The sequence below is a fragment of the Notolepis coatsorum genome (assembly GCF_963971535.1).
Source record: "Notolepis coatsorum genome assembly, chromosome: 10".
In the NCBI taxonomy this organism is placed as follows: domain Eukaryota; kingdom Metazoa; phylum Chordata; class Actinopteri; order Aulopiformes; family Paralepididae; genus Notolepis; species Notolepis coatsorum.
The window spans coordinates 64,026,682-64,098,770 of NC_140174.1; the positions used below are offsets into that span (position 1 = coordinate 64,026,682).

A 72,089-nucleotide genomic window follows, 5' to 3' on the forward strand; every position below is an offset into this window, starting at 1 on the left:
TGCGATTGAAATAGTCGCGCTGTGGTTACATGACGTCATTGCTATTTTAGAGCTGCGCTACCGGTTACACGGTATAGTCAAAATCCATACCGTAGAGCAAATTAATACCGTTTATACCGTATACCGTTTATACCGTCCACCCCTACCCATCCCTATTCGTTGGTTGACTTTTTTTATTACATTGGATGCCATTTTGTCACAGGAAAGATTTGCCTCTAGGATGGAACCCAGGTAGGTAATTTAGTCTTTCCTTGTGACAATATTGTCACCCACTGTAACTGAGAAGCCGTCGGTCTTGCTGAGTTTGTTATTTGAACCGAAGAGAATGGACTCTGTTTTGCCCATGTGTAATGATAGTTTGTTATCAGCGAGCCATATGCAGATTTTGCCTAGTTCCGTGCTGAGGGTTTTTTCAACCTGCAACTTGTTCTTGTCAGAGACCAGCAGGGCTGAGTCGTCCGCAAACAGGAACAAGTTGCAGTCACAGGCTGACGACATGTAATTTGCATAAATTAGGACGAGTAGCGGTCCTAGTATGCTTCCTTGTGGAACACCACAGCTCACTGTGAGGGGGGGGGATAGAGTACCGTTTACCTCTACCATCTGTTCTCTCCCCTCCAGGTAGGATTGCATCCAGCTCACTGATAAACTATCAAAACCAATTGCTTTTAGCTTGTCCATTAGAATGGAGTGATTGACAGTGTCGAAGGCCTTTTGTAGGTCCAGCATGACCATGCCGCAGTGTTTGCCCGCGTCCACCTCTTGTTTGATGTGGTCGTTCAAATAGAGGAGGCATGCATTACATTAGTATACATTACATTAGTATACTATGTAGTGAATCTGAATCTGGATTATTACAATTTATAGTCTCAGATTCAGATAAGATTCAAATATCCAAGCATACTTTTTATAACGATATAATTTGTAAAATTACTTGAACACCACGCATCTAATAATTACAAGAGTAAGAGTAACGTTACTATGCTAATAACATCACGGCTGTGTTTTGTTCGCAGGCAACGTTACGAGCTACCAACCTGTTTCTTCTTCGCTGTTGGCTCAATCACATAATTGATGGCGACTGTGGAGTACCCAACTAAAAGATAACAACAAAGTATCAAGGTGAAAACACCGCAGCGCTCGTACAACAACGTTACGTTAGCTAATAATGCTAATCAATTAGCTAGCAAGCTAGTTAGTTGCACTTTCAAACATGCATGCATTGCCGACTCAGTAAACATGATATCTTAATTCATTTACAACTCGTTGCAATATAAAATAGTTAGTGCTAGTTACGGTGCGCAGCTGTCTCTATCAAGCTCTGCAACTTCTTCTTGTCGGCTGTGTAGGCGATGTTTAGATCCATATAAGCAGACATGCTTCCATCTGTACATATATTCCTGCTCCTGGGGGGGAAATGCCGTATAGACCACTACACTTCCGCGTTGCGTGTAGCTTATTGCCAGCGGAAGAGTGCAAGAATGCGTGTTGCTTATTAACAGCGGAAGAGTGCAAAAATGCTTCCGCATTCGTCACCGCACGCCACTACGGTAATGCGCCTTTCCTTTCACGCCGCTCAGACAAATGCATATGGCATTTCCGCGTACATTGCAACGAATCACTTGGAACCTCGGCTGTCTTTAACTATGAGTGAACACCACGCAACATTGTAACGTTAACGTGTACTTTACTATGGAATATACATGTATATTATCGCGACGCGTCGTCAGACTAAACAGTGTTGTGAACACAACACATTGTAACGTTAACGTGTACTTTACTATGGAATATACATGTATATTATCGCGACGCGTCGTCACAGACTAAACAGTGTTGTGAACACAACACATTGTAACGTTAACGTGTACTTTACTATGGAATATACATGTATATTATCGCGACGCGTCGTCACAGACTAAACAGTGTTGTGAATACAACACATTGTAACGTTAACGTGTACTTTACTATGGAATATACATGTATATTATCGCGACGCGTCGTCACAGACTAAACAGTGTTGTGAACACAACACATTGTAACGTTAACGTGTACTTTACTATGGAATATACATGTATATTATCGCGACGCGTCGTCACAGACTAAACAGTGTTGTGAACACAACACATTGTAACGTTAACGTGTACTTTACTATGGAATATACATGTATATTATCGCGACGCGTCGTCACAGACTAAACAGTGTTGTGAATACAACACATTGTAACGTTAACGTGTACTTTACTATGGAATATACATGTATATTATCGCGACACGTCGTCACAGACTAAACAGTGTTGTGAACACAACACATTGTAACGTTAACGTGTACTTTACTATGGAATATACATGTATATTATCACGACGCGTCGTCACAGACTAAACAGTGTTGTGAACACAACACATTGTAACGTTAACGTGTACTTTACTATGGAATATACATGTATTGTTAGAAAATGTTTTGGATCAGGCGGTTAGGTGGCCGAGCGGAGATTGCGTTCGTCACCAGCCCCGGAGCTGAGCTGGATTTGCCTGTTCGAATCCAGCTCACAGCTCCGGGGTTGTCACCAGCTTGGCTGGCCGTCTGCACTGATACAATTGGCTGTATCAGAGGGTGGGAGAAGCTGGCGGGGTGGGTCCGGGTCGTTGTAAACAGCGACTCCTACAGTTCGGTCGGGGCGCCTGCTAAGCGCGGATTGGACGTGAGGGGGATAGTGTGGTCCTCCCACACGCTACGCCCTCTCAATGAGAATCCGCGCTGCCAGGTGAAAAGAAGCGGTGATTGGCTGGACGTGTGTCGGAGGAAGCACGTGGTAGCCTCCACTCTCCCAGATGATCTGACTGTGGGGGGTAAGTGCGCAGCGACCAGGAAGGGACTGGGAATTGGCATACGACTAACATTGGGATGGGAGAAAATCGGCGGAAAATGGAGGGGGAAAAAGACCAAAAAAAAAAAATTTTTGGATCTAAATCAGCGTGATTAAATTGAACCAAAGCGTGTTAATATGTGTCAAACCAAGCGGGGATCTCATGCGCGCGCGAGCGCGGCGCGAGCACCTCGTGAGCACGCCGGTGCACGCCGGTGCACCTGGGCGAAGGAAAAGGAAAGGCGCATTACCGTAGTGGCGTGCGGTGACGAATGCGGAAGCATTTTTGCACTCTTCCGCTGTTAATAAGCAACACGTGTACGGTAATGCGCCTTTCCTTTCACGCCGCTTATTGCTTATTGCCAGCGGAGGAGCGCTACCGAGTGCTTCCGCGTTTTCCCTGATTGGCTGCGACACGCCCCGCGGCAGGCGCGGCAGCCGCAGAGCAGAGCGGCAGAGCTTGCGGCAGAGCTTGCGGCATTATGTAGCCGTAATCGCTTTCACGCCGCTCGCGTGTAGCTTATTCCCAGCGGAAGAGTGCAAGAATGCTTCCGCATTCGTCACCGCACGCCAGTACGGTAATGCGCCTTTCCTTTCGCCCCGCTCAGACAAATGCATGCTACATTGCAACACAACGCAGCATTTCCGCGTACATTGCAACGAATCACTTGGAGTTTGAAAGTGATATCAGAAGAAACTACTCAACCTCGGCTGTCTTTAACTATGAGTGAACACAACGCATTGTAACGTTAACGCAGCTGTCAACTGTACTTTACTATGGAATATACATGTATATTATCGCGACGCGTCGTCACAGACTAAACAGTGTTCTGGATTTTCCTACAATGGATTATTGATTGTAAATTGAACCCTTGCACTGAAGAACCATTATGAATCTGTGTTAGAAATTTTTTTGGATCTAAATCACTTGGAGTTTGAAAGTGATATCAGAAGAAACAGTGTTCTGGATTTTCCTACAATGGATTATTGATTGTAAATTGAACCCTTGCACTGAAGAACCATTATGAATCTGTGTTAGAATTTTTTTTGGATCTAAATCACTTGGAGTTTGAAAGTGATATCAGAAGAAACTACTCAACCTCGGCTGTCTTTAACTATGAGTGAACACAACACATTGTAACGTTAACGCAGCTGTCAACTGTACTTATCTAAACATGGTAAGTTAGAGTGCTGTGTTCACTCATAAATACAGTATTGATTGATTGATTGAAAAGTGTATTAACAGATTGCAGAATGGGTACAGTACAGTACAGCTCAATACATACAATATAGAGGTTGAGTACTTCATTATCTAAAGATGGTAAGTTAGAGTGTTGTGTTCAGTCAGACAGTAGACAAGTAGAGGTTGAGTACTTTATTATCTAAACATGGTAAGTTAGAGTGTTGTGTTCACTCATAGTTAAATACAGTAGAGGTTGAGTACTTCATTATCTAAACATGGTAAGTTAGAGTGTTGTGTTCACTCATAGTTAAAGACAGCCGAGGTTGAGTAGTTTCTTCTGATATCACTTTCAAACTCCAAGTGATTTAGATCCAAAACATTTTCTAACACAGATTCATAATGGTTCTTCAGTGCAAGGGTTCAATTTACAATCAATAATCCATTGTAGGAAAATCCAGAACACTGTTTCTTCTGATATCACTTTCAAACTCCAAGTGATTTAGATCCAAAACATTTTCTAACACAGATTCATAATGGTTCTTCAGTGCAAGGGTTCAATTTACAATCAATAATCCATTGTAGGAAAATCCAGAACAGTTTAGTCTGTGACGACGCGTCGCAATAATATACATGTATATTCCATAGTAAAGTACAGTTGACAGCTGCGTTAACGTTACAATGCGTTGTGTTCACTCATAGTTAAAGACAGCCGAGGTTGAGTAGTTTCTTCTGATATCACTTTCAAACTCCAAGTGATTTGTTGCAATGTACGTGGAAATGCTGCGTTGTGTTGCAATGTACTACATGCATTTGTCTGAGCGGCGCGAAAGGAAAGGCGCATTACCGTACTGGCGTGCGGTGACGAATGCGGAAGCATTCTTGCACTCTTCCGCTGGCAATAAGCTACACACGAGCGGCGTGAAAGCGATTACGGCTACATAATGCCGCAAGCTCTGCCGCTCCGCTCTGCGGCTGCCGCGCCTGCCGCGGGGCGTGTCGCAGCCAATCAGGGAAAACGCGGAAGCACTCGGCAGCACTCCTCCGCTGGCAATCAGCAATAAACGGCGTGAAAGGAAAGGCGCATTACGCCCCGAACTCACTGCTCACGAACGAATTTCACGTGCGGCCCCCTCGTGAGATCGCGCGCCTGGTCAGGCACACTGGACCTACGACTTGAGCGTGCGGAAGCGCACCGAGGAAGGCATATTTACATTGGGACAGCTGTAAATGCCTAGTCTATATGCAAAGTCAGTCATTTTAGAATGATGATCAGTGTGACTGTACTCCTGAAAGAGCAGCGTGTAGCCCCAGCAGCAGCAAGAGCTTATTATTATTATTATTATTATTATTATTATTATTATTATTATTATTATTATTATTATTATTATTATTATGCAACATTGTAATAGTTATAGGTATAAACAAACATACAGACAAACATTCAAGGTGTTTATTTGCAGATACAGACACAGCTGGTTGAACAACATCTATATCTGTGGTAATAATGCAGATATTCAATTGTATTTCTGTGACAATGCGCGTGGCGCGCCGCCTCAAATAGGATCGAGGCGAAAAAATAGCTTGCCGCTCGCCAGCCACTCGGGAGGCGCGCTCCCGCTCGCGGCCAGTGTGCCTACTATCGTCCGTTAACATGGGAGCGGAAGTGAAGAGGCAGCCGCCCGTCCGTGTTCGTTCGTGAGCAGTGAGTTCGGGCCGTAACCGTACTGGCGTGCGGTGACGAGGGCGGAAGCATCCTTGCACTCTTCCGCTGGCAATAAGCTACACGCGGTCGGGTTGTGGTTACGTTAACGCGAGAATGTATCGCGAGAGTAGTGTCGGTCTGCTTTGTGTTGGATGTGTTGTCTGTGAGTAAAGCTACCCGACCCAGTCCGTGTCTCGGTTCCTTGGCGTGAGAAGAATTTACAAAGAGCAGGTTTGTGGTTTAAATTATTTAGATGTAATTTTCTTGGAGAAATGTAATTTAGGTCTAATGTTACGTGGAATATGTCCAGTAATGGCGGAATGGAGCACGGAGGGAATAGCACTTTGTCAAGATATCAGAAACAGAAACTAGATAGACTTCTGGTTGACATCGCCTTCAAAATAAAAGGGCGGAAGACTATTCTGAATACTATAGCTCTCTAATACTCTGATTAAAGGAACACGACAACATTATGGCAATTGTGCTACTGCTTACCATCTTCCTCAGAGACGAGAGTAAAAAGCTATCCGGCGGCAAGCTAACGTAGCTTAGCACAAATTAATGGAATCTGATATGTATCCGCTGCTGTCTGAAAGCGAATTGCAGTGGACCTTAGGCATACGTTATCTTTAAAGATCGTTTTTTTAACGAAATGTTAGTGTCACGTGAGTTGATGTCCTTTAGTTTAGGTCAGAAGAGAAAAACTTCGCTCAAACTCAGTGAAATGATTGATTGATTGAAAATTGTTTTAACAGATTGCAGAATGGGTACAAACTTACAGTACAGCTCAATACACACACTTGATGATAAGGTAGTGGTGTTACACAAGGAAGCATACTAGGACCGTTACTGTTCCTAATTTATGCAAATGAGTCATGACATGTCATCAGCTTGTGACTGCAACTTGTTCCTGTTCACGGACGACTCAGCCCTGTTGGTCTCTGACAGGAACAAGTTGCAGGTAGAAAAAGCCCTCAGCTCTGAACTCGGCAGAATCTGCACCTGGCTCGCTGATAACAAACTATCTTCGGTTCAAATAACAAACTCAGCAAGACCGACGGCTTCTCGGTTACAGTGGGTGACAATATTATCACAAGGAAAGATGAAATTACCTACCTGGGTTCCATCCTAGAGGCTAATCTTTCCTGTGACAAAATGGCATCCAATGTAATAAAAAAAGTCAACCAACGAACGCGATTCTTGTACCGGATCTCCTCTCTGGTAAACAAGAATACCCTGAAGACTCTAGCAGGAGCACTCATTCAAGGGTACTACGACTATGCTTGCACCTCATGGTACCAAAGCACCTCAAAGGCACTAAAAAACAAATTACAAACATCTCAAAACAAGCTAGTCAGACTACTACTTGACCTGACTCCTAGAACCCACCTCACCCCTGCCCACTTTGACAACCTAGGATGGCTTAGAGTAGACGACAGAGTACAGCAACTTGCAATGGGCCTGGTCTACAAGATACACTACGCGACCACCCATGTACATGTCAAAATACTTCCCAAAGGTCAGTGAATACCACGATCACAACACCAGAGGGAGCTCCACAAATCATGTAAAACCCAGATTCAGCTCAAACAAGGGACTAAACACGTTTCGCAATTATGCCACATCAATGTGGAACGCCCTGCCTAAAGCTGTAAAGGAATGTGAATCACTACCCACCTTCAAAAACACTCTCAAAAAACACCTACGTGAGACTGCAATTCGAAACTGGCCCCTACAAATGTCCTAACCTAGTTGTACAGTAAATGACCAAGTAAGGCTTTGTCAATATTCCAATGTACAGTGTAAAATGTGTGTGTGTCCCATACCCAACCCCCCCCCCCCTCCCCACCTCCAATGTACAGCCCTCACCCAACCCACCCAACCCCACCCCACCAACCTCCTCCAATGTACAGTTTCTACGCCAAATGTATATACACTCCTTTTCTGGACACTTTTGTATCACAAACAGTACTGTATTTGCAAATCTGATATGTCATAAATGTATAGATGTAGCAGTACTGTCTATCTGTATGTCATGTATGTCATATATGTTATGATGAATTGAAAATGGGGGACCCTGATGTAAACAAGACGAAAGTCTTTCTCTGGTCTGCATCCCCTTAACAATTGTATTGAGATGTACTGTACTGTACCCATTCTGCAATCTGTTAATAAACTTTTCAATCAATCAATCAATCATTACACCTGGGTAAAACAGAGTCCATTCTCTTCGGATCAAATAACAAACTCGGCAAGGCCAACGGCTTCTCTGTTACAGTGGGTGACAATATTGTCACAAGGAAAGATGAAATTACACACCTGGGTTCCATCCTAGAGGCAAATCTTTCCTGTGACAAAATGGCAACCAATGTAATAAAAAAAAGTCAACAAACGAACAAGATTCTTGTACAGGATCTCCTCTCTGGTAAACAAGAATACCCTGAAGACTCTAGCAGGAGCACTCATTCAAGGGTACTACGAATATGCTTGCACCTCGTGGTACCAAAACACCTCAAAGGCACTAAAAACAAGATTACAAACATCACAAAACGAACTGGTCAGACTACTGCTTGACCTTACTCCTAAAACCCAGCTCACCCCTGCCCATTTTGACAACCTAGGATGGCTTGGAGTAGACTACAGAGTACAGCAACTTGCAATGGGCCTGGTCTACAAGATACACTACACCACTAAGGTACCCATGTACATGTCGAAATACTTCCCAAAGGTCAGTGAATACCACGACCACAACACCAGAGGGCGTTCCACAAATCATGTTCTACCCAGATTCGGCTCAAACAAGGGACTAAACACGTTTAGCAATTATGCCACATCAATGTGGAACGCCCTACCCACAGCCATAAAAAAATGTGAATCCCTACCCACCTGTGCCCCTAGTGAAAAAGCTTAGCGTACAGCCCTGCACCAGGGCTCTATACCAGGGTTTCCGTTATCCGGTAATTACTGTTTTTTTACCGGGAAAATCTGTTGAAGTCCCACATATTTAAATATCTCCGGTCATAATGTCCTGTGCGCATTCAAGCGTGCGCTCGGATTGAATGCCATAGCCTGCCCGGCCACCATAACGGCACCACTGCTGTGAAAACGTATTATGCGCGCTTCCCGGGTTAATTTCCACTATCTGTAAGCCTACGTAAAAAAAAAACCTGAACTAGCCTATCACAAGCGACAAATTCTGTTTCCTAATGATTGCTTGGCTATTGTGTCATGTGAGCACAGTGCACACAGAGGTCTTAGCGTCACACTAACGTGCATGCATTTAAATAGCGCTCTAGCCTCTATCTCTAAGCAGACTGCTAAAGCTTAAGCAATAATAATACGTTACCATTGAACGATGAAGCGTCGAAAAATAACTGATTTCTTTGCGTCAAAGTTAACCACCGTCACTCCAGCCATGATGAGCTCTCTGAGGAACCAGCAGTAGAAGAATTTCAAACGGAATTTTCAACTGCTGCTAGTGTTAGCAAAGTTAGCCCCTCTGCTACCGTGAGTGCTGCAGGGATCTCTCAAAGTCCAATCAACCAGACGACCGCTGTTCTCGCAGTAACAAAACGGACACAAGGAGAAGGGACATCTCAAAGAAACTGGTCTGTTCATCCCAAGTGGTTCAAGGACCACAGATGGCTAACGTTTTGTCAAACAACTAAACAAGAGCAAAACTTTTCTGCACACAATGTCGCCTTTGGACAATGAAAGGACTCGATTCGGGTTTAAGCAAAATCAACGAGAATGTATTTTCAGTGCTTGGATTTCAGAATTGGAAAAACGCTGTACATTCTTTTCGAAAACATGAGGGTAGCAAATACCACAGAGAGGCCATGGCTCACTGTTGGGCTTATCTACCACTTTGTGTGGATTCCCTAACAGGTTGGATTATTATTATATATATTATTGGCCTCTGCGCCATTCACCTCCATTGAGTGGTTATATATATATATATATATATATATATATATATATATATATATATATATATATATATTGTTGGCCTCTAGGCTATTTGCCACAGTTCCACTGTGTGTGGAACTAGGGTGTTGGCCTTAGTGCCAACCCTTGTGCTTACCTTACTGTTATTTCCCTGTTTGTTCTCCCTTACCTTTTACCCTGATTGTGTGTGTTGTGGGTTTCATTCCCCTAATTTAAATAAATATCATTTCCTTTGGAAAACGCTTTGTATTGTTTCTTACCTGCCGGGACCTGTGCTTAACCTGTTAAGCTGTAGCCCTATTTTCAGAAATTTCGCCTAAAGGTACATGCCTAAGTAAATGGACGATTGCTCCACTTCTACAAGGTCAATTTGCATGTTCTTGGTATCTAGGAACATCTAGGGACCTGGGGGTATGTATTTCCAGTATCAGAAATATTGTGGCTGTTACTAGGCTTTAGTGTTGTCAAAAATATCGAAGTATCGATACATATCGATACTGAATATTTAAAACGGCTTCCATACTCATTTCCCGAAGTACCGATACTTTCTGCAGTATCGGTACCAGCTGGCGAGTGTTCTACCGCAAGTTGTTGACGCGCTGTTCAGAGCGCGCTTGCCCCCCCGGCTCCTCCAGCCCTCCCCCTCACAGAGCAGTGAATCTTCAGTTAGTAAACAAAACATTTTAGCTGAAGAAGATGGTAAATGCAGAGCCTCCGCAACTTGTGCTTGTGGATAAAGAAAACAGCAGAAGTGCTGTTTGGAGGTACTTCGGGTTTGAAGTAAACAACGAAGGACAAGCTAATGATGCCCCAATGCTATTTGCAAGCGGTGTTAGAGCAGTGCCAACGCGGATCTCTATAAAGAAATGAGAGGTTCGTGACAGCTGCTCTTTCAACGTCACTGTGACTGAAGCATTAAACCATTAACTCTAGTTTAATACATGATACGTTGTCTACTGATGGCGCATAATATCAACAGCTGATTCGTTGTAACGTTACAGCTTTCAGCTAACGTTAGCTACTGCTAGCAGTTAGCTCCGTTAGCTTAGCTGCCCATTTATAAATACTGCATGGAAACGGAGTAACGTTAACGTTTAAACGTTATGTCGAGGTCATACAATACTACAGTCGACATAAGGTTAACGTTACCCCGTTTCCATCAAGTGCTTTCAGCTAACGTTAGCTACTGCTAGCAGTTAGCTCCGTTAGCTTAGCTGCCCATTTATAAATACTGCATGGAAACGGAGTAACGTTAACGTTTAAACGTTATGTCGAGGTCATACAATACTACAGTCGACATAAGGTTAACGTTACCCCGTTTCCATCAAGTGTTTAAATAGCAGCAATCTTGTTGAAAATGTAACGTTACTAAAATGCTCCGAGCATAGCCAGCCAGCCAGTCTCTCTCTCTCTCTCTCTCTCTCTCTCTCTCTCTCTCTCTCTCTCTCTCGTTATCTTTAAATAAAAATCGAAACTGTTACTAACTGTAATACAAACAGTTCAGTTTGTCAGGTACATGCAACACAGATTACAGTGTTTGCATCTGTCTGCTTGAGAAAATACCATGTTCTGCATTTGCAATAAAAATGATTGAAGTGAGATGAACAGTTATTTTTAAATGTGTGAGCTAAAGATAAACAAAGGGTTTTAAAAGTGTTATATTTATCTTCTCTTATAGTACCAGAGAGAAGCTTAATTTGAAGCTAAATTTGTTTAAAAAAAAATTAAAAATATATATATATTTTTTTTATATCGAAATAATATCGAAGTATCGATACTTTTCAAGGTATCGTATCGAAGTCGAAATTCCAGTATCGTGACAACACTACTAGGCTTGAGTAAATTGTAATGAAAAAAAGGAGAATATAAATTATGATTTATATTTCTGCATCTGTGCCGGTGAATAACACCATGAAAACATTGAGGTTATTTTGATTTGGCTCACTGAGCTCATTCACCACCTTCTTGAGATCAAGTGTAAAAAAAATCTAAGCAAATGAATAAAGGGAAGATGATTAAACAGAAGGATTTGTAGATACAGTAATAAATGATAATCGATTTTAATTATAAATTCATATTTGACCTTTACCTTATTATGGCCAAATCATACATCTATGGATAGGTAAAAGGCTCCTCTTTCCAATGGCAGGGTTAAATCTGGATTTAGTAATTTCCTTGCGGTTTTACGATAGAGATATAATTAGCATTATTTTCGATAAATTCTTATTTTCAGTAAATCGTATAAAACATCGGTAAAAATTTAAATATACACTTTGACTGCTGTTTTGATAGGGTTATGGTCTTTACTCTTGGCAAAAAAAAACATTAACCGCTTAACTCATTCAGCGCCAGTCACGATGATAGTCGGGTTAACTTGCCATCGCTTGAGCGCCAATCACGTGTATAGTCGGGTTTTAATCATTGTTTCTTTTATTAGCGATATCCATTCATTTTCATCCATCCAGCCTGATGTTGTCGTTGGGAATGGGTCTGAGCTCGCAAAAGGGCAAACACCGCCGCCTACGCCTTCCAGCGGGTATTGCACTCCACTGGGAATGGTGTAGTTTCTTTTCTGGGACGATCCGAGCCGTGCGGGCGGGGTTTAGGTGCTCAGGCGAGGTAGGAAAAACGGAAATGTACAGATGAAAAAACAATCCTTTTTCTACATGTTGACTGGATGAAACTAACTGATAATCGACGGGTGTATTAGACCCATAGCTATAATTTAAGATATATTTTAAGGACTCACAAATATCGCAGTCCCCCCATTGACTTACAGCGGTGGCGTACTAGCGCCATCTCGTGGATTAAGCGATGGTGCAGAATGAGTTAAGGCTTAACACATACTCGCTGGACGGGCTGGCTTCACAACAGCCCGCTCCAGGTATAATTTGTTTGGTTGTCAGATCTTTGTTTGTGACAGTTACATTTGTGTGAAATCATAACCAAGGTACCATAGAACTCCTAGCATCTGCTATGTTTCTTTTTTTTAGATACATTTTTTAGCATTTATTGCTTTTTACTACCGGGCAGTCCGGTAGAGAGAGAGAGCGAGAGAGAGAGGAAGAACGGCAGACAGAGCGGGGGGGAGACATTCGGCAAAGGACGCCGGGTTCGGGAATCGAACCCGGGTCAGCCGCTTCGCGACGCAGCGTGTTACATGGTTCACCACTTGGGCGCCTCATCTGCTATGTTTCAATATTATAATAAGAAGAAGAAGAAGAATTATAATAATAATAAATTGTATTTGTATAGCACCTCACAGTACGGTCCTGAGACCGTTCTCCAGTCGCAATACTCCAAGTCAGCCACAGGGTGGCACTGAACGTCCCTCACAACGCGTCCCTCACAGCGCGTCCCTCACAGCGCGTCCCTCACAGCGCGGTCCTAAGACCGGTCTCCGAGTCTCCAGCTGCAATACTCCAATTCAGCCACTGGGTGGCGCTGATCGATCCTCACAGGGCGTCCCTCACAGTGCGGTCCTGAGACCGTTCTCCAAGTCTGCAGCTGGATACTATTGACTGAGCTTGCTCTGCACATTTCATTTGCAACGTACATGAGGACTAAGCTGATAGAAAGCATCTTTAAGCCTTAGCTAAAGGGGCCAATGGTCTTGTTTAGCTTGTTCTGATTGCTTCCTGTTAAGTTACCCATTTTTCATTACAGCAACTCTATAGAAGATTGTAAATGTAATGGAGGAAAAGGAAGTATATATTAAGCTAAATAGTGGAGTATTTACTGTTGCTGTCTTTCTCTGCCCCAGATCTACCCTCCAGTTTCCTATCAACCATGAAAGAAGAGGCTCAGGACTCATACATTGACAAATGTGTAATTAGTTACACAGGAAAGTGGGCAAATACTTTTTCATGCCACTGTAAATACTTAGTTTCTGTCTCTCTCTGCCCCAGATCCACCCAGTGACCTACTGATGATTAAAAAAGAAGAGGTTCAGGACCCTCTAGACTAGAGCCAACCATGGATATTTACACTGGGCTTAAGGAGGAGCCCACAGACCATCAGGATATCAGTATGTTACCTTTATTTTTCTTGTCTTTTTTTTCGTGTTGTCCTTCCTCTGTTGCAGGATGTCTCTTTCTGTGTGTCCATAGCGTTCCCTCCTCTCATTCTTTCCATAAAGCCCCAATCTGTGATTTTTCTTTTTTTTTCATAACAAAGTGGGGTATTTTCACATACATTCTTGAGGAGTCTCATGGAAAATAAGCAAATGGTAATGTGTTTCATTACTCTTTATAAAGAAATAGCTTTGACTGTCGGTGTCTTGCACTAGCTGGTAGACCCACCCTCCTGTATATGGACAGTCCCTGGGGGAATAAATCCATAGGGAAATCTTTAGGTCCACAGATTGAAGACTCTTTGGTATTCCTGCTCTTCAGAATATCAGTACCAAGCACTTGCAGTATATTTGGTCAAATAAAGGGTTCATCTGTATACTAGAACTCTATTTTGTCTCAGTATTTTATGTAAGGGATTTGCTAAGAGGGACTTTTCCCATGGTCTTTAGTTCATTCAATATTTGCATGTAATTCTCTGTTTGGGTTTGAATTACTAAAATGACTAGTTCACTGTACTAAATGCATGAAACAACATACTAACTTGAAATCTATATTTTCCCAATAGTATCCCTCCTTTAGGGTTTAGGCCATGTCTCATGTCTGTCAAACCAAATTAATTTCCGTTTGCAGTTTTTGGACATTATATGGATGATAAATCAACTTTATATTTTGGTGAAGTGCCCCTTGTCTAAATTGTATTCATTTAGTATAACAATTATTTGATGTGTGACCAAGTGTAATTATCCCTGTATTAAAACCTTTTGCTTTCTACTGTTTCTTCCCTGTCCACAGTCGAGCCAACTCCGGAGCAGAATGTTGTAAAGAATAGTCAGCCCTGGTACAGAAGCACATCAGACAGTAATCAGAAACCTGCTTCCCTTTCCTCTGTTTCAAAGACGGTCTCCATTGATGACTGGAACTCCGTATGGACACAGGGGTCCTTTTCCTCTTCAAATACAGACACAGTCCTGCTGTGTAAAGACTCTGCCCATGCACCTGGAGGTAGCGGGGAATCCTCCCAGGATAGGCTTTCCCCGGAAGGGATGAAAACCATAGAGCAGGAGGGTCCTGCGGAGCCTGTGGGGGACAACATCTCCTCTTCCCTGGTCCCCCTCAAGGCTTCTTATTGCAAGAATTATCAGTGGCCCAGCTGGTCCAACAACATCTCCCTTGATGGTTCTGCTAGTAACAGCAGCGCGGTGCCTGCCAGTGCTGAGGTCAAGTCCAACAACATCTCCACTACTGTTGTTGCCAACGCTGGTGCAGCAGCCAAACTGGCAGCGGGGAGGGGGAGGGGGAGGAGGAGGGCGAGGTGGTGTGGGGGGGATGCCACAGTGCTGCGCCCATGCTGGGCCTCTTCTGTGTGCAACGTTACCGGCTTGAGTTACCATCCAAGACTTGAGTTGGCCACCCCAGCTGGCCTTGCAGACCGGGAAGACGCAGGACAGATGAAGAAGAACATTCCGAACATTCCGCCACCCAAACCCGCCAGGTAAATAAAGCTCCCCGGGTTTTCTATAAAATAAATATGCTTATGTAATGCACATACATGCAGTGTCTTATGTGCAGAATAGTGCTGATGCCAATACTGATTGTCAGTATCAATACTGGGGTTGGATGCCAGACCAATACCAGGCTAAAACATGGTATCAGTATCAATACCGGTGTTGGATACCAGACCAATACCAGGCTAAAACATCAACGATTTCCCTTAATACTATAAGAACCATGTGTAACATGTCAGAAATCAAAGTGGCCCCTCTGTGTCCAAGAAAATAGTCCTGGGTCCCCCACAGGAGACATGATAACCTGTCTGGCTGTCATGCAGTTAGTTCAGCTTATTTGACCTAATAAAAGCATTAAAACTATTCAAAACAAATGTTGTTCAAGTTTCAAGTTCAAGTTTCTTTAATAGTTGTCATACAGAAGTACAGAATACTTTTATACAAAATGCTGCTTGTTGCTGTTGTCCTCAAAATATTCACAAAGCTTATTAATGCCTTCAAAATACATACTCGGTAGTATGTTTAAGGCAACATGGTCCTCACTCTTCAGCTTAACAAAAGCTAGCAAAATCCTAATATGCCAATTGCACAACCATAAAGAAATGTATATATATTATATTATAAGGGAAAATGTATGATAGACTTAATTCTGTATTTCTCTCATATAGCGACACATCAGTGCTCAAAAGTCAAAAGGTGCTTGTGCGAGTTTTAGTCACTCAGAAGTATCACAGCTAAATAATCAATTGAGCCACAATGATATTGATAATGATTTTGAACATGTCTAAATATTCTGAACATAACATACCTGTTATGAGTGATGGCAATGTTAACATGAACATGAATATTTTTTAAGTCGTCTGACGGTCTTCATAACAGGCTCATCTGAGCAAATGTTCAGGCCTATAGCCTATTCCATATTTTTATTGAGAAAAATTAGCATGTCCACATGATTGGAATGAAGACAATAAGTAGGGATGCACCGATCCGACTTTTTCAGTCCTGATACCGATACCTGGGCTTTGGGTATCGGCAGATACCGAGTACCGATCTGATACCCAGTGGTGCGTTATTGAAATCAACTGGGATTGCACGCACCTAATGGCGCCACGTGCACGCTCGCTCCCGCGAATGCGCATTTAATGTCCCCTCGCTTGAGCACAGACTAAAGACCGTGCCTAATTGCCTCTACGAATGGCATGTAACACGTCATTCACAACAAGTTAGGTGTGAATGTATCTGAGAACGTATTTAACACACCTGACGACCGGCGCTATTGATATGCAAATAGCGAGTACTTATCTGGGCTTGCACGTAGTGCAACCCCGTCCCATGAAGAACGCATGCCTGCTGATTAGGGCTGGGCGATATGACGATATTATATAAATATCGGGTACAGTTCATTAACGATACACTTTTTAAACGTATCGTGGATATCGTGATGTTTGCCCTCGCGTTAGAGGATTGTGTCGCGTCAATCTGGTCCACGCGTTCAAACTTTGAAAAAAGTTTCAGTCAAGCGACCTGCACAACCCCGCCCCCACACACAAGCTACTGCATCAAAGTTACTTATGATTAACAAAGGCATTCGTTTTGTGGCATAAACGTTATAGTTACACGTTCAATAACATCAGCATATTTACCCGACCATAGCTAGCATTGTTTTTGTTGGTCAATCATAGCTCAGTTCCTTCCTTTGCTCAGAGCATGTACTGAATTGTACCCATTCTGCAATCTGTCTGCAAAAGTTTTCAATCAGACAAATGTAAAAGCTTTTATTATAACATTCGTTGCAGTAAAATCATTATGCCTCGTTTAGTACTCCTGCGGAGCGCTGGTAGCCTACTCGTTATTAGCTACGGTAGGTTTGTTGTGGTTCTGTCGTGTAGATCAATGGCGGGCTTCCCGGAAGTTAAAAACGAATACGCGATTGCTGATTGGTGCAGGGCGGGTGCAAGCGGTGTGATGTAATTGGCAGAATCGACTGTCAATCAAAATTATTCTGTTGCAGTCTGAATGAATGAATGAAGAAAACTTTAACAGATTGCAGAATGGGTACAATACAGTACAGCTCAATACAACAACAGTGGACTGGAGGATGAAGACCAGAAAAAGACTTTCAGCTTTTTTACATAAGGCTCCATTTTCAATTCATCAAAACATTTAGAGACATACAAATATACAGTAGTTTCATAAAAATGCTAAAATGCTATTTATTGATTGATTGATTGAAAACTGTATTAACAGATTGCAGAATGGGTACAGTACAGCTCAATACATACAATTGTTAAGGGGATGCAGACCAGAGAAAGACTTTCTTCTTGTTTACATCAGGGTCCCCCATTTTCAATTAATCATATTTCATATCTAAATCATATATCTCATTGCTAAATATATGCAATATATAATCTAATAATCCAATAATCTAAATCTAATAATATAAAAATGCTAAATGCATGGGTATTTTGTCTTTAATGTTAGCTTGCAAACTCAAATACTGTCTTGGTAAGCCTCATAATGAATTGTTTGAAAAAAGAAAAACATTGTGATGTGTATCGCCGAAAGGTCAGAAAATATCGTGATATCATATTTAGGCCATATCGCCCAGCCCTACTGCTGATACCCATTGTTCAATTAATAAACTGTATGCCTCACTGTGGAAGAGACTGGGATCATTATTTTGTGCAAGGCAACATCAGGCTTGACTTAAAACATTACTTTCCTATCTTAGTGAAACAAAATGTAACAAATGAACACATAGATAGATATAAATGTACTGAATTGTTATTTATTATTCAAATTAAATAAATACATTAAAAAAAAATTATATAAATAAAAAATGTATAGTCTCCTATACCCGATCTAGGTATTTTAGTCAAATATCAATATCGGATCGGTGCATCCCTAACAATAAGGCCTGCCGCGGAAAACACCTGCTCTGATGGCACAGATGTTGCGGGCACACACATGCTTGCTAATTTTGCCTGTTTTGCAGTACTGGTTTAGTTCACTTGTGTCCCTCGCCAAACAGGACCCCCATGGCAGACACAGCAGCATCACTTTGTGTTCTTTTGGCCAACAGCTCTGTTTCATTTGATTCAGCTGTGACTACGCAGTCCACGCCCTCTGAGCTGCCCGAGAGGAGATCGCCCACCAGCACAGTCAGCCAGTTTAGCTTAATCAGTTGTGAAATTCAGATGTTTGTGTCTCTGGTCCAGAAAGCCTGCGAGGCTGTGAGCGCTGCTGACATCTGCAAGTCGCTGCTCCAGTGAAGCTGGCACGGAGTGCTTGAATTGAGACCCTTTGTGTGACACTGCCTGGGTTTCTTTGAGATGTTTTGACAGAAGACTTACAGTAACTGGATAAACCATGGAGATGGATACTCCCACTTCTCCACACAAGGCAGTAGTAGCGCATTTCAGTGACTGAAGCACAGGTATGAGCTCCTCCATAACATCCCAGCTATCATCGGTCAATTCCAGGGTTTGTCCATCTGATAGTTTGGTGAAAGCTTGACAATATCATTAGAGTGCTTACTTTGATCTTTTACTTCTGTTTTTAATTCATTTTTAATGATTAGTATCCATTTGTTGGACAGAGAGTTGATGTTAGTTTCTAATTAAAAGATAAACCAACCGTCCGTCACTATTCTATCTGTTCATTGATGGGTGTAGCTGCAGCCTTATTTAGCCCATCACGCAAACATACTTTTGCTGGTCTGGGCTGGACCTCTGAGCTCCTCCAGTCAATCTGCTGTGGGGTTTAATCCAAAATATGTCTAAATCCTCCGCTATCGTTGTGATACATGTTGCCTCTAGACTCTAGAGCCTTCTTTCTCTCCTTCACGTGAAGTTAAAACTAAGTGAAAGTGAAACCTAAAAATAGCTGCTGTCTGCACGTTCAGTTTACAATGTTGTTGGATTTACACACTTGATAACACGTTTAGCACCCTTGGTCGCGCTACTGAAACAGTAAAGGAAAGAGGGATAATAGTGATGTTCATGAAGTACTTAGAAAGAACAGAAGCGGGGAATATGTGGCGTGTGTGTGCGCTGCCCGTGTCGGACCTGCCCTAAAGAATTATGTGATGTGTGCAATTACGGGAACTGCTTAAGTCAGGTGGTATGAGCACCCATGCTCCTGCTGTTGGTATCAGTGCATGGCAAGGGCATAATCATTTGTGGTCTGTGTTTCAAGTAGCATATTTTTCTCTAGTTCACTAGAACACATTCTCTGCAAATGTACCTGGCTGTTAATTGCACTTGGTGACTCTTGTTCTTAAGTGTTTTTTTTGTCTATCTATATCATCTATTCTAGATGGACCAGGACCAAGAAGGAGACCAAGCTGGAGTTCTTTGTCCTCGAGGACAAGAAGGACCAGGGAGTGGAGGAAGGGCCGGAACGCGGCACGGCAGATGGCAGCAGCAGCCACAAGATCAAGTACTTTGGCTTTGATGACCTGAGCGACAGTGACGAGGAGAGCTCCCAGGTTAAAGAGAGGAAGCACAGCAAAAAGGAGGCAGCAGCGTTGGATAACAGCCCCCAGCCCAGCAGTGACTCCCAGGACAGCCTGGCCGACAGCAGCACAGGTGGGCTGGCTATACTGCACCATATTGACTTAACGTCAGGTTTTCTGTCATACTGTGATGCAGCTTTGTAGAACTTCTTCAGTGTCCTGCGGATGTTTTAATTGAGATGCCATGCACTTTTGACATTTTACAACACGTTTTCTATGGTTTGACTTGGTCCAAGGACCTTGTGGTAACGAAGGTTTATAAAATGGCATAATCATAGTTTATATTTATAATATACTGTAAGCTATACTTTTCTGCAGCATGCTAATACTGTATGTACTATAAGCGTAAACAGGGTTGCCAACTTTTTCACACCGACAAAAGGTGGCGTGCTGCAGCATTGTGGGTATGGTGCAGGCCCGGCGCCAGGATGAAGTGACTGAGGGGGCTGTTAAAAATTGTGAGGGGGCAATTAAATTTATTATCCATGCAATAGCCTCAGGAAGGCTAAATAACAACAATAACATAAGCTGTTTCAAAATCAAAGAATACATGTATTAATCAGAGTCAGTGTTGGAGAAGCTACTCTGAAAGCATAGTTTTACAAGCTGTCAATTACTTCACACTGGAATGAGTTTAACTACCACAGAGAGATATAATTTACTTCAAGAGAGATATAGTTTGGTTAACTAAAGCTACTTTGAAAAAGTAGTTCAAACTACTGATACACATGTGAAAAATAGATTTTGATGTCCCCATTACCTTTCCTCTAGCGCCACCACCAATCCAAACAGGTTGGATCAGTCAATTTCTGATTGTGAATGCAATCATTCCAATAGCTTTCAATCAGATCTTTTCAAATTTGAGGTGCAGATTCATGACCCAGAGAGGATTAACTCTCAAAACTAACAAAATTAGTTTGTCATACCATCATGAAACTGGTATCCAGAGATGTGTCTACATATACGTACACAGTAACTTTGCCATAAGGACCTATGAAGTCAACTTTGCAGAGTCTGCGCCCTCTTGTCTTCCTCTGCCAAACATCTTATGAATAAGAACCGGAAATTAGTTGAACAAAGTTAAATCATTTAATTTCACGTTGTCTGTGCAGCCTTGTTTATTCACTGTGTCCATGGAAATGATGATGAACGCAGCTATAAAGGTTATGGTTTCCTTATGCAGTAAAGACATAGAACTACAGTCTGTTTACTTTTCTGATAACTATATCGCTGCATAATTCATAAAATGTTCAGACAAGCTTCGTTTTTGGTTAGTAGTGATACTCTGTATACACCCAATTCAACATTTCCTTTTAAAACGAATTTGGTAAAATATTTGCCCCCTTGGGCAGAGGTGTTTCGGAGGCTGTGACGTACAGGCGTAGAGACGGCATAGAGCAACACAGCAGCGCAGCAACAGCAGAATCATGCGAGCAGCGCAGAACGATAGGTTATGACTATAACCAAGTTCTGTTAGTTAGGGGCGATGCTTGGCATCACACTGCACTATCTCGCGTACGTGCACGCGTACTGAATAAACCACAAATGTACCTCTAATACCAGTATTAGTCTGACCACACCCCTCATCAGCTTACCTTCATAAGCAGGTGTGTGGTCACCTGCTCTCCTCCTTCCCAAGCTTTCACCACAAGGTGAGGTCAAGGGCTGCAGCGGCCGTCTGATGCCAAGCATCGCCCCTAACTAACAGAACTTGGTTATAGTCATAACCTATCGTTCTGTATCGTTAGTGGCTTAGCTTGGCATCACACTGCACAAGGGAGGCCAAGCGGAGCCACTGGCTGACAAATACACCCCGCTGACAGCCCCCCAAAACCATCAGAACAGGGAGGGCCGAGCCCCCCCGACCCCCCCTAATGGAGGGTATCCCCCCTATTAGAGGCTTCACGGGAAGGCGACGGACCCGACCGTGCGAAGAGGCACTCAAGCAACTTAACGCACAGGGTGAGCAGACCGTGGCTTGACCCCACGACTACACACACGCACAACCCGCATGCCACCCGGGAACGAACGGAGGAACAACCTCGTTACTGCCCCCAGAATCACGGGGTCAAGATTCAAGATTCAAGATTCAAGAGTTTTAATTGTCACGGCATACAGGTATACAATGAAATGCGGCTGGTCTTGCCCGCGACGATGTGCAATACAGTGGTACAACATATAATAGAATCCAATAAAATACAGTGGTACAACATATTAATAGAATCCAATAAACAGTGCAATAACAGGTACATGGTGTGCCATCTCGGTATCTGTACATTAGTATTTACAGAGCATATAGGACATGCTAGTTAGCTTTAGTAGTGCAATACACTGTTCCTGATGTTATACTATTTTAAGTGGCCTTTCCTCTGGCCATAAGTGTGCGTGTGTGCGGCATGAGTGTTAAAGTGGCTGCTAGTGTGTGAGCGTGCTCAGCGTGCGTGTCGTGTATGTACTTGTGTGTGGATAGTTCAGTTTCTGTGTCTCTCGATGTTCATTGTTCAAGGCTCTGATGGCCTGGGGGAAGAAGCTTAGCCTAAGCCTCTCCGTCTTAGTCTCTAGAATTCGCAGGCGTCTGCCTGACCTCAGCAGCTGGAACAGGCTGTTATTGGGGTGGTGGGGGTCTTTCATTATCCTGCAGGCTCTGGATTTGCACCTCTTGTTGTATAGAGCCTGCAGGGGAGGTAGCGCAATACCCGTGGCAATACACTCTGTAGGGCCTTCTTGTCCTGTGCCGTGCTGTTCCCATACCAGGCAGTGATGTTTCCGGTCAAGATGCTCTCTACAGCTCCTGAGTAGAAGGACTGAAGTATCTTCCCCGATACTCTGAACTTCCTTAACTGTCTCAGGTGGTAGAGGCGCTGCTTCGCTTTCTTTACTACTGTGCCTATGTGTGTTGACCATGTCAGGTCCTCTGAGATGTGGACCCCCAGGTACTTGAAGCTGCTCACCCTGTCCACGGTAGCCCCGTTAATCCTCAGTGGTGTGTGTGTCTCCCGCTGTCCTCTCCTATAATCCACGATCAGCTCCTTGGTTTTACCAATGTTCAGGAGCAGGCTGTTGTCCTGGCACCAACGTTCCAGTACCTCAACCTCCTCCCGGTAGGCCTTCTCGTCGTTGTCCGAGATCAGCCCCACCACCACCGTGTCGTCGGCGAACTTCACAATGGAGTTGGAGCTGAACTTGGCCACACAGTCGTGTGTGTAGAGTGAGTACAGCAGGGGGCTTAGAACACAGCCCTGGGGGGACCCGATGCTCAGGGTGATGGTGTTGGAGGTCTGACCCCCCACCCTGACCGCCTGGGGTCTTTCACTCAGAAAGTCCAGTACCCAGGCGCTCAGGGCGGAGCTCAGGCCTAGCTCGATCAGCTTGTCCACCAGTCTGGTGGGGACTATGGTGTTGAACGCTGAGCTGTAGTCAATGAACAACAGTCTCACATAGCCCCCCTTCTGACGGTCAAGGTGGGAGAGAGTGCTGTGCAGTACCTGGGAGACCGCGTCATCAGTGGACCTGTTTGTCCTGTATGCAAATTGCATAGGGTCCATATCACTGGGGAGAGAGGCACAAATGTGGTCCTTGACCAGCCTCTCGAAACATTTCATGACCACAGAGGTGAGTGCCACCGGTCTGTAATCATTTGGACATGTTGGGGAGGGTTTCTTCGGTACAGGGATGATGGTAGACATCTTGAAGCAGGCAGGGACTACTGACTCCGCCAGGGATTGATTAAATATGGCGGTGAACACCGGGGCAAGCTGGTTTGCACAGGACTTAAGTATGCGTCCTGTTATACCATCTGGGCCTGCAGCCTTCCTGGTGTTCACCTGCATAAATGCTCTTCTCACACTGTGTTCCGACAACGAGAGAGCGCCCCCGCCCCCCCGCGGTTGCCCCCCCCCCCTCCACAACAGCCGGTGCGCCAGTGACGTCACTAGCCAGAGGGCTAGCGGCGACACTGTCTACACCGAACCGAGCGTAGAAGGAGTTGAGTTTGTCCGCTAGAGAGGCGTCGTCGCTCCCCATTGCGGGGGCGCTGACTTTGTAGTCAGTTATTGTCTTCAGTCCCCTCCACAAGCCTCTTGTGTCGTTTTGTGCCATTTGTGTCTCCAGTTTCTCAGCATATGTCCTCTTAGCAAGTTTAACAGCCTTGCGCAGAGTGTAGACTGAAGCCTTGTATTCTTCCATATTTCCTGACTCTCTGCCCAGGTTATAAGCCGTGGTGCGTGAGTTTAGGGCTGTTCTTATAGTGCTGTCCACCCAAGGTTTCTGGTTTGGGAAAACCCGCGCCGTCTTTGTGGGGACAATGCCGTCTGCCACTGTAGTTATGTAGCTTACAACGGTATCAGCATACTCGCTGACGTCACTGGCGCTTCCTTCAAACATGTCCCAGTCTGTATCCTTGAACGCGTCACGGAGCTCGGCCTCTGATTCGTCAGCCCACTTTTTTGTCTCACGTGACACGACGGCTTCGCGTGATCGCTGTTTGTATGCTGGGATTAAAAAGATGGAGTCGTGATCGCTCGCGCTTACAGAGCCCATCAGTGGCGGAGCCGCTACAGCCTTGTAGGCAGCTCTGAACGGGGTGTAGCAGTGGTCGAGTGTGTTTCCCCCTCTTGTGGAGCAGGCGATGTGCTGAAAAAAAGTCGGCATCACTTTTTTCAGGTTTGCCTGGTTGAAATCACCAGTCACTATCGTCGCGGCTTCCGGGTGCTTGATCTGCTGTTTGTTGATGTGGTCGTGTAATTCCCCCAGCGCTTTGCCGGTATTTGCCTGTGGGTGAATATACACGACGGATAAAATGACCGCGGTAAACTCACGGGGTAGGTGATACGGGCGACACAGGATCTGGAGATGTTCCATATCTGGGGAGCATGAACTTGAGAGGACATGTACTTCCTTGGGATTAACCCAGAGATTGTTCGTGAGGATGCAGACCCCACCTCCGACGCTCTTCCCAGAGGCTGCCGTGCGATCTGCTCTCAGGACGGTGAAATTGTCCGATGGAGAGACGCTGTTGTCCGGCGTTGCTGGCTTGAGCCATGTCTCAGTGAAACACATGATATTAACGTCTCTCATCTCCCGTTGGAATCGGACCCTCGCTCTCAAGTCGTCCATCCTTCCCTCCAACGAACGTGCATTCGCCAGAAAGATGGATGGAATTGCTGGACGGTAAGCAGATCTTTTTAATCTAAGTCTGATACCGCCTCGTCTACCTCTATGTTTCTTTCTGCCGTTTCCTTTGTTGCCGTTCTCCCGCTTGATTTCTGTTAGCCCTTCTGGGCATAAAGTGTCTCCCAAATCCAATTTGAGTCCGGAGTTTAGGTCCATAAGTGTCTGGCGGTCGTATGACATACCCGCCAGTGATGATTTAATAAAAAAAGTCGAAAAAACAAACATAATAGCTAAAAATGTGCACAATCGTCGCGGAGCTAAACCAAAGGCGACTGACCGGGGTCGCGCCATGACATGTAGGCAAACCCAACCCCGTGGCAAGGCCGTAGCAGCGGAGCGCGAAGGAAGACCCAGACCCACCAAAAGGACTGGACTCCCTGGAATGGGGGCCCGGAGAAGTCCATGATGCCAGCATCAAGACCCCACCAGGTGGGCACGTAGTGCCCCGCCCCCCACATCGCCAGCGTATTCGGACAAAGGCCCCCCAGTTACTGCACCTGGTAATCCCAGGCGGTATCCCAACCAAGTACTAACCAGGCCAGAACCTGCTTAGCTTCCGAGATCGGACGAGATCGGGCGTGTTCAGGTCGGTATGGCCGTAAGCCGAGCGGGCCCCGTCCCCCCAACAGTACACCGCCTGGCACACTAACCCTGCAGAACAGACAGTCAGCATGGCCGTAAGCACACAAAAAAGGTTAACCAACGGAAGCAGGCAGCGCACCGGGGAAAAACCAGGCAACAGGCTGTTAACCCTAGCCTGGAGACTGCGGACGAGACAGGCGCCAGAGGGGACAGCTGAACACAGCCGCCCCGGCGGAAGGAGCGTAAGCTGGCGGTGTTGCATGACCAAGCCTCCATTTAAAAACCCCCACCCAGAGGGGTCGAGGCAGAGAAGGCTGACACGATTGGCAGACGTCATGAACGTGCAGGGGCACCCTCAAACGGTGAACCCGGGAGTTGACACTGCTCCAACACACCAGGGAATCAACCACCTCGGTGTTACCCAATGCGGTGGTTGTTCCTATAACCCCTCAAGAAAAAACTCCAAAACACACCTGCGGGTATACACCGGATATACCGCAGTACAAGTGTTTCAGTTTCCAAAAAGGGTTAACCCAGGCCTACGGGTCGCAAACATCACTTCGGACCGGGCCTGGCGGTACGGGAAGCACAGGGTCACCAGAGGAGGTCAAAAAACCACCCCCACAGGCCCCTCTCCGCCATGCGTGAGAGAGGAGCGAAAAATAATGGAGAACCAGCCCCTAAGCACACCGTACCTGGTATTCCCCGGCGGTCTCCCAACCAAGTACTAACCAGGACCAACCTGTGTAGCGGCCGAGATCCGACGAGATCGAGCGCGTACAGAATGGCATGGCTGTAAGCCATGACGACAGTGCTGAGTAAAAACATACCCAACCAGGGTCTCCATAGCGCTTAACCCTGTGACACCCAGACCGACCTGGCATTTTTCCCCCTGAAAAAAGCCCAAGTCCCTCAGGGTACCAGAACAGCAGATCTGCATCCCCGGCGGACAACGGGTTCAACTGATCTGGACCAGCGTGACCAGAACCAGTCCCGTGCCCTAACCACGCCGACATGCCTACTCCAGGAGAAGGGCAGATATGCGTGTTGATCTTAACATGAAAAGAAGGCGCCACCCAGACGTTCGGACGAACCGCGCCTGGTGGCCCACCCCAAGGGCGTGAGACCCCACCACATATGTTCAGATCCATCCCGTCATCATCCCCCAGACATGAACGAGAATCCGTCGACAACCCACCCAGGTCATGGGATGTGGTCGTCGGAAGAGGAAAAACCCCCCTCTCAGTTGCTTTATAAAAACGCTGTTTCAACCACAAGCAACCAAGGCGTGCCAGTCAATCGCCTGTTTACAGCGAGCTAGCACTATACGTGCGTCGGGACACACCCCCATCAATGAACAGGCTATTTAGACCTGTCATTGAATCCCCAAGGCGCCCAGGGGAACGACAAGAGGGGTGTGACACTCCCTAACTCCAACACTTCTGGAATAGAAGGAAGGAAGTATCAACAGTATGTATCCCAGTCTACACAGCCGGGGTAAAAAAAATTCACATTTTTACATCCCACCACCCTCCCATAGGAAAGAGACGGGGACCCCCAGAGAGACTTCCCACGCGAGCTGTACAGATTGAAAAGAATATATTGCACCTTGAGCCATGTAAAAAACTGGTTTTAGGGCCTCCGGGGAAGAGGCACTGAACCCATACACACTCAATAAACGAATTGAATCGAATATACATACAATAGAAAAGGACCCTTCTAGAGGGTCCACTCACTTTGACAATCTGAGGAGGAAGGCTCTGTACTCTGATGGAGGCTTCCTCACATGGAAGAAGGAGTCCGAACTCACAGAAGGCCTGAATAGGCGCTTGGTGAGGAGGAGCCCTGACCACCCCCCTGAAAACGGATCCATCACATGGACCTGAACAGCACACGGAAGTCCTACCAACAGAGACGCGCACGGTGACGTACTCTATGGCGGGGGAATTCCTGCGGTGCACACGCCCAATATACCAGGCCGTGGGACCAGGAACTCCCTCCCCCCCCCCCCCCCCCCCCCCCCGTAACGTGCCGAATCGCCACGTGACGGGAACCTTGAAGGACAGGGGGTGTACCCCTGACCGACAGAACAATGGGGAGAGGAAAGGTTACCAGTTCACCCCTTTACGACCCCACACCCATGATACGATGTAACGACAAAAAGAGAATATGACAGTCATAGTCAGCTCTATGAAGCGTTTCACAGCTCCACACAGCGCATGAGCTAACCTGCTATCTGATTTTTACTAAGGAAAAACACAGAATAGAGAGGGCTCTAAGAACCCCGGTCCAACATACACATGTGCTTCTGTGGCCAGTACAACCCAGTTGTAGGTCACATGACACACACAACCCATCATCACCTACAAAAAATGGCAAAAACACTCAACAGAGGAACGCCGTTTTTTTCACAATGAGAGAATACATCATTCTTGATTAGTATCGACCACAGGCCTTGCTAAGCACACATGACAGCAACCAAACCAATTTCCCTTTAGGAAATAAGTTTCTCCAGCAGATTTAGCACAACCTCAGCAATCAAGCTAAGAGTTACATCGCATCCCTACCACACAAAAGACACAATTAATGCACAACATGTCTGACAGGAGGATGAAAAAGTCCCCAGGGAACCGGGGGGGGAAACACAATCCTCCTATTTTACCCTCAATACGGCCAGTTAAAACAGGAAAACCTGTTAATGTGTGAACACACTGTTCATTGTCATTACAGTCTGAGAAAGAACATTCTTTTACTCACTTGTCACCAAGCATAGCTTCATAGGTTAGTTGCCTTAGTAGTGAGTACACGGTACACATAAACACCATGATGTTTCTCACACAACAACCAGATCATTACATCCCGTTTGCACGGAGAAGCTAACTGCCAGTGACAAAAACAGCTCACACATAACCCGCAACGTATCCTAAATGCATTGTAGCAACACACGTTTTGGGAAAAACACCGTTATTCACAATACATTTAGCAAAGTAAAACCAGAAGACGTGTTATGAGGTCTGGTCAACCCCGTTCCTACCCGGAACGCAGATCAGCGAAGTGCAGTCTCAAGACACCGTAGAAACACAGCCGTCCTGTGTTGTTCGATCCGGGCAGCGTCGCCGCTCTACCCGTCGCAACGGTCCCTTTGTTGATGCAATCCTTGCCGTCCTGGCTCAGGGCAGGGTCGACGAAAACATCCCCTGTCAAGGATGACGTCGTGGTCAAGAGTGTAAAACATGTTAAAATCAAAGCACGTTCAACAGAATAGCATCAAGCTAACGATCAGAAGCGAGCTCACGGCGGTGCGCGAGAAGCTAAGCTACCCCGCGCCAGGCCATGGCCATAGCAGCAAGCTAACGTTACCTAGCGACCACGACATGCTAGCCCCGCAGCTAACAGCTGACTGGCTAATGGTAGGCCCTAAGCAGGCCATGCAGCGATCCAGCAGGCTAACGCAGCAGTTAACAGCTGACTGGCTAACCGTAAGCTATGAACATGTAAACAATGACATAACACTCACCCAGACAGGCCGCCGTTCTGAACCTCTCCTCACTTTTTAAGAGAAAAGAGAAAACAAGATGTCAACACCGCTTCACAACGGTGACTTTACCACATCCGACGGAAATCAGCACAGTACCAACTGGCCTGTGTAGCTGACTTTGAACATGAATCTGCCGCTATCGCACATTACATGCACATATCCCCTCGTGAAGGAATACTCTCATTTGGATATGAAAGATGGGGCCTTAACACGGTGACAGAGAGAATCCACTCGTCCAGAACACACAGGGATCACCAGTGTCAATGGTCGCGGCCCACTAGTTAAAACTATAATGGTCTCCAGACCAAGGCCTTCTGTCGCCTAGGTGGCTGAACAAAGGACCCTAGCCTGGGGCCGGTTTCCATAAACTTTGTCAAGTAGCCCCCATAGCACTAACAGACAAGTGGAGCCCGCCAGCAAACACTACTCACCCAACCTGGAACGCACCGCTTCTCACAACAGCGGCATGTCCGACAGTTCAGCTGTGGCCTGACAGGTTCCACCCCAACAAACACAGCAAGGAACTGCAGTTGAGAAGCATGCAGCGGCGTGCTCCCAATACGAAAACCGGTGGAGGGTTTTTAGAATGATCATCATCTTCTAGACACTCCAGTACGAAGACAATATCGCCGTATTTTCTCGAAAAATAGTGAGAGAGAAAATAAAGATATGATGTCAACGTATCCTTGTTTCCCAAAGCTGTTCCTAATCCAATTTCTTCCATCATGGTGTCAAGTGTGGGGATCTACCGAGGCACTTCTTCCTTGTGGTGAAAGCGAGAAGGAGGAGAGCAGGTGACCACACACCTGCTTATGAAGGTAAGCTGATGAGGGGTGTGGTCAGACTAATACTGGTATTAGAGGTACATTTGTGGTTTATTCAGTACGCGTGCACGTACGCGAGATAGTGCAGTGTGATGCCAAGCTAAGCCACTAACGATACAGAACAGGTTGGTCCTCTCAGTTTAGAAATAGAAAGCTCTATTAGTGAAGTGTGTCTGTAATTGGTTTAGAATGTTAACATTAAGGTGACTCATTTCATATGTGACTCACATGAGAACTAAGCTGATAGAAGGCATCCCAACTGTGATGTATTAAGCCTTAGCTCAGGGTGTCCGCGGATCCTTAAAAAGTCTTAAAAGGTCTTAAATTTGTTTATCAATAATTAAGGCCTTAGTTTGTCTTAAAATGTCTTAAATCCATTTTCAGAGGTCTTAAAAATGCCATAGAAAGGAAAGATAAAATGCCATGTCATCTTATGTTTTATTATGAAATCTGGGGGAAAACGGTTAACGGGAGATAAAGTTTGACTTTTCATTGACCGTGTTGTAGAATCACGCAGACCGGAATGGGGCGGAACCAACACAACTCCTTGTGTAATGTGTTGGCCGGGGAACCATTTCAGCAACGGAGTCTAGCTAACGTTAGCAAGGCGAAGCGATAACACTAACGTTACGTTTAGTTTAGTTTAGCATTTGCACTCGTTAATATGGGAAAGTGCCAATTTAACGAGAACTGGCTCGACAATCCACTGTTTGCGCGATGGTTGGTCCCAGTCAAAGACCATTACAAGCCCTGCTGCAACAAAAAAAAATAGCAGTCGCGTCGCACATGCTGAGCGCTCTGCAAAAACCGCCTGCAAACTACTATTTCGCATTTATTTTCGGCCCCTGCCTCCACACCAGCTGCGCCATCTCAGGTAGGACTATAACATCTGCACCAACAGAAGTCCGGATAACATTCGGCTCCATGCCAAAGCTTGAAGCTGAGGTCTTAACTTGAAAATAATCTATTCACGGATGTAAACAAGGACACGTTTGTGTTTATGTTCGATGAGAGCTTCACCCACTATGTATTTTTTCCTCCCACCCACCCCCTCCTAATGACGTACAGTATCCTCCCATGTATGTTAGGATCTATGGGTAACAGTACTGTATATTTGCATATCGTATATGTCACAAATGTAACGGTACAGTACTATATACCTGTATGTCCCTATGCCATAAATGTCATGCATGTTGAGTATGTCATAAATGTCACTATGAATTGAAAATGGGGGACCCTGATGTAAACAAGACAAACGTCTTTCTCTGGTCTGCATCCCCTTAACAATTGTGTGTATTGAGCCGTACTGTATTGTACCCATTCTGCAATCTGTTAAACAAAGTATTCATTCATTCAACCAAAACCACAAAAACAAAACAACTGGATGAATGAATGAAAACTTTATTTAACAGATTGTAGAATGGGTACAATACGTGTGTCTTGTTTACATCAGGGTCCCCCATTTTCAATTATAGTGACATGACATTTATGACATACTCAACATACATGACATCATGACATTTATGGCATAGGGACATACATGACATACAGGTATACTATATAGTACTGTAGTGTTACAATTGTGACATATACGATATGCAAATATACAGTACTGTTACCCAGAGATCCTAACAGAAAATATATACATATGATGGGGAGGAGACTGTACATTGGGGGGGGTTGGAAATGTACGGTGCCCAGTTTCTAATTGCAGCCTCCCGTAGGTGCTCTTTTAGAGCGGTTTTGAATGTGGGCAGGGGTAAAGTGGGTTTTAGGAGTGAGGTTAAGCAGTAGTCTGACCAGTTTGTTTTGTGATGTTTGTAATCTTGTTTTTAGGGCCTTTGAGGTGCTTTGGTACCATGAGGTGCAAGCATAGTCTCCTTGAATGAGTGCTCCTGTTAGAGTCTTCAGGGTATTCTTGTTTACCAGAGAGGAGATCCGGCACAAGAATCTTGTTTGTTGGTTGACTTTTTTGATACCCTGGGGAGGGTGGTAATAGTTATGTGTTCTGACAGTGGCTGTTGCACTTGCTGCTTGTCCCCTGGTATATTTTGTATAGCTATATTTGCTATTTATGTTTGGTCACCCCTTTGTTGAAATTCATCCAATCCAGTTACTCCTTTAAGTTCAAGATTTTTAAGTTTCCAAGTTATGTTTTAATAAACATCTTTGGACCAATGTGTACCTAAACTTAAACTAATTGGTGTCGTTGCATGATTTTTGTCATTTTGTTATTGTGAAATTGGTATTAAATTTAATTCTGAGTGGCATTAAAAAGTCTTAAAAAGCATTAAATCTGACTGGGCTAAACCTGCAGATACCCTGTAGCTTGTTCTGATTGCTTCCTGTTAAGTTACCCATTTTTCATTACAGCAACTCTATAGAAGATCTTTTAATAAATGTAATGGAGGAAAAGGAAGTATAGTGGATTTTAAATGCAGTTCAGTAAATATAATATTCTCTACTGTTGTTAAGCCTGATGGCCGCTGGTATGAAGGACTGGCCGAGGCAGTTAGCTTGAGTGTCAGGGGTGTCAGTCTGTGACTGAACGTGTTTCTCATCTTGACTAGCTCATCGTAGAAGGGGTGGGAGGGATTCTCCAGGATAGCAGCCAGCTTCCTTAGGCATAAAAGAAAATATTGTTTGTTTCCTGTTGGTTGTCAGTTAAGGAAGGGAATTTATTTAATTTTATGTTTTATTTTATTCTTTCCCACGGCGACTATGGATAGGGAATTTCTTTATTTAATTAATGTTCACAACAACATGGATGCATGTACTCTGCCAGCATGTTTAATATCCATAATACTAAAGGTTTGACTAAGATTTCTATGAAACTTTATTGTAAAAAAAAAAAAATAATAATAATAATAATAAATTGGGTCGCCAAATAGTGGAGTATTTACTGTTGCTATCTTCCTCTGCCCCAGATCTACCCTCCAACTTCCTATCAATCATAATAATAATACACTTTATTTGTATAGCACCTTTCATACAAGAATTGCAGCTCAAAGTGCTTCACAGCAGTAAAACAAAAAAGACAGGCATAAAATGGGCACAAAATTGGCAATGCATAAAATGCAGACATAAAATAAGTATAAAACTAGCATAAAATAGATGGCAGCAAAATAGACAAAGTCAAGGTAAGGCATAGAACATTAAGGGCGCGTTCACACCTACTCTGTTTGGTCCACTTTAAGTGGACCATGGTCCCTTTAAGTGGACCATGGTCCCTTTAGATCGATAGTCCGTTTGGTTTGTACAGGTATGAACGCAAACCGAACTATAATGAGGACCAAACAGTTGGGACTCGGTTCGTTTCAATCGAACTATAGTACCTAATCCAGGAAGCAAAGTAGCCTACTCCTCTCTAGACTGGCGCCGCACGCGGACAGTCTCTCTCTTCCTCCCTCTCTCTCTCTCCTCTCTAGACGCAGTCTCTCTCTTCCTCTCTCTCTCTCTACTCTAGACTCGCGCCGCGCGCGGACCCCCAAACTTTCTCCTGCGTGAGGAGGACATTCGCGGACATTCTCTCAGATAAAGAAAAAAAAAAGCTTACGCAGGAAGGAAAGGTCTCTCTCTCTCTCTCTCTCTCCCTCTCCTGTCCTCTCCTGTCCTCTCCTCTCCTCTTCTCTCCTCTCCTCTCCTCTCCTCTCTTCTCTAGTCGACTAGCGCCGGCCCGTGCTCATAATAGTATCTCTCTCATTACGCTGCCGGCAACTGATTACGTTTGTGAGTGCTATAGACTAGTCCAATAGATGCGACAGCATGTCCTTTGTTTACAAATTAGATCCGCACCAAACAGGGTAGTGTGAACGCAGACCAAAATTAAACAATGTATCATTTTCACATTTGGTGCGGATCTAATTTGTAAACAAATTAGAAAGTCCGGACTATCCCTGGACTTTCAGATGTGAACACACCCTAAATCACATACTTTTTTCATATTAAGTTCTAACATCTTAATATGCCTCTTTGTTTACGGTTTGATTATCACTGATACACATAATATAGACATTTAGATGTTTAGAGCTGTCAGAGCCATAAGGCTTTCTCATATACTCCGCCTTTTCCCCCTGTTCTAAGGTACTTTGAGTTTCATTACAAAGTTCACACGGCAGGAAATATATTCAATCAACTCGATGGTGTCTGACAGTTCTATGGCAAATGGCAATTTTTAAATAGACAGTGATTAAAGAGTAAACTAGAATAGAAAAGTCAAATAAAATAGATCTCATCTACAGTACAGCAATCACAAAGGGCTTCTGCACAGCAGTATTTTAGATGGTGTTGTCAGAGCCATAGGTCTTTCTCATATACTCTACAGAACATATGCTTTACAGAACAGTTCTTAATTACTGTTTAAACCGTTTAAAACCTGAAAGTCTTCTCCTCTGTTTGATACCCACACAGTTTAAACCCTGTACTAAGAGTAAATAGAAAGACAAAGTAAGATAATGCAATAGTGCAATGCAATAAAATAGTTATCATCTACAGTACAATCACAAGCAGCAGAGTGTATTAAAAGGCTATGGTGAAGAGGTAAGTTTTTAGCTTTTTATTTATTTTTTTATATGTAGAGATCTAGCATCCCCAATGTCCATAGGTAGGGTGTTCCATAGCTTTGGTGCATAATTTGCTAAGGCTGCACCCCCGATTTTCTTGTTGTGAACCTTCAATAGACCAGTAGTAGATAATCGCAATATTCTAGGGGGGACCTAGTTGACAAGATAATTGGCAATGTAGCTTGGTCCTGTTCCATTTAGTGCTTTGTATATAAGTAATAATCATGAAAGAAGAGGCTCAGCCTCGGGTCAAAATCAAGGTGGATGGATATGGGTCTAGGAGTGATAGGGTGAAGATGTGTAGATTGAGGCTGGGACACTGTGGGTTGAACAGTACCTTGTGCATTGTGGGAAAACATCCAGATGGGCGGTGTGAATGTGGAGAGACTGAAACAGTCGGGCATGTTTTCCTAGAATGTGAAAGGTATAGGAAAGAGAGGTAAATCTAAACTCCATACTTAAACAACAGTCTGAGTTCTTGATACATAGGACAAGGCAAAATTACTACTTTCACGGTTCCAGGCCTAGCCATCTGTTGGCAATGAAGATACGCTCGAATGATCATTTCTCGGATATCCCTTCGATCAAGACGCGACAGGGAACAGTCACTACTGATTCGAAAAAGATCAACGACACCTTTAAAGAGTTTTACTCACAGTTATATAGCTCAGAGGTTAATTTCGATAACTCTAAATTTGAATCGTTCATTGGCGGGCTTGAGATACCCCACATTTCGGAGGAAGAGGCTAAGGAACTGGGGAAACCGATCACTCTTATGGAACTTAGGGAGACGATTGCTGAAATGCAAAGGGGTAAGGCACCAGGCTGGGATGGGATTCCACCCGAGGTATATTTAGCTTTCTGGGACCAACTGGGTCCATTGATGCTCGATATGATCAATTACGCTATCGAACAAGGGGAGTTCTCAAGAGATGTCAACATGGCATTGATTTCTTTACTTCTCAAGAAGGATAAAGATCCCAATGATTGTGGTAGCTATAGGCCCTTGAGTCTTCTCGGGGCCGATCTAAAAGTGTTTGCCAAGGTGCTGGCCCGCCGCCTGCAGAGATTTATGACGGTATTGGTACACTGCGATCAAACTGGCTTTATCCCGGGGCGCCTGGCTGCAGATAATCTTAGGAGGTTGTTGCATGTAATCGATAACAGTAAAGACAATACAGCTCCGTCCACAGTTCTGTCTTTGGATGCCATGAAGGCGTTTGACAGACTAGAATGGTCATACCTGTGGAAGGTACTTGAGGTTATGGGTCTTGGAAATAATTGTATTCATATGATTAAAGTCCTGTATGCCTCGCCGTCGGCAATGATACTGACAGGCAAAAACTGTTCCACACTTTTTCCAGTCTCCAGATCTTCTAGACAGGGTTGTCCTCTGAGCCCAGGACTATTCGCGCTTTCCCTCGAACCATTGGCCCAATTTATTAGGCAATCGGAGGACATCGTCCCCATAATGGTCAATAATACACCACACAAAATTGCTCTCTATGCAGATGACCTACTGATTTTTATGGATGACCCCTCCCAGTCGGCCACAAAATTACTGGGAATAATCGACGACTTTGGTAAATTGTCAGGCTTTAAGATTAACTGGAACAAATCAGCCTGCCTACCTCTTAATGAGCTGGCCAAGGCGGTGCGACTACCAGCTGATATCCCCATAGTGGAACATTTGAAATACTTAGGCATAGAGATATTCCCCACGCTAAGTCAAACTACTAAGTACAACTTCACAGGGTACTTATGATAAAATACGCCAGGATCTAGACAGATGGTCGTCCCTTCCTAACTCCTTACAAGCCCGGGCATCCATAATCAAAATGAACGTCCTGCCCAGGATACATTTTGTTAGCTCAATGCTCCCCCTGCCCCCTCCAATAGACCACTGGCGCAAGGTACAATCGATGGTATCTAAGTTTATCTGGAATAACAAACGACCGAGAATCAAAAGAGCTACTACTCAACGTAGGAAACAAGATGGGGGCCTCGCAATCCCTGATTTTAAGCTTTATTTCTGGTCCTTTTCACTGAGACCTCTGATGTGCTGGCTAGACGCTGTAGATGCTGTATCTTGGCGCTCCTTAGAAGCGGCGGCGGTCTCACCGCTAAGATTGCAGGATGTAGTGTACTCCACTGTCCCTATTTCGAAATGCCGACTGAGGTATGGACCGATCATAACTCACGTGATCCAAACATGGCGTAATGTACAGAAGTCGTGTGCGGTTAAATGCCCATGGCACCTGGACTCTTTGTTGGGCACAAGCCGGTTAGTATTCCTCAATGGCAAAGGAGGGGAGTTCATACTCTGGAGGATATTTATGATAAGAACGGCTTTCGGGCGTTTCAGGACTTAAAAGAATTTTATGATCTTCCCGGCGAGTCTTTCTTTCTTTACCTTCAACTAAGGTCAGCGCTGAGGGCGCATGGCGTGCCGTGGGCTCAAGCTTTGCAACCACACCCCTTTCTCAGGCTCATAGTGGACAGGACGACCTCCAGAGGGTTTGTCTCAGACTTTTATACGCTCTTAATTCAATCCACGTATAAAAATGTATCATTGGATACAATCTGGCGTGTGGATATCCCGGAGTTGGACCCCGAGTTTGACTGGGATGATGTTTGGGCAAATGTGGCATTGTCTTCCCGCAACCCCAATCACCAGCAAATTAATTTTAATTATATTCATAGGACCTATCTTACACCTAGGAAGCTATTTGCTATGGGACTGGTAACCGACTCTCGGTGCACTTTGTGCTCTCAAAGGGCCACTGGCACTTATATGCATATGCTTAACTATCCCATTCACAGCTGTTACGCTACTCCTGAACGATATAACAACACTACCCGCGTCCGTACAACTAAAAAGGGTTGTCCTAGCGGGCGTCACAGCAGCGAAGAAGCTAATAGCATTGAGATGGAAGGAGCCTGAGAAGCTCACAGTGATTAACTGGTCCCTAACACTGTTGGATGTGATTTATCTTGAGATATCCACGGCGCGGGTGATTGGGGTGGGGCAGGCTGGGATTGACCTGTGGTTCGCAGCAGCTGAGAAGGTCAGGACCGCCGTGTGCGGCTGAGCGACGTTGGGGTGCTTGTTCGGGGGGGTCCGGCGGTCTCGTGGGAGGGGGAGGAGGAAATGTCTTGTCTGTCTTGTCTTTTGTGTTGTCCTCTTGACTTTAACTTGGGATTTTATTGGGGGGGAGCTATTTAGCTATTTCTTCACTATTTGGACACTTTTACACGGTTCCTGTGAGTCTATGGAACACCTCTGTAGGTTTTTGTTTTTCAAGAAGGTTCATTGTTTTGTTTTCTGGTCGTGTGATCAAAAGCGGCGTTTTTCTACCTCAGGACCTTAGGCCGTTTTGAGGCTGGGCTCCATCCACTGTGTGACCCGGTGGCATCTGCCACATTGTTGTGCAGCTGGGAAATCTCTGACATCACTGATATGCACATTTTGTGATGACTCAGCTCGGTGAGGGTGATTGTTGTGAGGTGAATTGGAAGAGTGGGCCTTTTTGAAAATTAGAGATATAAGTTTTATTAATATAGGGCCACACGGCCGGGAAACTGTGCCGAATACTGGGAAAGGCCATTTATTTATTAGATAGTACCCCTTGAAATTTAAAAGGTTGAACTGTTTTCTTTTTCTTTTTTTGTCTTTATAATTTGTTATTTCTGTATTATTATTGTTTCTGTTATTTTCCTGTGAAGTTCTGTGTATTGTTATTGTGTTGTCTTGTTTCATGTAAATAATAATAAAAAGATTTGATAAAAAAAAAAAAAGGAAAGAGAGGGAAATCTTTTATAAAAGTCTGGTAGAGTTGGGAGTCTCTTCCTTCTCTCTTAAATCTTTCTTTGGCATGGATAATGAGAACCACCAGCTGATCACAGAGTCAGTGCTGACATTTCTGCACGCATCGGAGTTGTATCGGAGGATATAGCGTTATTGTATTTATTAGTATTGGACAGGCAAGAGGAGCAGAGAAGAAGGAGATAGTCGATAGTAATGTGTTTTGAAGATGAGAAGAAGAAGAGGGTAAACAATCAAAAGTTGATTTACCAGAGGCCTAACTATGGAAACCATACCACTAGTGTAGTATAAGAACTGAGGAGGGCAGTAATACGCCTGCGGGAAATTCAAAAGAAGAAAGAAGAAGAAGAGCTCATCAAAAGAACTGCAGAGGGCAGTAATACGCCACGATGCGTCTACACTGCCGGAAATTCTAAAGAAGAAGAAGAGGCTCAGGACTCAATTGCATCCTGTATTAGATGTTGTCTTAGATCTAAAAACATCCAGTGTGACAAATATTTAATTACAGTGGAAATTATAAAGTGGGCAAATACTTTTTCATGCCACTGTAAATACTTAGTTTATGTCTCTCTGCCCCAGATCCACTCAGTGACCTACTGATGATTAAAAAAGAAGAGGACCCTCTAGAGCCACCCATGGATATTTACACTGAGCTGAAGGAGGAGCCCACAGACCATCAGGATATCAGTATGTTTACCTTTCTTTTTCTTGTCTTTGTTTTCTCTTGTTGTCCTTCCTCTGTTGCAGCAAAGTTGTAAGTCTTCTTATTTTTGTATAAAAGTCAGTTTTATTTTCATCGAAAACGTAGCTACTCTGTGAGTGACGTCTTAATACATTTCGATTTTTAACCTCACCCTCCAATGTGTGGGTACTTTACGATGTCAATCAAATCGGTTTCCTGTCCGAAGTCTGCTGCATTCAGAAATACGTCAAATTGCAGAAGCTCACAGGGCCATAACCTCTGGTTCAGAGACCTTTGCTAGAATATAAACCTAATTTGGTGGGAAATTAGAAAGTGGGTAAATACTTTTTCATGCCACTGTAAATACTTAGTTTCTGTCTCTCTCTGCCCCAGATCCACCCAGTGACCTACTGATGATTAAAAAAGAAGAGGTTCAGGACCCTCTAGAGCCACCCATGGATATTTACACTGAGCTGAAGGAGGAGCCCACAGACCATCAGGATATCAGTATGTTACCTTTCTTTTTCTTATCTTTATTTTCTCTTGTTGTCCTTCCTCTGTTGCAGCAAAGTTGTATGCCTTCTTATTTTTGTATAAAGAAAGTCATTGTTTTCTTTTCGTCGAAAACGTACCTACTCCGTGAGTGACGTCTTGTCGGGTTAACCCGCCATCACTTGAGCGCCAATCACGAGTATAGTCTGGTTTTAATCGTTATTTCTTTTATTAGCGATATCCATTCATTTTCATCCATCCAGCCTGATGTTATCGTTGGGAATGGGTCTGAGCTCGCAAAAGGGAAAATACCGGCGCCTACGCCTTCGGCTGGTATTGCACTCCACTGGGAATGGTGTATTTTATTTTCTGGGACGATCCAAGCCATGCAGGCATGGTTTAAATACTCAGGTGAGGTAACCTGTTTCAACGATACATCTGCGAGGCTGCCCCCCCCCCCCTCAATATGCAATGCTGTTGAACGTGGCACGGACCTCCACGCCCAGTACTTCAAAGAGCCATAACCTCTGGTTCAGAGACCGTATAGCATTGCTAGAATATAAACCTAATTTGGGTGTAAGAACTCCACACATACATTGTATGGCCCCATAAAGTCAGAGCCCCATTCATTGTCTATGGAGCAGCCCCAGATTTTACATCCCAGTGACATCACTGTTTGGAGGGTTCTCTCTGCCTCTCTCTGATTTATAGCTTTAGGAAAGAGTCGTGTGTGTTCACAAATATTGACTGAACTGTCCTGGTGCACAGGAAGAACACGGTGTGAATTCTTAAAATGGGTGGCATTCCCCTTTTAAGGGGGTTTGGGTCTAGGTAAAGAACACTCCTCTCTAGTATACTGTAAGTGTGGTTCATTATGTATTCCACTGAATGTGCCAGTTGGTGTTTGACCAACACTAATAATAATCAAAGTTGATGCAAGGTTGGTGTCAAATAGTTCCAAGCTTGTGTTGTGTTAAGAAGTCTATTATCTGTTCTTTCCTCCAGACCCCCCACAGCTCTCTGTCTGTAAAGAGGAGGTTCCCCCTGATCAGCAGGAGAGGAGCCCCAGTCTGGACCAGGAGGACCCAGAGCCCCTAAAGATTAAAGAGGAAGAGGAGGAAAACTGGATAAGTCAGGAGGAAGAGCAGCTTCAACGACCGGAGGAGACTGATACCAACGACTCAATCTTTACTATAACCTGTGTGAGAAGCCTCCGTGATCAACACCAAAGTCAATCCTCACATCTTAACCATACTGTAGAAGAGAACAGAGAGGGAGAACCTCTACCCAGCACCTCAACTGAACAGATGGAAACAGAAGTTGATGGAGAGGACTGTGGAGATTCAGAACCAACCAGTGACTGTCAGCCTCTCTCTGCAGCTGTGAGTGAAGACATTGACAGGGATGATGATATGGTGGAGAGTGGAGGACCTCAGTCAGGTTTAAAAACAAAGAAATCAAAGATGGCAAAAAAACAGAGTTCTAGTATCGGTTCTAAAGGCCAGAAATCTAAGGAGTCGTCTCATCTGAAATCAGCCAGTCAGGATGTTGCTACCTGTAAAGTGTGTGGAAAATCTTTTACCTATTATGCCAACTTTATGAAACATGTGAGAAAACACATTAGGGATACACCATGTGTCTGTGGTGTGTGTGGAAAACCTGTTGAGTCCACAGACAGTTTGGTGAATCACCTCAAGTCTCACAAAACATACAGTTGCAGTGTGTGCCACAAAGAACTCAGTCCTAGAAGTATAATAGCTGTTCACATGAGAATCCACACAGGAGAGAAACCATACAAATGTAATGTTTGTGGTAAAGAATTTATTCAAACTGGAAATCTGAAAACCCACATGAAAATTCACACAGGGGAGAAACCGCACAGTTGTAGTTTTTGTGGTAAAGAATACTATCACGCTACAAATCTGAAAATCCACATGAGGATCCACACAGGAGAGAAACTAAATTGTAGTGTTTGTGGTAAAGGATTCTATCACACTGGAAATATGAAAGCTCACATGAAAATTCACACAGGGGAGAAACCACACAGTTGTAGTTTTTGTGGTAAAAGATTCAATCACACTGGCTCTCTGAAAATCCACATGAGGATCCACACAGGAGAGAAGCCGTTCACTTGTAGTGTTTGTGGTAAAGGATTTACTCAAACTGGAAGTCTGAAAGTCCACATGAAGATTCACACAAAGGAGTAGTAGCCAGCCATACTCTGGTAATGTTCGTAGCAAGAAATGCAATACAAAATCTAAGGATATCCCAATTGGATCCGACCGATCGGAATCTGAGCTGATCACAGCATATTTTAATTGATCATTATTGATCGGTGTCTGCTGTATTAAGCCAGATCAAATTCTGATAATTTTTTGTTCAAAACTAAATGGAAACCCTTAAAGAAAAGCTGTGATGTAAGCTATTATTTTTCTCTAAGATAAGATATAATTACCAATAGAGCTGTGAATCTTCACTGGCCTCACGATTCGATTACGATTCAGCTGTCCACAATTCGATTAGATTCTACGATGCATCTCGATGCAGCTCAATAATATATTACATCCTCAATTTTATAATCTATATTACTGCACATGGCTACTTTTTCATCAATTAATACAAGCAGTCAGATATTCACTTTTATTTAGAAAGTTCTTAAATCAGAATGTCAAAATAAATGTCTTTACTAGTGTTGCATGATACAGATACTAGAAAGATATCTCGATACCCAGCTGTTAAAAACGGTTCAATACTCTATTTTATTAGTATCAATACTTTTATAATAGCCTGATGCTGTATTTTCTATGAGTTGAGTGGATGCATGACCAGAGCACTAGCTTTAATAATATAATAATTATATTTTTGATTTGTAGGGTGCTTTATAGTTGTGGAGGAAATCCCAAAGCACTACATTGTAAAAGAACATAAAAGCTAGCAAGAGTAAAAAAAAAAAAAAAATTAAATTACTATATCGATTATTTTCTGTCACTGCATCGATGCAGAATCGTCCACGTCCGCATCGCGATGCATCTTAGAATCCAGAAATGTCCACACCCCTAATCACCAAGCATATCTTACCTACATTGGATTGGTTTTCCTAACTTGAATATACTTGAAGTGTGCACTGTGCAGCTGTATTATCTAGGAAAATACAAATGTCAGAACAGGACTCCGTTTCAGGCAGATACTCATTATTTGATGACTCTAATCGGGATTGGGGGCAAAGAAAACTTGATTGTGACATCCCTAGCAAAATCCTATATGGCATCATTAATATTCATACAGGAGAAAGACAAATACTGTATGTTTGTAGCTAAGGATTCAGTGAAACATGAATGACTCATGAACATCCAAAAAGGAGAGATAGAAGTACTTTATTGAGGAAAATATCACTACTGTATTCTTTGTAAAAGGAATTTTTATCTTTTTTTTTTTATCCACTTTTTCTCCCCATTTTCTATTTTTCTCCCATCCCAATTTCGTGTATCCAATTCTTCCCTCCCCTGTCTTGACGTTGCTAGACTATGCCTCCCACAGGTCGGTTGTAGTGAGGACAGAAGCCTTGCATCACGTGTCCCCTCCGGTACACGAGGAGGCAGCCTGTTGCATCTTTTCACTGCAGCAGCTCGAACTCTCAGTGGCGAGGAGTAACGCGTGGGAGGCTCACGCTGCCCCTGTCACTTCCTGCTTCCGTCCCACCGGCGTCACCAAACCGACCTGTAGGAGTCGCTGTCCACAACGTCAAATCCCCACCCACCGGCTTTCCCACCCTCTAACACTTGCCAATTGTGTTAGTATGAACGACCGGCCAGCCGGTAGCAAAGCAAAGAGCGCGGCTCGAACCCAGCGTTTCCTGCGTTAGAGGCGAGCGCCTTGCCCACTACACCAATCAGCCGCGCCATAAAAGGAAATTATTTAATATACTGTATCCCATCTGAAGGATCACTTATCACTAGGATCACAGGATCACTATTCACGCAGAGACCCTTCAGTTGCATTGTTTGTGGAAAAGACTTTTGAATGTGAAGACTCAAAGGGGTTTCATGTAAGACATGTTGTGACCTGCGCCCGCTGCTGATGCCCATGTACAACAACATATCATGGAGGAGGGAGCAAAATGGCCTTTGTTTTCAGGAGAAGAGTAGAACAATATATAACAATCTACATTGTATTGTTTAAACATGCCTGGCATTGTGCATTTGGTTTGAAATGTGTTTGTAGGAATCAGGAAATTGTAATAATAATAAATAATAATTGTATAATTAAACTGCCCAACAGTTTATAATTAATCAATTAGTCGATTGACAGAAGATCAATGTGAACTATTTTGATAAAGTTTTTCATAATTTTTCCTGTCAAAATATTTCATGGTTCTTCTCACTTCTCACATGTGAAGTTTTGCTGCTTTTTTTTTTAATCGTGTGGAGATTTGGACTGTTGGTTGGACACAACAAACATTGTGAAGGTGTCACTTTGGGCTCTGGGTCATTGTGATGACATTTTTCATTATTTTTACAAACCAACCAATCAATGGATTAACTCATTGACCGCCACGCTGTTTTCGCATCTCTACTCAATGGCGCCAGCGTTATTGACCATTTTACTGATGTTTGCGGACCAATCGTGTGTTCTGTATTATAGCTATGGAGACAATAGTATGGCTCATTTGACAGGCATTGTTTATAGTCCAACATTGACGAACCAGTTAATTTCTACATACTGTAGTTTGTGTGCTATTACACGCTAAACATCGCCCCTTTCCAAAATAATGCAGTCTTTTTTCATAGATCGCAAGGTATGACGCGTTATATGCATTATGCCCAAATCGTTCGGGTTGCTCGTACAGCCTGAAACTCCAAATACTTCCAAATCAAAGGTATATACCATGTACATAATCATCAAAGGGGGGGGGGTATTTTAACTCTAAACTGCGATCGTTACCAAAACCATGTTTTAGGTCCGGTAAAATACGACACTGTGATCAGTACAAAAACAGACATAAAATAGACATAGAATAGACCTTACCTTAGCCAGAAGGTACTCCAAAAAGAATAATCCCAGTGATCCCATTGTGATCGCGATTACTTGTGTATACTCGTGTATACAGGAAATAGGTTTGAGGCAATAAAATCTCAGAGCGATCGCTCTGTCCTGATTCCCTCTGAGGGGGAGGAGTTCTTGCAGACAAAAAAAGTGGCCCCACACTAAACTATCAGTTCAAAAGGTAGGCGATACTGCCACCTGGCAGGATTCGATCGTCATTGCAATTTTAACCTGGCAGCGGTGCAAGGGAGATACAGGGAGGTCCGCGCAAGTGGTTAGAATGGGGATCAGAGGAAAAGGATCAAAACCAGAGTAAAGTCGGGTTTGGCACAGAAAGAGTTAATGGAGAAAATAATGAGCAGATGAATCCAGAATCAAAATAATCATTAGTTTCAGTATATTTTACTCATTATACTTACATACTTTTACTTAAGTACATTTTAATACTTCCTCCAGCATTAGTCTTAGCTTTGTAAAAATGTCTGCAGATTTGCATTGTAGCAAAAAGTTTCATTTCTTTTTAATTTTGAGTGGACTTGAAATCTTTTCACTGTTAAAAATTATTTTCTGATGTTTATTTTTCAGAAAGAACAACAGTGCTCCAGTGACGGTACCGTTATCCTTGACCCCACTCCAGCTGATGTTGACAAGGACACAAGTGTACCTGAGCTCAGAAGAACTGACCGTGTAATTGTAAGTTTATTTGCAAAACTTGACATTTTAAAATAAAAAAATTTATATAAGATTTATTTTAGCATTTTTACAGCTTTTACAGGCAGAGGGGAAGAATGGGAGAAGATGTGGGGGGAAGACATGCAGGAAATGTCGCCGGTTCCAGGAGTCGAACACTGTACGGCTGCGTAGCACCACAGTGCTTTATGTTGTGCGCCACCCTGGCGCCCATAAAACTAGACATTTTAACTAGTGCTGTCAGGCGATTAAAAAAATGTATCTAATTAATTACAGGATTTGTAATTAATTCATCTAATTAATCGCATTTTAATCGCATAGATTTTTCAGGTCTGGTCAATTTGAGCATGGTGTTATTCACAGTCAAAGATACATTTTTTTTTATTGATATTCTCATTTGGTTCATTACAATTGACTAAAAATAAATGTTTCATTCAATCAATCACCGCGCAGATTGATTGATTGAATGAAAATGTTATTAACAGATTGCAGAATGGGTACAATACAGTACGGCTCAATACACACAATTGTTAAGGGGATGCAGACCAGAGAGTCTTTCGTCTTGTTTACATCAGGGTCCCCCATTTTCAATTCATAATGAATTGTAAGTAAGGGTGCACCTTGCACCGTGCAATCCGTTCTTTGTGGATCTAGCCCACAGTATTTCTGACACTGGGAATACATTCCCTGAAATTCATAGATGTCCCTAGAATCAGATACCAAGAACATGCAAATGGACCATATTAAAAAAAAGTCTGTAAATATGTATTCTACATTCTTATGGAATGAATGATACAAAAGAAATTATATATTTTTTTTAAACTTTTTTTTGTAATTAATTATGAGTTCATTTTCATAACGTGATAATTTGCTGTGTAATTAATTTATCTAATTAACGCGATAAACTGACAGCCCTAATTTTAACATAAGAAGTTCCATGGTATTGACTGCGATCATGTTTTTTCCTGCATCCTCCACATCAATACAGGGTGTCCGCGGGTCCTTATAAAGTCTTAAACAGTCTTAAATTAAAAAAGTTGAGATCCAAGGCAGCTCTACAAGTTTTAAAATGCCTTTATTTTATGGCTCACATTATTTAGAGAATTTAAAATAAACCGACATGTTTCGGCCTACACAGGGCCTTCATCAGGGTGTTGACAACTGCGACCAAACAAAACTGTGACTAATAAAGAAAAAAGAAAAGACAGAACTCTTAAATTAAACTTTACAAATATAAGGCCACCTCTTAACTGGCGCCCCCAAAAGTGGCAATTTTTTTTACTTGAACTTGAGGACTGCATACTTTTTTTGCAAACCAAAATACTATACTTTATACTTATAGCACATGCATGAGCCTGGTCTGAAGTTTCTGATACAATAAAGCAAATTCACTTTTAGTGCTAATGAAATAGAGTAACATAGGTCTGAACATTAGTTGTAGAAAAACTTGTTACTCACGTTTTCTGTAGTAGTTGCAATATCCAAAAGTATATTTCCAGAAAAATTTGTATGGCTGAAAAAACACCCTGTGTCCACAGCCTGAAGTCTTGTGTAGTACATGTCCAAATTTCATAACAATCCATACAGAAATGAGTGATTAAGTGCGATTTTGGTAAAAAGATAAGACAAAAAAAGAGCTCAGAAAACCATTTCCTCATTGACTTCAATGCATTCGACGGAAAATTCTCTTCCTTTTTTCGCTTGTGACTTTTCACCTAGATCCCTGATTCACTCATCCCCACGTGGGGTACCATTGGAAAGAGCCATACTCATTGCTTACAAGTTACAACCCTGTCCAATCATTTTCGAGATCGCCAAATGATTGACGGAGGTAGAGGCTCAGGAGTCGGGAGTGGTATTTGAAAATGTTTAAGTCTGTCGTGTACTTCAGCGCACGCCTCACATATCGGCATGTAACTCGAGAACCGCTGAATGTATGTCACCTGAAACGGCAATCAACAGGCAACAGATTCGGCTTTAATTCGATCAATATATTGTATTAAAAAATATGCACACCCGAACCGCTAGAGGTCGCCAAAGTGGCGTGTCGTGCTGGTGGGCAAATCGTCCTTAAAACGGTGCCAGTTAAGAGGTTAAAAGTAATTAAATTGTCTTAAATTTGAATTATGAGGTCTTAATTTCAACAAACATTTTATCAGATTTGAGTTATTTTTTTATTTAATTTTTTTTCAGAATAAGTCGAGTTTTTCTGCAGCAGAATCAAATGTTTTGATAGCCGATAAAACACTAAGCCTACCTATAGTTATGCTGAAGCTAATATACGTACCTTTATACTTACCTGATACACTTACCTGTTGGGAAAACGTATATCCTAGATTAACCAAACTCCCTTTACTTACTTCTCATATTTACCTGTAGAGAGACCTGTAGAATGTATTGATATTTCTGATCTTTAAATGCTTGTGATTTGACCAAATACTTTTGTTTTAGCTTAACAGACAAATGCTTCGATACACAACAGAAGAATCTCTATCTGTGGCCAATGAAGATGAGTATGTTCCTCTCTCTGCCGAAGAAACAGAAAGTGACAGTTCAGCAAATGTCAAACAGCACAAGGGTAAGAAGAGAAAGGTCCAGAAGACAATTTCACCTTACTCTCAGAAAATACATGCCCATGCACGAAAGAGAAGGCCTATGACAGGAGAATCCTCTTCACCTGATAGTTCTGATGTGACGGCCATAATGCTGAAGAAGAAAGACACTTTAGCAGAAGATATCAAACAGCACAAGGGTAAGAAGAGAAGGGCCCAGAAGACAACTTCAGCTAATTCTCAGGAGGTAGAATCTCTTTCAAGTCGTGATATCAGCGAGGATGAGTATGTCCCTCAATCTGCTGAAGAAACAGAAAGTGACAGTTCAGCAGATGTCAAGCAGCATAAGGGTAAGAAGAGAAGGGGCCAGAAGACAACTTCAGCTAATTCTCAGGAGGTAGAATCTCTTTCAAGTCGTGATATCAGCGAGGATGAGTGTGTCCCTCAATCTGCTGAAGAAACAGAAAGTGACAGTTCAGCAGATGTCAAGCAGCATAATGGTAAGAAGAGAAGGGTCCAGAAGACAAATTCAGCTAACTCTCAGGAAATGCATGTCCATCCACAAGAGAGAAGGCATATGACAAAAGAATCCTCTTTGTCTGATAGTTCTGATGTGATGGTCATGACGCTGAAGAAGAAAGAACATGGTGGCAGACTGTACAAGAAAAGGTTCTACTGCCTATTTTGCTCTAAGCCTTTCGGAAAAATGGCACGCCATTTGATATCAAAACACAAATATAAACCAGAAGTGGCAAGAGCAATTACATTTCCAAAGCAGTCTAAAGAGCGAAGAATACAGTTAAGTTTATTGAGAAATAGAGGGAACCGTGCACATAATAATCAGGTGCTTAAAGAAGGAAAAGGAATGGTGATACCCTGTCAACAACCCAGTGTACCTATAAAATCCAGTGAGTACACGCACTGTGTAAACTGTGAGGGTTACCTGAAGAGGAAATCCCTATGGAGGCACATGCAGAGATGTTTAAAGCCAGGAGTCCAGGCCCTTTCTGCATATGCTCAGCCAAATCCAGACAGTAGAAATGACCGATTTTCGAAACTGGTGCTTGACAACATGCATGGAGACGAGGTAACAAATGTTGTCTGCAAAGAGAAAACCATATTAAAATTAGGGGAACACCTCTTCAATAAGCATGGGCATGATGTCACAAAACTTGAATACATCAGACAAAAGATGCGTGAGACAGGGCGACTAGTTCTCCAAGGAAAGAAAAATGGCAAGTTGAAGATTATGTCAGATTTCTTTGTACCAGCTAATTTCCCTCATGTGATAGAAGCAGTGAAGAATGTGGCTGGCTTGAATGAGGAAACAAACATATACAAAACACCATCTTTGGTACTGAAGTTAGGCCATACCCTGAAGAAAATGGCGAATATTATTGAATGTGAAGCAATGATCTCAGGTGATGAGAATGCCATTCACAATGTGCAGGTGTTTAAACAAATCTGTGACACTAAATGGAAAGAGTGTGTGTCATCCCAGGCACTCAGGAATTTGAGTGAGGCTAAATGGAATACTCCACAACTTCTTCCCTTTGCTGAAGATGTGAGGAAAGTGCACCAGTATCTCAACATACAAAGGAAGGAGTGCCAAACAAAACTCAAAGAAGAACAATCTAAGAAGCACTGGGCAGAACTTGCAAAAGTGGCACTTTGTGAGGTGATCATTTTTAATCGAAGGAGAGAAGGAGAAGTATCCAAGATGTCCCTCACTGCGTTTACCTTGCGAGATACCTCTGTGACTCATCCAGATGTAGAGCTTGCTTTGTCCGACCTTGAGAAGAAGCTCTGTAAGCACTTCCAGCTAGTAGAGATAAAAGGCAAACGTGGAAGAAAGGTCCCCATTCTCCTCACACCTGATATGTTGTCATCGATGGAGTTACTTGTCAAGACTCGCCGGAACTGTGAAGTGCCTGATGAGAATACGTTCATGTTTGGGAGACCACAAGCACTCAGTCACTTCAGAGGATCAGATATTATTCGTCAGATTGCTCATACCTGTGGGGCAAACCACCCAGAAGCATTATCCTCCACTAAGTTGAGAAAACACATGGCCACTATGTCCAAGGTCCTCAACTTAAAGGACAATGAAATGGATGACCTTGCTGACTTCCTTGGCCATGACATCAGAGTACATCAGCAGTATTACAGGCTCCCAGAAGGCACATTACAGCTGGCGAAGATCAGTAAAATCCTCATGGCCCAGGAACGAGGTCAGCTGTCTACATTTCAAGGAAAAGATCTTGATGAAATCAACATTGATCCACAAGGTAAATACATTTATTTACACACAGGGGTTTCCCTCCATAGAGACATTTTCCCTGCCAAAGAGATTTAATCAATTACTAAAATTCTAAACATATCAGATTGAATTCTCCAATGCGGTTTTATGACCAGCAGCACCCATTGGTGGAGAGTAGTTAAGACTGTAGCATCATATAGAGACACGTTCATATTAGCCGTACAGCCTCAGCTCATTACTCCTCTCCCTCTGCCCTTTTGTGCAATATTGCTTTCTTAAAATGGTTTGTGCGATCTAATTGTTTTATCCATATGATTGCTGTTTCCCAGAGAAAATGGCTGTGGACAGTGATGCATCAGACACTGAAGATGAGGGTGACATGACTGTGAAGGATGCTGTGTCTTCTTTATCTTCACCTTCATCTTCACAATCATCAGGTATGTAGGCAACTATTGAGAGGGAATAATAGTAAAACTAGAAAAGGCTAAGTATTCTGAAAACCTTTAGTGTGCTTATTGAGATTTGGCAGTAAGCATGATAATAGTGTGTTGCCGTCAGCAAGCAAACTACTAACAGTGAAGATATAAACTAGGGCTGTCAGTTTATCGCGTTAATTATATTAATGAATTACACCGCAAATGATTGTGTATGAAAATTAACTCAAAATTAATTACAATAAAAAAATAATAATAATAATCATTCATTCCATAAGAACGTAGAATACACATTTACACACTTTTTTTTTATATGTTCCATTTGCATGTTCTTGGTATCTGATTCTAGGGACATCTATGGATCTCAGGGAATGTATTCCCAGTGTCAGAAACAGTGGCGGCTGGTGAATTCATCATGGGGGGGGTGGAATTAATTAGTATCCCCCTCTATCTCTCCTTCTCTCTCTTTCTCTCTCTCTCTCACACACAGCGCGACGTGGAATCGATTTGTTACACAGACAGACAGACAGACAGACACACAGACACACACACAGACACACAGACACACACAGACACACACACACAGACACACACACAGACACACAGACAGACACACAGACAGACACACACACAGACACACACACACACACAGACACACACACAGACACACACACACAGACAGACAGACACTCACTCACTGTCCAGACTGCATCCAGCTAAGACAGAGTATAGCCTACCCTAGTTCGAGAAGCTTTGTGGTCCAGGCTTGAACTTTCCATAAAAGTCTCCATATAAATCTATTTAGTTAGATCCAACACTGTCTGAATGTACAGTATCTTGTGATTATTATCAATTTCCGACAACTATTTCCTAGTAGCCCCTCGAATAGCATCTGCAGAGCCAGAGCCCAGAGCACAACGTCTGGGGACGCGATGTCACGTGCCACTCTCAGCCAATAGTGACTGCATCGGGCACTCGAGCAAGCGCCCTCTGGTATCGTATTTGACAGCGCTATGTTGTACGTACGTATTTATTTATACGTATTTGCATTTTGCCATGTGAGTTGCGCAATTACGGCGGAGCAGAAATGAGCGCTCATGAAAACGGAGTGGAGGGGGCTAGGCGCCGGCTCGGCTGGGGGATGAATAGGCTGCTTCCTCCTCATGCAAATAATTCTTTCTTCTTCTTTTAACCAGGGAGGGCGGCGCTCTAGCGCCCACTATCGGCCAGCCGCCACTGGTCAGAAATACTGTGTCCGTTACTAGGCTTGAGTAAATTGTAATGAACCAAATGAGAATATCAATAAATATTTTTTTTTTATCTTTGACTGTGAATAACACTATGCTCAAATTGACCAGACCTGAAAAATCTAAGCAAATTAATAGATGGAAGATGATTAAACAGAAGGTTTTGTAGATACAGTACTGAATTCTGCCATCCGGACACATGCAATTTGAAATATGATTATAGAATATAGAATATCAGGCATAACATGGTTATGCGATTAAAATGCGATTAGATTAATTAATTACAAATCCTGTAATTAATTAGATAAATTTTTTAATTGCCTGACAGCACTAATATAAACTAATAATAATTAGTGCTGTCGGGCGATTAAAAAATGTATCTAATTAATAGCCTAGTAACAGACACAGTATTTCTGATACATTCCCTGAGATCCATAGATGTCCCTAGAATCAGATACCAAGAACATGCAAAAACATTCAACATGCGGGGGGGGGGGGGGGGGGGGGGGGAAACTATAAATGTTTATTCTATGTTCTTATGGAATGAATGAGATAAAAAAATATATATATATTTAATAATTTAATTAATTTTCATAACGCGATAATTTGCTGTGCAATTAATTAATCGAATTAACGTGATAAACGGACAGCCCTAATAATAATAACACTGTGCCTTTTGGCAAGCAAAATAATAAGATATGCAACATAATAGTGTTTTATCTTCAGCAGGCACACCAATGAAGTAAAGAAGCGTGATTTGCCCACTAATGATTACTTTCACTGTATTGAATACTCATGTACTAAAACACAGCTATTATTATTACAAATCGAGGGTGAAAAAGAAATCCACTACTGAAGTTGGACAAAATAATGATCCACATCCAGCCAAAAGTAATGATGGCATGGCCATGACCACAGTTCTTTGACATCATCGATCTCTTCGATGACATCACTTACATTTCCAGAGCCGTTTCCAGGAACAGACAGACACACAGACAGACAAAGCCAGTTATAGACTGCTCTGCCTGTCAGTTACACCATAAAAAAGATCTTGTAAGTCATTATAATGAGAAACTCAATAATTTGACTTCCCTTACAAAAAAATGTCACATGTGGAAATGCCATGTGGAAAAGGTGATCTTGAACCATGTGTGGCTTTGGGACACGTGTTTTACACGTGAAAACGTCACATGGAAATTACGTGTGGAAAACGGAAGTTACCGTAGTTTTGTAACTATGGTTCACTTAGGGAGGCGTAGCCTACTGCCATTGCTCAGTGACTTCTAAATGTTGCTCCATGTGTTTTAATAGGTAGGTCGGATGAAAAGATGCCGTTGGTCGGGGAGCCCTCTGGTGAATCACACTCAACAGAAGGTAAGCTGTTCAAAGATTTATCTGTAGCTTATGAATGGAACAGTCTCATCTGGTGTCTGGAAACCATAAGAGTGACAGAACAGGTGAATGGAGGCTTGAGACAGCATCCTATCAACCACCTAGAGAACACTAGCAACCATGTAATAACCCCTTAGTCACTAGTACATCCAGGCAACCATATAAATGTACTATAGCAACCACCAGGTACATCATGGCAAACGCATTAAAACCTCCAAGCAACTACATCTTACAACCTAGCTTGTTGCTCTATTAGTAGTACTACAACTGCTGCAATGACTACTGCAATTAGCCTACTCTTAGTACTAATAAATTAGTATTAAATAAATTACTTTAAGTGCTGGTAAACCTTGTCTTCATTCATACTTATGCTACTACCACCTATGTTTCTACTGCTATTTCTATTTCTGGTATTACTGACGGTGTTGGCCCAAATATTTCTGCTAGTGCTACTACAGGCTGCTCTACAAGTGCTTTTAGTATTGTGTGTACTGACTTGTCATGTCACACGACACTTTATTTTCCTCGTCTTCAAGAACATTGAGTTACTGTCTCACTTTATTCAGGGTCATCACAAACCAAAAAAAAGATGTGGTCTGAAGAAGAAATCCAGGCTGTGGAGAAAACGCTCATGGACTGCATCCGCTCTTGGAAACTTCCCGGCAAAGCACAGTGTGTCAAGTGCATTGAGACTTCACCAATAGCACTTAAAGGGAGGAGTTGGGAAGTAGTGAAATTTTATGTAAAAAACCGCATTGATGCTTCAAAGCGAAAGTCTGTGAAGCAAAGGTGTGTGTGTGTTCCTGTGTGTCGCCCATCTCGCATGCGTGTGTTAAACTGCATGACAAATAAAGACTTCTTCTTCTTCAGAGTGCCAACAGCTGATCAAGTGACTCTGTTTGACGCTGTGCTCTCTTCTTCTTCTCCTCAACAGAGTGTCAACAGCTGATCAAGTGGTGCCTGGCCCTGCGGCCCTCCGACCGGCCGAGCCTGGAGCAGATTGCCGACCACCCCTGGATGCGCACAGCGGCGCTGTCATCGCCCGTCGACTCGCCCAAGCCAGAGCACCCGCGCCACCACCACCTCCACCCCATCGCCACCGGGGACATCCGCCTCAGGACCATGGACACAGACTCCTCGTCAAGCACCAGCTCCAGCAAGGAGAGTCTCTGAGGCAGAGAGAGAGAGCTCCAGCACACAGCCAAAAAAAAACTAGACACTCTTATTGGGGGGATGTGGAGGGGCGATGCTGGGATATGGACTGAAGGCTTACAGCCTGGGAGCCCTACTGCCCCCTGGGGCTTGAAAACAAAAAGTATGCGTGTAGGGAATTTCTAATTTATTCTAGTTTGTTCTTCCCAATTCTACTTTTTTCTTTTTACAACACATTTGTATTGTTTCCTGATGGGGAACATGTAGCTGTTTTGGGGCGGTCTTACCAGCAATATTTTTTTTTATTTTTTTTTTACATTAAAAATTTTGTTCGCAGGCTGGTATATGCAGCTGGCGAGGCTGTCCTATTCAGTCGTTGGCTGCTCTCATAGAGCTCGGAGAAACCTTTTTTTGTTTTGTATTATTATTGTTATTATTATTTAAATGTTTTAATTTGGATTTTGGAGTGCCTTTTTTTGGAAAGCTGCTTTTCCGGGAGCGTGTGTGGGGGAGGGGGGGGGGGTCTTCTCACCAATGGAAGTTTTTGAATCTTTCCTTTTGGCCTGGTGGCTGAGATGTATGTGTGATAGTTTAGAGTTTAGAGTCACAGAGCTCCTTTATTTATTTATATTTTTTACCTGTAAAGAGGTTGGTTTCAAGTTTCAAGTTCAAGTTTCTTTAATAGTTGTCATACAGAAGTACAGAATACTTTTATACAAAATGCTTCTTACTGTTACGCTCCAGAGACAAGATAAGTATGAAATAAAATAACATAGTATAGCATGTAAATTAGAAGTAAAAAAAATTAGGTCAGTGTTCAGTATAGACATATGTACAATGTTCGATGCAGAATAGACGTAACTGAGTTACCATATAATATACAATACTATGCAGTGTACTAATATACAATACTATATAGTGCAAGGCAGAAATGGGATGAGGTGCAATTTAGGTACAATTTACAGTAGGTGTACGAGTTGTAGTGCAAATCCTTTATCAATAAATATAAAGTGTGTTTGTGTGATCTAAAGTGTGGAGAGTGGGTGCTGCAGTGTGTTGTTTGTTTAAGTGAGTGTGTGTGTGTGCTGTGTGCATTTGATGGTTGTTGCATAGTGTTTATTGTTCGTTTAGCAGCCTGATGGCCTGGGGATAGAAGCTTCTTCTGAGTCTTTCTGTGCTCGCCTTAAGACTCCGGTATCGCTTGCCTGACCGCAGCAGTTCAAAGAGGCAGTTGTTCGGGTGGCTCGAGTCCTTAATAATTCTCTTAGCCTTCCCCCTGCACCGCTTGTTGTAAATGTTCTGGAGGGTGGGAAGCCCCCCTCCAATTGTGCGTTCGGCTGAACGTGTCACTCTTTGTAGTCTGCTACGGTCTTGTGCAGTGCTATTCCCAAACCAGGAGGTGATGTTGCCAGTCAGGATGCTCTCTATTGTACATGAGTAGAAGTTCCTAAGGATCTTCTGACTGACTTGGAACTTCCTTAGGCGCCTGAGGAAGTAGAGGCGTTGTCGTGCCTTCTTCACAACACTGTCAATGTGTGTGGTCCATGTCAAGTCCTCGGATATGTGGGCTCTGAGGTACTTGAAACTGTTCACTCTCTCAACCGGTGCCCCGTCGATGCTGAGGGGGCTGTAGTCCTTGACCCCCGACCTCCTGAAGTCCACAATCATCTCTTTTGTTTTGCTGACGTTCAGGGAGAGGCAGTTCTCCTGACACCACTGTGACAGATTCTCTACCTCTTCCAGGTAGGCCCTCTCGTCGTTGGCAGAGATCAGGCCCACCACTACTGTGTCATCAGCAAATTTGATGATTGTGTTGTTGTTCCGCTGTGCCACGCAGTCATGTGTGTACAGGGAGTAGAGGAGGGGGCTCAGAACACAGCCCTGGGGGGCCCCTATGTTGAGCGTGATGGATGAGGAGGTGCAGTTGCCTGCTCTTACCACCTGGGGTCTGCCCGTCAGGAAGTCCAAGACCCACTGGCAGAGGTCATAGTTCAAGCCCAGGTCCCTGAGCTTGGCTATGAGTTTGGAGGGGACTATGGTATTGAATGCTGAGCTGTAGTCGATGAACAGCATTCTCACATAGTTCCCCTGCCTCTTGTCCAGGTGTGATGCTGCTGTGTGCAGCACATGGGCTATGGCGTCCTCCGTGGACCTGTTGGGGTGATATGCAAATTGCAGGGGGTTGTGGGGGTTGTGTGGATAAAGTGTGTTTAGAATGGGAACTAGCTACTATCCTCCTTGCATACCGTTATTATATGCAAACAATGTCACTTTACTAATATCTTCCTAATTGTAGAAATTCTGAACCAGGATTAAAACCGTAGTTGGGTGTAAGAGCTCACATAAACATTGTAAAGTTAGAATCCCATTCATTGTCTATAGAGCAGCACCAGATTGTACATCCTAATGACATCACTGATTGGAGGGTTCTCTCTCTGATTTCTAGCTTTAGGAAAGAGTGGTGCATGTTCAAAAATACTGACTGAACTGTACTGGGACACAGGAAGAACATGTGAATTCTTAAAATAAGAGTCATTCCCTTTTAAATGCACTTGTCACTTTATTCCACTCAGGTTTTACATCTACAGAGTTATACACTGTTCTATTCTATTGGGTGAAAAGGGGTTATGTTTTTATGTTGGATTTGTTTATGCTAGTTGTGCTTGTTTTCATCATGGTTCTGTAATTAGCACACAGAGTTGGTAATAAAGTATTCCATCTTCATTGTATTGATCTGACGAAGATTTAACTGGATCAAAACGTCTCGGTACAACTGCAAAATAAAAAAAGATTTAGTTCCTCAGTCCTTGTGTACTGGTTCTGCATACATGCATGTCTGGTTCTGCATACATGCATGTCTGGTTCTGCATACATGTGTCTGGTTCTGCATGTTAAACACGGTCTCATCAGCAAATGTGAAAAAAGTACTAATCGACCACAGGAAAAAAGGTACATAATGTACGTTGTGTTATAACCATAAGTAATATATTTTCAAATTGTGTATGCAAAGTACCAAAACAAACACCACAACCAGGAGATGAACCAACAATCATTGCAGTTGCTGGGCTCTCACTATGATTATAGTTAGAGTTAAGATTAGTTTTAACATTTTCTTAAAGGTTATTGTTAAGACATAAAATTAGGGTTCCATCCTCAGCAGGGCAACTTAAACGTTTTCTGAAAACAAGTTTAAAACTTTTGAATAAGTAATACATGTACTTATTTGTAATACATACACATGTTACATGTTCAATACAATACATAAATATAGTACTTATGGCTATAACATAATGTACATTATGTACCTCTTTTCCTGTGGTGGATTGGTACTTTATATATTTTAAGCGAGATGGCATGTCACACCCACATAATAAACCTCTCCATAAAACAGGGAAACATCCCCAAATATTTCAAAATTGCGAGAGAATTAGACCCAGGCAACTACCGCCCTGTTTCTATTCTTACCTCCATCTCGAAAGTTATGGAATTTTTTTTCTACGAACAGGTTGAAAAGTACATTGCGGAAAAAAAGCTAATCTACGAATTCCAATCGTATTTGAACCAAATGAGAATATCAATAAATATTTTTTTTTATCTTTGACTGTGAATAACACTATGCTCAAATTGACCAGACCTGAAAAATCTAAGCAAATTATAGAGCAGCCTGTAGTAGCACTAGCAGAAATATTTGGGCCAACACCGTCAGTAATACCAGAAATAGAAATAGCAGTAGAAACATAGGTGGTAGTAGCATAAGTATGAATGAAGACAAGGTTTACCAGCACTTAAAGTAATTTATTTAATACTAATTTATTAGTACTAAGAGTAGGCTAATTGCAGTAGTCATTGCAGCAGTTGTAGTACTACTAATAGAGCAACAAGCTAGGTTGTAAGATGTAGTTGCTTGGAGGTTTTAATGCGTTTGCCATGATGTACCTGGTGGTTGCTATAGTACATTTATATGGTTGCCTGGATGCACTAGTGACTAAGGGGTTATTACATGGTTGCTAGTGTTCTCTAGGTGGTTGATAGGATGCTGTCTCAAGCCTCCATTCACCTGTTCTGTCACTCTTATGGTTTCCAGACACCAGATGAGACTGTTCCATTCATAAGCTACAGATAAATCTTTGAACAGCTTACCTTCTGTTGAGTGTGATTCACCAGAGGGCTCCCCGACCAACGGCATCTTTTCATCCGACCTACCTATTAAAACACATGGAGCAACAAATATTTTTTTTTATTTTTTTTTTACATTAAAAATTTTGTTCGCAGGCTGGTATATGCAGCTGGCGAGGCTGTCCTATTCAGTCGTTGGCTGCTCTCATAGAGCTCGGAGAAACATTTTTTTGTTTTGTATTATTATTGTTATTATTATTTAAATGTTTTAATTTGGATTTTGGAGTGCCTTTTTTTGGAAAGCTGCTTTTCCGGGAGCGTGTGTGGGGGAGGGGGGGGGGTCTTCTCACCAATGGACGTTTTTGAATCTTTCCTTTTGGCCTGGTGGCTGAGATGTATGTGTGATAGTTTAGAGTTTAGAGTCACAGAGCTCCTTTATTTATTTATATTTTTTACCTGTAAAGAGGTTGGTTTCAAGTTTCAAGTTCAAGTTTCTTTAATAGTTGTCATACAGAAGTACAGAATACTTTTATACAAAATGCTTCTTACTGTTACGCTCCAGAGACAAGATAAGTATGAAATAAAATAACATAGTATAGCATGTAAATTAGAAGTAAAAAAAATTAGGTCAGTGTTCAGTATAGACATATGTACAATGTTCGATGCAGAATAGACGTAACTGAGTTACCATATAATATACAATACTATGCAGTGTACTAATATACAATACTATATAGTGCAAGGCAGAAATGGGATGAGGTGCAATTTAGGTACAATTTACAGTAGGTGTACGAGTTGTAGTGCAAATCCTTTATCAATAAATATAAAGTGTGTTTGTGTGATCTAAAGTGTGGAGAGTGGGTGCTGCAGTGTGTTGTTTGTTTAAGTGAGTGTGTGTGTGTGCTGTGTGCATTTGATGGTTGTTGCATAGTGTTTATTGTTCGTTTAGCAGCCTGATGGCCTGGGGATAGAAGCTTCTTCTGAGTCTTTCTGTGCTCGCCTTAAGACTCCGGTATCGCTTGCCTGACCGCAGCAGTTCAAAGAGGCAGTTGTTCGGGTGGCTCGAGTCCTTAATAATTCTCTTAGCCTTCCCCCTGCACCGCTTGTTGTAAATGTTCTGGAGGGTGGGAAGCCCCCCTCCAATTGTGCGTTCGGCTGAACGTGTCACTCTTTGTAGTCTGCTACGGTCTTGTGCAGTGCTATTCCCAAACCAGGAGGTGATGTTGCCAGTCAGGATGCTCTCTATTGTACATGAGTAGAAGTTCCTAAGGATCTTCTGACTGACTTGGAACTTCCTTAGGCGCCTGAGGAAGTAGAGGCGTTGTCGTGCCTTCTTCACAACACTGTCAATGTGTGTGGTCCATGTCAAGTCCTCGGATATGTGGGCTCTGAGGTACTTGAAACTGTTCACTCTCTCAACCGGTGCCCCGTCGATGCTGAGGGGGCTGTAGTCCTTGACCCCCGACCTCCTGAAGTCCACAATCATCTCTTTTGTTTTGCTGACGTTCAGGGAGAGGCAGTTCTCCTGACACCACTGTGACAGATTCTCTACCTCTTCCAGGTAGGCCCTCTCGTCGTTGGCAGAGATCAGGCCCACCACTACTGTGTCATCAGCAAATTTGATGATTGTGTTGTTGTTCCGCTGTGCCACGCAGTCATGTGTGTACAGGGAGTAGAGGAGGGGGCTCAGAACACAGCACTGGGGGGCCCCTATGTTGAGCGTGATGGATGAGGAGGTGCAGTTGCCTGCTCTTACCACCTGGGGTCTGCCCGTCAGGAAGTCCAAGACCCACTGGCAGAGGTCATAGTTCAAGCCCAGGTCCCTGAGCTTGGCTATGAGTTTGGAGGGGACTATGGTATTGAATGTAGACAGGGTCAATTTTCAGAAAATCATAACCCTGAAGGCATTTCGTGTTTATTTTTGGTACACAACATTTCTAGGGGTATTAATGGGTGCTGAATCCAAATCTGCTGTATACCAAGCTCAAAAATGTCAAATAAGGCCTCAAAATTGAGAAATCCAACATGGCCGCCAACGCCAGGCTGAAATCTATTTAAGTGCATATCTTTTTTACTAAACAAGGTAGAAACATGAATGAAATGTGTTTTTATATGTTTGCATACATGAGGAATTTAAAATCATATCCTGATTTTAGATCAGTTGTGAAAATGTTGCTTGAAACTCATATTTATAGCAGAAACTGTGGTTGTTATTGATGCATAACTCATCAACCAAATAAGAAAGAAAAGCAGGATGATCCCAGGCCATGGATTTATTCATCAAACTCTTTTCTCTTGAATTTTTTTAATCAACATGCCATTTATGCAAATTAGATAGTCCTTAATATGCGTACAGTAGCTTAGGTACAGTAATTTATTGTCAGTCATCAATCGTATTCAGGCAGGTGTCGCAGGTGTCTTGCAGTTGCATGATTCATCCAATGCCACTTTTCCTAAATAGAATAGATTATAATATAATATAATAAAATAAAAATATTATTTTACCATATCAATATAAGTGAATGTTCAAGTTTCTTTATTAGTTGTCATACAGAATACTTTGTATAAAATGTTTCTTTCTGTGTTGCTCCTGAGAGTGTGCTAGATAATAACAAGATAGTATAAAATAAGTATAATAAGTATAAAATAGAAAGTCAAGTACGTAAACAAGTGTAAACAACAAAATTGTTCAGTGTATCTATATATACAGTACAGCTGGTACAAGAATGGTGAAATATAGCTTAGCTTGTGGTGCCACCTTGTAGTGGTGAGGTGCAATAAGGAATGAGAATGATGTGCAATTTCCTTACCAATAATATAAATATAAAGTGTAAAGTGTGTCTAAAGTGGTAAAGTGGGTGCTACAGTGTGTTGTTTATTTAAGTGAGTGTATGTGCGCTGTGGGTGTGTTGATGGTTTGCTTATTGTTCATTGTTCATTCATTGAGCATCCTGATGGCCTGGGGATAGAAGCTCCTTCTGAGTCTCTCTGTGCTTGCCATGAGACTCCGGTATCGCTTGCCTGACCGCAGCAGTTCAAAGAGGCAGTTGTTTGAGTGGCTGGAGTCTTTGATTATTCTCTTAGCCTTGCCCATGCACCGCTTGTTGTAAATGTCTTGGAGAGTGGGAAGCCCACCTTCAATTGTGCGTTCGGCTGAACGGGCCACTCTCTGTAGTCTGCTGCGGTCTTGTGCAGTGCCCAAGTTCCCAAACCAGGAGGTGATATTGCCAGTCAGGATGCTTTCTATTGTGCATGAGTGGAAGTTCTTGAGGATCTTCTGACTCACGTTGAACTTCCTTAAGCACCTAAGGAAGTAGAGGCGTTGTCGTGCCTTCTTGATAACACTGTCAATGTGTGTGGTCCATGTCAAGTCCTCGGATATGTGGACTCCGAGGTACTTAAAACTGTTCACTCTCTCAACCGGTGCCCCGTCGATGCTGAGGGGGCTGTAGTCCCTGACCCTGACCTCCTAAAGTCCATAATCATCTCCTTTGTTTTGCTGACGTTCAGGGAGAGGCTGTTCTCTTGACACCATCCCGCTAGAACCTTAACCTCTTCCAGGTAGGCCCTCTCGTCGTTTGCAGAGATCAGGCCCACCACTACTGTGTCGTCAGCAGATTTTATGATTGTGTTGTTGTTCCGCTGTGCCACACAGTCATGTGTGTACAGGGAGTGGAAGAGGGGACTCAGTCAGGACACAGCCCTGGGGGGCCCCTATGTTGAGAGTGATGGATGAGGAGGTGCAGTTGCCTGCTCTCACCACCTGGGGTCTGCCCGTCAGGAAGTCCAAGACCCACTGGCAGAGGTCATAGTTCAAGCCCGGGTCCCTGAGCTTGGCTATGAGTTTGGAGGGGACTATGGTATTGAATGCTGAGCTGTAGTCGATGAATAGCATTCTCACATAGTTCCCCTGCCTCTTGTCCAGGTGTGATGCTGCTGTGTGCAGCACATGGGCTATGGCGTCCTCCGTGGACCTGTTGGGGCGGTATGCAAATTGCAGGGGGTCCAGGTTGATGGGGAGGGAGGAACAGATGTAGCATCCGAGGTTGGTGGCAGAGTCTCTTGTGGACGGCCTTTGCAGAATAACTCCCACACCCAGACCAGGCTGCAGAAACAAATGAGTGGGGGGGCATAAAATGTTCTCGGGGGGGCACAATGGTTTTTCAACACAGGTTCCCTTTTATACGTTTCAGCTGGGACAACGGCGCTGTGGCTTGCTTGGCGCTGCCCACGGTGCTGAACTAAACAGCAGAGAGGCAATTGAAAAATCTAATTTCTCTCTATCTTAAGAACATTCACTTGTACAAAAACAGACTGAACGGATATATATAACAGTCAGACCTGCTGGGGCAGCGGACTGAGAGCAGGGGACACAAACAGGCTGGATAAGATGGTCAGGAAGGCCAGTAGCGTGGTTGGGGTGGAGCTGGACTCTAGCGAGGGTGGCGGAGAGGAGGAACCGTGCTAAGCTCCAGGCCATCAGGGAAAACCCCTCCCACCCACTATACACAGACTTGGCTGACAGGAGGAGCATGTTATAGGCTCACACTACCTAAATGCAGCACTGAACGGCACAGGAAGTCCTTCATTCCGACAGCCATCAGACTATACAATGCATCACTGTGCCTCACTGCATCACTGAGCACAGAGTGACAGTTACGATCTTCCTGAACTCTTACTTTTTAAACAGCACTGTGCAATATTACACCTACTGTAGACTTCAGTATATTTTTACTGTATTTATTTACTGTATCTTTTATTCTATTTCATTGTATTCTATTCTTAGGCCATTTGTTTTGTTATTCTTATTCGTGACTTGTTCTGTCTAAATGTTTAATGTTGAGTGATTTGCAGTGTCAAATTTCCCTCGGGATAATACATTTCTATTCTATTCTATATCTTTGAAAAGTCTCCATTTATTCAACACTTCTGAATTCACTGACAAACTGAACTGAACTGACAAAAATAAGGTGCATAAAAAAGCAAACAAAATCCCTCCATAGGCTACTCACCATCATTAGTAGAGCGGCAAGCAGCGTTTTGGGACAGAGTGAAATCTTCTTACAACACTGTCCCTCCACTCATTCCTGAACTTTTTTGTTAAGTCCTTTTCAAATGCCAACTGAATTAAATTGGCCTTGCGTCGATGAAGCATACTAAGGCGATGTTCTGTAAAGACGTTCTTGAGGGTAGAAAACGAATTCTCACAGAGTGCCGTGCTAGCTTCAGTAGTGTTGTTGTTGACATCAGTGCCCACTAGGGCTGTCCCCGAATAAGGATTTGGATAGTTGACTTTGATTGACAAAAAAAAAAAATGTTTTACCAGGGTGGGCACAGCTGACTCAGTGGGCGGGCCCGGCCCCCTAATGCCCGCCCATGGCGCCGGGTCTGGGCACACCATAGATCTTGCAGATGAATCTCTCTGTTGATGTCACAAGATCTTCTGTGAAAGGGCACTTCCCAAGGCCAGCAAGATCAGTGTGATGGTGCTTGAACACCTGCCAGGCTGTTTTCTTTCCGTGACCACTGAACTGGGACACACTGTCACATCCGGTGAGGGCATGGAAGGCAAGGATTGTGTCCAGTTGATCATCAGATAGTAGCTTTCTAATGTCATGTACTGGAAAATATTTTGGATCCTTCGATGTCCCAGCTTTCATGTAGAGATGCGTACATCGGATTCTGTCATAGTGAGCCAAGAGTAGAAGCAGCACATCTGTGTCACGCGCTGACACAACGATTGTTTCCACTGGAGCCTGGATGAGAAAATCAGACGTGTATCAGCTTCCTCATGGTCAGCACTCAGAGAGGAGACTTCAAGATCTGGATCTGTTGACTTGACAGTTGTCCCTTCAGCAAACCTCTCTGATACTACAACTACAGGTTCATCATCCGGGCTGTGTTCCATCAAGTGGTTTGAGAGTAGTTGAGCGATATCTGATTTGTTGTCTTCAAGGGCCATGAAGCTCGACCAATCGGCAGGAAGTGGAACAGACTTGTTTTTGATTTCACGACGTACTGGTCTGTGGCGCTGTTTGCGTTTCACCCTTGTGCCTGTTTTGATGGATTGGTCATGGTATCTGTCAAAGACGACATCTACCCTCTGGTATTTTGCTCCCATCTTCAACACGGTGTCAGTGAACTTGTTGGCATAGTCACCAAATGTTGTAGTGTCAGGTGGCTTTCCGAGTGCCATTACCAGAGCTTGGCCATCAATGACCAGGCAGCTGGGTCCCTGAAGGGTAAGATCTGCAGGGGTTTTAACTTGTTTCGTCAGTATATTTGCGAACACAGACTTGTTGGTGGAATGTAGACTCTTGTTAGTTGTGGCCAGAGATGGCGGGATGGGCATGAGCTCATGCCTGAGGATATTGTCAAGGTCTACCTTACGACCTGCTCTGTAAGCTGTGATGAGCATTTGTAGAATCTGCCTGTCCACTTTGATGGTGTTTTGCTTGTTCTTGGAAAGTTGCACAACTTCATACAAAGAGGCAAATGTCTTTGGCTTTGTTCTTTCGAATGGGTGATTTCAGGTTCAGGTGCTGGTCACTATCTGGAGGTTCACACAAACGTTTGTCCACAAACATGTTCAGTTGTGCCTGTCCAAGGTGTTCTGCGCCAAGTATGGATTCTTGAATCTCCGGTGTGACTACGTCCTTGTTGATGTATGTAAGAAAACTTACAAAAGCACATTTAATTCAGGTTTGTACCTTGTGTAGTCACACTTAACTCATTAAGCCCCACCATTTATTTTTAGAAAATTGGCCTAAAACAGCATACTTACATTAAAATGCTTATATATCCAGATTTATAAGAGCTACTTGCATAAACTTGGTACCTGAAGAAAGCTAAGACTTGGGGGATTCTAATGTTGGTGTCGAACACTGTACAGTTATTACCAAATTGCTGTAGTATTCCTGCAAACACTGAAGAAATGTCATTTTTTGTATCCTCACCTATACAAAGATTACAGTTAGACAGTCAAAAACACCCTGTTACTCATGGTTGCACCCCAGCTATATTCCTACTTTCTTCCTCCATAGGTGCAGATGTTCTGTGCAAACTTTCATGTCAGTAGAATAAAAACTGTGGGTTTAGCACCTGTTTTTGTGGAAAGAGGGCCTGGTACTGGCGGCCATGTTGGATTTCTCAATTTGAGGCCTTATTTGACATTTTTGAGCTTGGTATACAGCAGATTTGGATTCAGCACCCCTTAATACCCCTAGAAATGTTGTGTACCAAAAATAAACACGAAATGCCTTCAGCACTTTATACAAGCACATTTTCTGAAATTCTGCCTAGTCTAATGCTGAGCTGTAGTCGATGAACAGCATTCTCACATAGTTCCCCTGCCTCTTGTCCAGGTGTGATGCTGCTGTGTGCAGCACATGGGCTATGGCGTCCTCCGTGGACCTGTTGGGGTGATATGCAAATTGCAGGGGGTTGTGGGGGTTGTGTGGATAAAGTGTGTTTAGAATGGGAACTAGCTACTATCCTCCTTGCATACCGTTATTATATGCAAACAATGTCACTTTACTAATATCTTCCTAATTGTAGAAATTCTGAACCAGGATTAAAACCGTAGTTGGGTGTAAGAGCTCACATAAACATTGTAAAGTTAGAATCCCATTCATTGTCTATAGAGCAGCACCAGATTGTACATCCTAATGACATCACTGATTGGAGGGTTCTCTCTCTGATTTCTAGCTTTAGGAAAGAGTGGTGCATGTTCAAAAATACTGACTGAACTGTACTGGGACACAGGAAGAACATGTGAATTCTTAAAATAAGAGTCATTCCCTTTTAAATGCACTTGTCACTTTATTCCACTCAGGTTTTACATCTACAGAGTTATACACTGTTCTATTCTATTGGGTGAAAAGGGGTTATGTTTTTATGTTGGATTTGTTTATGCTAGTTGTGCTTGTTTTCATCATGGTTCTGTAATTAGCACACAGAGTTGGTAATAAAGTATTCCATCTTCATTGTATTGATCTGACGAAGATTTAACTGGATCAAAACGTCTCGGTACAACTGCAAAATAAAAAAAGATTTAGTTCCTCAGTCCTTGTGTACTGGTTCTGCATACATGCATGTCTGGTTCTGCATACATGCATGTCTGGTTCTGCATACATGTGTCTGGTTCTGCATGTTAAACACGGTCTCATCAGCAAATGTGAAAAAAGTACTAATCGACCACAGGAAAAAGGGTACATAATGTACGTTGTGTTATAACCATAAGTAATATATTTTCAAATTGTGTATGCAAAGTACCAAAACAAACACCACAACCAGGAGATGAACCAACAATCATTGCAGTTGCTGGGCTCTCACTATGATTATAGTTAGAGTTAAGATTAGTTTTAACATTTTCTTAAAGGTTATTGTTAAGACATAAAATTAGGGTTCCATCCTCAGCAGGGCAACTTAAACGTTTTCTGAAAACAAGTTTAAAACTTTTGAATAAGTAATACATGTACTTATTTGTAATACATACACATGTTACATGTTCAATACAATACATAAATATAGTACTTATGGCTATAACATAATGTACATTATGTACCTCTTTTCCTGTGGTGGATTGGTACTTTATATATTTTAAGCGAGATGGCATGTCACACCCACATAATAAACCTCTCCATAAAACAGGGAAACATCCCCAAATATTTCAAAATTGCGAGAGAATTAGACCCAGGCAACTACCGCCCTGTTTCTATTCTTACCTCCATCTCGAAAGTTATGGAATTTTTTTTCTACGAACAGGTTGAAAAGTACATTGCGGAAAAAAAGCTAATCTACGAATTCCAATCTCACTTCAGAACATCCCATTCCACTGACGCATGCCTTCTCTATTTGAACGACCACATCAAACATGAGGTGGACGCGGGCAAATACTGCGGCATGGTCATGCTGGACCTCCAAAAGGCTTTCGACACTGTCAATCACTCCATTCTGATTGATAAGATAAAAAAGCAATTGGTTTTGATAGTTCATCAGTGAGCTGGATGCAATCCTACCTGGAGGGGAGAGAACAGATGGTGGAGGTGAACGGTACACTGTCCCCCTCCCAGCTGTGGTGTTCCACAAGGAAGCATACTAGGACCTTTACTGTTCCTAATTTATGCAAATGACATGTCATCAGCTTGTGACTGCAACTTGTTCCTATTCAGCCCTGCTTGTCTCTGACAGGGACAAGTTGCAGGTTGAAAAAGCCCTCAGCTCTGAACTCGGCAGAATCTGCACCTGGCTCGCTGATAACAAACTAGCATTACACCTGGGTAAAACAGAATCCATTCTCTTTGGATCAAATAGCAAACTCAGCAAGGCCAACAGCTTCTCTGTTACAGTGGGTGACAATATTGTCACAAGGAAAGATAAAGTTACCTACCTGGGTTCCATCCTAGGCAAATCTTTCTTACAAATAGTTCTTACAAAACACCATCCAACCAGAGTGGATACATGCTCCAGAAATACATTACATTTACATTTAGTCATTTAGCTGACGCTTTTATCCAAAGCGACTTACAAGTTCTGTACGACAAGCCATCAGGAAGAGCACAACTCTATCAGCTGAGTAACAATGTTCATCAAAGTGTTGAGTGCTACAGTGTAGGTTAGTTTATTAGGACAAGTGCATGACAGTATGGTTAGTTAGGGTTAGATTTTTTATTTTTTTTTAATTCAGATAATGGTTGAAGAAGTGCGTCTTTAGTCGACGGCGAAAGATTGGACGTGTTTCGGCTGTCCTAACTGGGGTGGGTAGTTCATTCCACCATTGTGGGGCAAGGACTGAGAATAGGCGACTTCTCTTTGATGACCCTCCCGGAGCTTGGATAGGAGTAGGTCTGAGGCGGCCAGAAGATGCAGAGCGTAGGGGTCTTGAGGGTGTGTAGTTAGAGACCATTGACCGGAGGTAGGCGGGAGCAGTTCCCTTTGCCGCACGGTATGCTAGGTCGAGGGCCTTGAAGCGGATTCGTGCAGCAATGGGGAGCCAGTGCAGGTCCCTAAGAAGTGGGGTGACATGGGCCGACTTCGGTAGGTTTGAGATCAGGCGGGCCGCTGCGTTCTGAATGAGTTGAAGAGGCTTAGTGGCAGTGGCCGGGAGGCCAGCGAGCAGTGCGTTGCAGTAGTCGAGGCGGGAGAGGCGGGAAATAAATATAAATAAACGGCTTAGCGCATGTCCGAGATCACACACGTCTCACGACTCAGTGTGTGTGTGTTCCTGTGGGTTGCCCATCGCATGTGTGTGTGTGTTAATCTGATGACAAAAAAATAAAGACTTATACGTATACGTATTGTATATGTGCGAAATGTATCGTTCCAGCAAAGTAGGCTTTGTCAATACTGAGAGCTTGTCAAGAGCCAATCGCGCAGTAGGTTGGGAAATACCGGACTGGAATGGTGCATCTCTCTCTCTCTCGCTCTACCAAATGGAACGCGGTCAGTTGTTTATTCATTTATTTTTACTGTTTGGTACAAGGTGGTACGGAAATGTTCTTGAAAACAATCTAGTGGTCCGCATAAACAAGAAGTTTGGGAACCACTGATCTAGACAATCTCTAAATATGCATTCTATGCATACGGCTTGAGCGGCCAGAGCATCTAACTGTTCTAACAGCAATATATAATCCATTTCAGAAGCAGAACGCATGCAATAAGTTATTATAATTATTATTATTATTGAAAAGTTATGGATTCTTAAAGTCGTATTTGGGGGCAATTGACCAATGGTAAACTTTTTTTTTTTTTATGTTCTCATCTGGGTAAGAGTTTCTTATCTGGGTAACAGTGCTCTCAACCACTCTTAGAATTTGGAAAAGAGAAAAGCAAAAATACGAAAACATTGCTGAATCCCAGGTAAGAACAAAATAAGAAGAAATTCTAGTTAAGAACTAAAATCTGTTATATCGCTTCGTGAATGAGACCCATTGATCAGCTGGGTTTTTAACAAACTCGTTTTCACTCAGATATTCATGCAGATTTGTTCCAATCTCTGCCTGACTGTTTTAACCCATATATTGTCCTTTCTAGTTTATACACCAACCTTTCTTTTGTACTGAATTTCATCTCGTAACCCTCTGGTTGTTCCATGTTGTAAGATTCTGATCAAACTGGCCAGTATCACGTCTTCGTCTGTTTGGCCCTCCATCCAATTCCTCTGCGTTGTGTCATTTTAATGGTCCTGACGTCTCCGATCCTGGCAGATAAGATCCTTATCTCCCCCGTTAGTGCAATCCATAAACCATACTAATCCTCCACCTCCGTAAGAATTCGACACTTCGACACCGTGAGATACCTTATGAGGAAAAGCGTTGTTTTATTGCTATAAACAGAACCTCATAATCAGATGTTATCAGATGTTATCAAATTGTATCGTCCTTGAAGAGTCTATTCTAATGATCTTTCGGTGTGTTCAGATTATCGTCCTTTTGCTGTTATGTCCAATAGTGGTCAGGCCTGGTCGTTAGCCTGACCATCCTCGTGGTAGCCGAAGCTACTGGTGATGTGTAGGGATGGGTATCGTTAGGATTTTATCGATACTACTACTCTTATCGATACTGCTTAACGGTTCGGTACTTTATCGATACTCTTATCGGTTCTTTTTGGTTCTTTTTTTGCAAGAAAAAAAGACAATTAATTAAGAACAGAATCAACATTGCTTTATTATTTATAAATACAACTTTATAAATAAGTATTATAAATAAATATAATTTCTTCAGCAACAGCAGCAGCAATGTTCTTTTATATAACTTTATAAATAAATATAATAAATTAATATAATTTCTTCAGCAACAGCAGCAACAATGTTTTAAATGTGTCTGACTCTGAATTATAGACTTTTTATAATAAACAACAAATGCAAAAGGCTAACAGAACTGTGACACTCGTTCACCCTATCCTCTGTCATCCTTCCTCTAGCTGCTAGGGAGAAAGGACTTTGGGTGGTGGAGGGAGGTAGAGGGAGGATGTGTGGTGGCCCTGGGCTCACTGGGCTGGGACATAGTGGCTGACGCCTCAGCTTGACGATCTATAAAAAGTTTAGATTGTAGTATTTGTAGCTAAACAATTGTTTTGTTTATTAGCCTATTTGTAATAATTCGTTATTAGCCTAGGCAACTCCGTATCTTGGCTTACGGTTACGGCTGCAGTGGATGCAGATGGAACTGCGCGCAAGGCAGTCGAATACGCGCATTTCTGCACACTAATATCATGTTTTGCCAACAGATGTTTTGATAAATTGATTTGCTCGTATTGCCACCCTTACTGGCAAATGTTTTGTTGCACTTGTGGCAACGTGCATTGTCGGCATTGACCCTTGTAAAGTATATCCATACTTTAGAACGCTTCGCTCTATCCGCCATGATCACGACTCAGTGCATGCAGAGCTGCTGTCTGTGTGCAGAGCGCTATAGCACGGGGCGTCGGGGACAGCGCTTTCATTAAGGAGTACCCGTATGTAGTACCCGTATGTCCATGTGTAGCACTAGCGAGCGACTCGCGAGGAGTGTGTGTAATAATTGACTCGCTGGCTGCGGCTCGCTTCTCATGCAGAGACAGAGAGGATCGTTCGCAACTTTTAAATAATAATAATAATAATAATTTCTCTAGAGTATCGATAGCAGTACCGAGGACGTCAGAGCTTATAAATACTCCGGTATTTTCTAATATAGTACCGGTTCCCGTTTAAAACCGGGGTCCGGGGGGCATCCCTAGTGATGTGGCATTCTCCCCCCCCCCCCCCCCCCTCTCAATGAGAGGAGAGAGTGTCTTCGTGTGATCTCAGTCCTACTCGCTCTTGGTCAGATTCTCGTCTGCCTTACACCCGGAAACACCGTTCGACTCATAGATGTTCGTCGTCGCAACGACGGCCCCGCCTTCTGGTTGTCATGCGACGTGTTGTCATGACAACTGCATAACCTTTAACACTAAAAAACTCACGTTTCATTAAGATGAACCTCTCTCCCTCCTGCCCTGGGAGACAGTACACTCTAATCTCAGATGTTCTTCCAAGGAATTCATAACAAAACCCTCGCTGACGCGGCCTGTGCCTGTGAAACCACTGGTTCCACCACCGTCAATATCACCGTCTCCTGCTTCCATGCACATTTCGATCTACCATTTTAGCTGTGGTCCCCCCAATCTATACATCACATACATTGAATAAACCCCGTTTTCTCTCATTCCCCCCTTTGATTCTCAATCAACTTTCAGAATCAACAGACTACTTGGTTTTTCAATTAATTATACCCAAAAATAGACTCATAACAATTAGGGCCCCGCCGTCTGCTGTTTTTCCTCGTTTTCCATTACCCGCATCACACCCAAACCAGAAAGGATAAACAACGGTCATGGAGGAGAGAGAGAGAGAGAGACAGAGAAAAACACAGATTGCAACTTTTCAGACGACACACCTAAAACCCTTTGGCCCCCCTATTATGTACCCCACGTCCAAATCAGAGCGCTCCCTTCCCTCTCTTACAGTACACCTCCCATCTTGGGCCGGCCCCGTCTTCTAGGGCAAGGGCCCCTTTCAGTGACGGCTCCTTTCCTGAGCTGGTCCCCCCTCCAGGGCGCGGTCCCCTAGGCAAAAATGTCTCCCCTGGTCTGCTACTGCTCAGTGTCTCTGGCTGTCCTCTCCACATCTGCTCCTCTACCGCCGCCGTCTCCTCTCTCTCGTCGTGGATATCTGTGTACCAGGCTGCGGTGCCTGGCCCCTGCGGCTTCCTCCTCC

General features: G+C 43.2%; 3 protein-coding genes across 3 annotated transcripts in view; 2 read left to right on the plus strand and 1 right to left on the minus strand.

Annotated features, from left to right (window-relative positions):
- rpp30 (ribonuclease P/MRP 30 subunit) overlaps positions 1–1,418 on the minus strand; it is a 56,427-nt gene extending 55,009 nt beyond the window's left edge. The window contains exons 1-2 of the mRNA XM_084323613.1: positions 1,297–1,418; positions 1,038–1,096 (exon numbers count right to left, since the gene is read on the minus strand). Coding sequence (XP_084179739.1) covers positions 1,038–1,096; positions 1,297–1,378 — 141 coding nt within the window. The 5' untranslated portion in view covers positions 1,379–1,418. The remainder of the gene's footprint in view (positions 1–1,037; positions 1,097–1,296) is intronic.
- A 13,748-nt stretch (positions 1,419–15,166) lies between these two features.
- Positions 15,167–39,052, plus strand: LOC311235589 (uncharacterized protein; the record flags this gene model as incomplete). Its single annotated transcript, XM_084323054.1, has 4 exons — positions 15,167–15,261; positions 19,592–19,863; positions 38,874–38,981; positions 39,042–39,052. The coding sequence occupies exons 1-4, from the start codon at positions 15,218–15,220 to the stop codon at positions 39,050–39,052; spliced, it is 435 nt and encodes a 144-aa protein (XP_084179180.1). The 5' UTR covers positions 15,167–15,217.
- Positions 39,053–39,382: 330 nt separating this feature from the next.
- LOC311235142 (uncharacterized protein) lies at positions 39,383–53,059 on the plus strand. Its single transcript, XM_084322493.1, has 5 exons — positions 39,383–39,483; positions 40,474–40,850; positions 45,097–45,204; positions 50,343–50,450; positions 53,006–53,059. The coding sequence occupies exons 1-4, from the start codon at positions 39,390–39,392 to the stop codon at positions 50,394–50,396; spliced, it is 633 nt and encodes a 210-aa protein (XP_084178619.1). The 5' UTR covers positions 39,383–39,389; the 3' UTR covers positions 50,397–50,450; positions 53,006–53,059.
- The last annotated feature ends 19,030 nt before the right edge of the window (positions 53,060–72,089 follow it).

Bases quoted from the DNA above. Each gene is read 5' to 3' on its own strand.
- LOC311235142 (XM_084322493.1), top strand. From the start codon at position 39,390: ATGATTAAAAAAGAAGAGGTTCAGGACCCTCTAGAGCCACCCATGGAT. The intron at 39,484-40,473 runs GTATGTTACCTT...TCTTTCCTCCAG, and splicing joins CACAGACCATCAGGATATCA to ACCCCCCACAGCTCTCTGTC. The intron at 40,851-45,096 runs GTGAGTGAAGAC...TTTATTTTTCAG, and splicing joins GTCAGCCTCTCTCTGCAGCT to AAAGAACAACAGTGCTCCAG.